The 72,089-nt window shown below is 43.7% G+C and overlaps 3 protein-coding genes and 1 pseudogene across 5 annotated transcripts in view; 2 read left to right on the forward strand and 2 right to left on the reverse strand.

The window, feature by feature from the left end:
• The first annotated feature begins 847 nt into the window (after positions 1–847).
• LOC113905997 (olfactory receptor 10Q1-like) lies at positions 848–25,035 on the forward strand. The gene is given in 3 exon segments (XM_027564028.1): positions 848–1,079; positions 1,082–1,199; positions 24,414–25,035. Coding segments are annotated over 3 exon segments (972 nt in total).
• Positions 25,036–37,335: 12,300 nt separating this feature from the next.
• Positions 37,336–38,316, forward strand: LOC113905998 (olfactory receptor 1S1-like). Its single transcript, XM_027564029.1, has one exon. It carries the CDS (start codon positions 37,369–37,371, stop codon positions 38,314–38,316), a length of 948 nt encoding a protein of 315 aa, XP_027419830.1. The 5' UTR covers positions 37,336–37,368.
• An 11,055-nt stretch (positions 38,317–49,371) lies between these two features.
• LOC113905246 (olfactory receptor 9Q2-like) overlaps positions 49,372–72,089 on the reverse strand; it is a 29,381-nt gene continuing 6,663 nt past the window's right edge. The window contains exons 2-6 of one of the 3 annotated variants that reach the window (XR_003514620.1): positions 69,496–69,591; positions 68,029–68,137; positions 66,447–67,044; positions 66,105–66,315; positions 63,008–63,096 (exon numbers count right to left, since the gene is read on the reverse strand). Coding sequence is in view for 1 of the 3 variants with exons in the window: in XM_027562254.1 (XP_027418055.1) it covers positions 49,492–50,436 (945 nt within the window). In the remaining 2 variants the exon portion in view is untranslated. Of the gene's footprint in view, positions 50,584–52,348; positions 52,512–63,007; positions 66,316–66,446; positions 67,045–68,028; positions 68,138–69,495; positions 69,592–72,089 lie in introns of those variants that run through there. The other 2 variants (XR_003514619.1, XM_027562254.1) reach the window with 2 other exon arrangements.
• LOC113905999 lies at positions 59,385–61,075 on the reverse strand (annotated as a pseudogene).

Raw genomic sequence — 72,089 nt, forward strand, 5'->3', positions numbered from 1 at the left:
AGGAGCCCTGTGATAAAACTCTCTGATTGGACACGGCTAGAACAGGAGTTGGGAGCACTTTGGCTTTGGAGGGTTATGCCCGACACTGTCAACATTAGGCTTGTGTCAGCCCTTTGCCCATGGGCATTGGGTTTTCTTCCTTCATTTTCCATCATATCACTAGTTTTTCAGGGTTATATTCTTGTATCTCCAAGCCAGTGCCTCAGGAGGTGTTGTGTGTAAACCTGTGAATGAATAAATACTTCCTGTTCTCAACGGCCCTGGCTCTCAAGAATTTCTTGACACTTTCTTGTGAATTTACTAAAACAATTGGATTTTCATTCCACATCTACTGAAAATAGCTTTGAATTCCATAAAATTCTCTGCCACATTTCCTCAAAAGATTCTTACACAATGTAGCCCAACTTTTGGCAGTTAGAAGTGAGAAAGTGAAGTCGCTCAGGCGTGTCCGACTCTCTGTGACCCTATGGACTGTAGCCTACGAGACTCCTCCATCCATGGGATTTTCCAGGCAAGAATGCTGGAGTGGGTTGCCATTTTCTTCTCCAGGGGAATCTTCCCAACCCAGGGACTGAGCCCAGATCTCCTGCATTGTAGGCAGACACTGTACTGTCTGAGCCACCAGGGAAGTGACATCGTTAGAAGTGAAGTTAGAAGTGAAGTTGTGGCTATTTATGTGAAGAAACTTGTTAAAAAGGGAGGAAATAGAGAATAAGTCTTAATTCTTCTAGTTTCTAACTCCAGTCTTAATTAGATTGCCTCATGCCTCAGAGTATGAACTGATGTGTTGTTAGTCTGACTCTTTCTTTGTATTAATAACTCTTGACAGAGAAAGTCTGTTAACTCAATGTCCTGGGGACACCGCTCATGGTGGATGGAATTTGTGTTCCTGGCCTATCCCTCCCAGTCAGAGCTGCACGTCTTGTCCTTCCTTGGGGTCAGCCTGGTTTATACATGGGTCATCACCAGGAATGTCCTTGTCATGGTGGCCATCCAGACCGAAGCCCACCTCCACACGACCATGTACTACTTCCTGGTCAGCTTCTCGGGAGTAGAAATCGGCTACACTGCTGTGGTGGTGCCCACCTCCTGGCCAACATCCTACGGTCAGAGAAGACCATCACCCTGCTGGGCTGTGCCACTCAGATGGGCTTCTTCATCGGACTGGGCAGTGCCGACTGCTTCCTCTTGGCTTCCATGTCTATGATTGCTCCCAGGTGGCACTAGAAAGAATCTGCCTGCCAATGGAGGAGACACAAGAGAGACGGGTTCCACCCCTCAGTTGGGAAGATCCCCTGAAGTAGTGAGTGGCAACCCACTCCAGTATTCTTGCCCAGAAAATTCCATAGACAGAGGAGCCTGGCAGTCCACAGGGCTGCAAAGAGTCAGACTTGATTGACCACAGTGACTACTCTGTGCCTCTTCCATGCCTTTTGAATGAAAAGTGTCTGCTGCTGCTGCTGCTGCATCACTTCAGTCGTGGCCAACTCTGTGTGACCCCATAGACGGCAGCCCACCAGGCTCCCGCATCCCTGGGATTCTCCAGGCAAGAACACTGGAGTGGGTTGCCATTTCCTTCTCCAATGCATGAAAGTGAAAAGTGAAAGTGAAGTCACTCAGTCGTGTCTGACTCTTAGCAACCCCATGGACTGCAGCCTACCAGGCTCCTCCATCCATGGGATTTTCCAGGCAAGAGTACTGGAGTGGGGTGCCATTGACTTCTCCACTAGATGGGGTCTAAAAGTTCTTCCAGATATAATTCCACAGACTCAAATCGGCAAAAGCACCCTGAGCTCCAGGGACATCCTAAGGAAATCATAATGTCTTTACCTTGAAAATGAGGACTGGGGAGGTGGTAGCTTTTCAGAGAGGAAATGCCACTTGGGTCCTTCCTGCCCTGGGAGTTGCACTGACAGATCACGGTCTAGGCCGGAGTCATAATTCACGACACGGCGATCTCAGCAAGGCGGAGGGCCATCTCCGGGCTGTACCAGAACTGGCTCAGCTGCCAGTTCTCTTCTATTATCCTCATGTTGTACTTGTCGTCCCCAGGATGTCAGAGTGGTGCTGCTTCTGCTCAGCATAAAATTCCTGCAGAGCTGCAAGGCATGGAGGGGGGCAAAGGGGGTGCCTTGTCTTCGGAAAAGTGTCTACTATCATCCAAATTGGGAATGGACGCTAGTTATAAGATTCAGGATTTTGAGTCTGGGTTATAATTTTTATAACTGATTGTCTTATGACACGTATTTTGTTATGATGTCTCAAGTACCCTTGAAAAGGATGTGTATCCTGTAGCTGCTGAGTGCAGTCAGTTGAATTAAGCTAGCTAATAGTATGGATCTAATCTCTATCATTATCTTTGTCTACTCGTGTTATCCATTCCTATCAGAGGTAGGTAAAATTTGCAACTATGATTGTCAATTGTCAATCTCTCCCTTTACTTCTGCAATTTTTGTTTTGTTCTAGGTCTTTTATTTCCCTTTTTTTCTGAAGCTCTGTTATTAGATGTATATACATTTAGCATGATTATATCCTGTTGATGGATTAACCGTCTTATCATTAAGCAATGTTCATTTTTATTGCTGGTAATATCCCTGGTCCAGAAATCTACATCTAATCTTAATTTGTCCACATTGTCTTTTTTATGATTAACGTTTTCATGGTACGTATTGCTCTTCCTTTTGACTTCTACCTGCACTTCCTCATCTACAAGGTATGGCTCTTATCAAGAGCATATAGTTTATACTTTTTCTTCTCAATCCTGATTGGACAATTTAGAGTACCATATTTCCATGTGTATTTTACTCATCTCTTCTCCTGTTTCTTAGTTTCTCCTTATCAGCCTCTTTTTGGATTTGTAAACATTTGTTTCTAACAGCTTTTCAGATATTTTTTTTCATATTTTGTAGTTGCATTCTTATCATGGCGTACCAAGAACTGTTATAATACTTTTGAAGTAAATGTGTAAGGAACTTTGAACAGTTTAATTCCACTTTCTGCCCCCATATTTGTGCTCTTATTGTAACATCTTGCTTATGAATTCCATCATACATTTTCATTTTTGTTTTAAATAGTCAACATTTTTAAAGGTATTCTAAAAGTAGTCTCCTACATTTTTATCTTAATTTTAAGAATATTTTCACTGAATATAGAATTCTAGAAATGACCGTTTTTCTTCCATCTCTTTAAAGATGTCATCCCATTGCCCTTTGGTTCCCATTTTTCTGATGAAAAATCATTGTGGTTTTGTGGAGGAGGGCAGGGGTTACCACCTAAAGGTACATTTTTTTATCTTTGTCTTTGATTCCCAGCCACATAAATACAATGAATCTAAGGTTTGGTTAGGACTGGCGGGGAGAGGGGGCGGGGAGTAAGGAATTCATCATGTTAAAATAAGATAAAATGGAGACTACACTTGAAAATCCCCTGAGCAGACAAAACCCGTTAGGCCATGTAAGCAAAATGTAATCTAGCTTATTTCATGAATATAAGTGAAACTCTACTTAGATATTTCCTTCTGTCCCTGATAATCATAAACAAAATTGAAGTCATCTTCCTAAAGTGGTATAGCACCTTTTACCCAAGTCCTCTTTCACCTGGAAATTCCCATTGTAATAAGCAATCATTGTATAAGTTAAACAACTTCTCCATTCTCACTTTCCATCTTGTATTAATAACAACATGCTTCTGAGCTTCAAATCACTTTCAGTTTGAAGTCTCCCTTTCTGCTTAGAGTTTCTTGCTCAATATAATATTCATATGAAGTAAAGTTCTCTAAATTTTTTTTGACAACTGTATTTAAAACACATCTAAAATGCAAAATAAATCCACCCTCTTCCAAACCCCCCAAAACCTCATCTCATTATAGCACAACTCAGGTCCAAAAATCTTATCTAAATATCATTAGTTCAAAAGTCTCAAATCTCATCATCCAAACTACCTAAATAAAGGTGTAGATGAGACTTGGGGTACAGACATGCTAGGGTAAGATCCCTCCCCTTCTGCAGACCGAGAACCAGAGAACAAGGCGTCTGTTCCCAACACACACCATGGGGCAGGCATAACAGAGCAGTTCCAGACATTTCCATTCAAAATGAGAGAAACTGGGAGGAAAAAGTGGATTTCTTGGTTCCAACCAATTCTGAAATCAAACAAGGCAGATTCCGTTAGTTTTCCCGGCCCGGGAATAACCCTCTGTGGCTCACAACTCCCAGCTCCGGGCCCACCGAGTCACTCCTGTGGCCCACGGCACACTCCCTGGCCTCATGCTTTCCCAGAGCCACCTTTCCCTTCTCTTGAAGGGTAGCACATGTTTCCCAGGTGGCTCAGCGGCAGAGAATAGGCCTTAAAATGGAGGAGACATGGGTTCCGTCCCTGGGTGGGGAAGACCCCCTGGAGGAGGAAATGACAGCCCACTCCAGTATTCTTGCCTGGAAAACCCCGTGGACAGAGGAGCCTGGTGGCTGCAGTCCATGTGGTCACAAGTCAGACATGACTGAGCGCCCACACAGCACATCTGCAGTTTTCTCAGACTATTACGTACTTGCCGAACTTGGGGAATATAATCTCCTTTTCTTTCTTTTCTTTCCTTTTAAGCTACATTTAATGATTCTATTTGACTGGCTGGTTAGTTTTTTTGGTTTAAGCAAAAAGTGCTAACTATTATTATATGTTCTGTGATTTCCAAAATTGCTGGTATGGATAGAAAGGTACGTTATGTGACGCCCCTGGGAACAATTTCTGGTCCCAGCGTTTCACTGCTGCTGCCAGAATCAGAAATCCACAAAACCCAGAAGATGCTGGCTATAAAATCTTGCCCCTAAACTATGATCCTTGCCAGCAAAGCTGATGACTTGCATATTGCTTTGCTCCTCTCATTTTCCTCTTTTTTAATTGTGGTAAGACCACAACATGAGGTATACCCTTTCAACAAATCTTTAAGTACACAACACAGTTTTGTTAACTACAGCCATAATGTAAACCAGCTCTTTAGAACTCATTCTTCCTGCATAGGAAATCTATACCGATTGAAAGGCAATTCCCATTTCTCCCTGTACCCAGCCCCCTAGAAACCATGATTCCACTGTCTGTTGCTATGAATCTGACTATTTCAGATACTTCAGATAAGTGAAATCAAGCAGTATTTGCTCTTCTGTAGCTTGCTTTTTTTACTTAGCATAGCATCCCCAAAGTTCATCCACGTTGTCACATATAATAAGATTTTATTTTTTTAAGATTGATTGATATTCCATTATATGTATATAGCACGTTTTCTGTATCCACTCATTCCCCAATGGACACTTAGGTCATTTCCATATCTAGGCTATTGTGAATAATCTTGTAACAAACATGGGATTATGGATATCTTATCAAGGAGGCCCCATAAAAAATAAATATGTAAAGATCATTTATATTGTATATACAGCTGACTTAATTAGATACTATAGTTGGCAAGTATATAATTTAAACTTTTTAAAGTTGATTTCTTTCTAATTTTTCTTTATGTTTTAAAAATGCTCTTGTTGCACTTTTTAAAACTTTATTGTGGTAAGAACAGTTAACACAAGATCTATCCTCTTAACAAATTTTAAGTAAACAATACATACTAATTACCTTCTAAATCATACATAAATATCCAAGTAAATTAACAAAGAGCAATAAGAAAGTGCACATTTTCAAAAACACGATGTTGGATGACTAAGTGAATCAAATCACCTATATTACTGTATGTTCATCTAAGTCATAAGAAAATTTTAAAAAATCCTAACTGTTCAATATTAGGGATTCATTTAATAAATTGTGGGACATCAATACTACTCATATTAAGTTGTCACAAAAAACATGACCGTGAACACGGTATTTGAAAACACAGCCTACTTTTTGATGGAAGTACTACATGCTGTCATTGCAAGAGTGTAAAATATGTTTGCAGAAATGAGGTCATCTGAACAAATAAACATATCTGGTGAGAAAAAATGGAAAATAAGTCTGAGTATAATCTCTGTATGCATGTAACTACCCTCCAGTGTTAAGAACCAGCACAGAGCTATTTAATTCATGATTGCCATGAATATAAAAGCAAGCTGTCTTTCTTCACATGGATTTGTAGATATTTTGGACTTTATGGACAAGTTTGATATGCTTATCTGGGCTTCAGAAAAGGCCATATCGCCTGCTGTGGCTTCTGCCCTAAGACTTTTTCCCTTCTCTTTTCCCGGCAGGCTTGTCTTCTCAGACCACCACCTGCCTAGAGCCTAAGAGCGCCCCTCCCAGAACTCAGGTAGCCTCTGCACCTCTCGCACATCACATCACTCTCAGGCTCAATCCCCAGCATCCTCGCCCTGCTTTGCTTTTTGTCTGTAGCACTCACCCCTTCTGACACATTATCGCATGTTCTTTTTTAAATTTTATTTATTTTTAATTAGAGGATAATTTGTTTTACAATATTGGGTTGGCTTCTGCCATACATCAGCATGAATCAGCTCTGGGTATACATGTGTCCCTTCCTGCTTGAGCCTCCCTCCCACCTCCCACCCCATCTCAGCGCTCTGGTTTGTCGCAGAGTACCCGCATATGATGGATGATGTCTGTATGTCCCTGCCACATACACCAAATTCCCACTGGCTAGCTGCTTCACACACGGTAATGTGTATGTTTCAGGGCCACTTCTCAGCTCGTCCCGCCCTCTCCTTCCCCACTGTGCCCACCGGTCTGTTCTCTATGTCCGCGTCCCCACTGCGGTCCTGCATATAGGATCATCAATACCATCTTTTTAGATTCTATCACATGTTCTTATCCTTACTTTCTGCTCATTGCCTTTCTTCCCCTCTCCAAGAACACAGCCTCTATGAAGGTAAAATTCTCATCTATTTTGCACACTGATATATCCCAAACGTTGGACATAGAATCTGGCTCATAGTAAGAATTCAATATATATGTGTTTCATATTAAATAAAGATACATTATTAATAATGGGCATACGACAGAGAGGGCTTCCCTGGAGGTTCAAATTCCCTGGTGGCTCAGACAGTAAAGAATCCACTTGCAATGCAGGAGACCCAGGTTTGATCCCTGAGTCAGGAAGATCCTCTGGAAAAGGGAATAGCTACCCACTCCAGGATTCTTGCATGGAGAATTTCATGGACAGAGGAGCGTGGCAGGCTACTGTCCATGGCTACAGTGTCAAAGACTTGGATACGACTGAGCAACTACTTTTCACATAAGACAGGGATGTGGAACTTGACTAAGAATTAAAGGCAACAGTGAGGATAAAGTATATGGTTTTAATTCCACGAGGTTGGAGGGAGGTGGAAAAGGAGAAACAAATATTTAAATGAGTAGGTTAAGAGGTGGGACTATACAGGGAACTCTACTCCACGCTCTGGAGTGAGCTAAATGGGAAGGAAATCCAAGAAAGAGGGGATATGTATATACATGTGGCTGATTCACTTTGCTGTACAGCAGAAACTGACACATTATAAAGCAACTATACTCCAATTTAAAAAGAGGTGGGAATATAGCTATAATTACCAAAAAATTAGACAGGTATATAAATATCTTGAAAGACTAGAACAGCCTCAGCACAGGGAAAACGTGATCAAGAAATAGAAATAAGTAGGGTAAGAAAAAGTTTCCTTGGAGAAGGAAATGGCAACCCACTCCAGTATTCTTGCCTGGAGAATCCCAGGGATGGGGGAGCCTGGTGGGCTACCGTCTATGGGGTCGCACAGAGTCGGACATGACTGAAGCGACTTAGCAGCAAGAAAAAATGAAACCAACGATCAAAAGGAATCATTATAGGAAAATGCTTCATAATCCTGCTTATCAAGAAAAAAAACACAGTTCATAGAATTTTAGAGCTGGAAAACTCCTTGGAGTCCGTTTAACCCAACACCTCATAGGACAGGTATGGAAGCCTGCCCACATAAGGGCTCCACTGTTTGCCTGAGGTCGATGGCTATATGGCAGATGCATAATTAGATTCCAAGTCTCCAGATGCCTAGGCTAGGGCTGAATTAGTGCATTATACATGTTCCGTGAGCTCAAGCTGAAAGGAATGTGTGTCTCTTCAGCAAGGCTCACCAGGATATTGTCTGGAATATAATATGAGTAAGTTCCCTGCTGGGTATAGAAAAGGAATGAGAACACCCGTCTGGAATTCCCAGATAACGGCTGTTGATGGTGACCACGGAAAGGAGCTGCCGGCTAGTCTTGTTTAGTTGATCAACTCAGGAAGTTTTTCTCAAATATTTTCTCTGGCTGGCTTTAGTTGAGGGGAACCACGGGGGAAATTCCTCCTCTGTGGGGACTCATTAACTTTAAAGAGCTGTCATAGAGGATAAGTAACCTGACTGAATCCGGCGAGACTGGACCCTGCATTAAGGAGGAGCTGTAGGTCTTCCCACTCAGGACTTGGGATGATTCCATAGGATAATCCTCCCAAAGGATGTTCCTCTTATCCTGCTCCGTCCTTGCCACAAATCTCTGAGAGCTGTCTCTTCTTATGAGTATCAGCATGCAAAGGATGCTGTTCTCCATTCTCACCTAGACATTACGGAGGTGTCACCCAACGTCCACCTGTTCTCCCCAAGAGACGCTGCACAGCATGAGGGTCATGGATCCTCATTCCAAGTCATGCTTTGAGAAGAGGAAAAATAGGGTCGATGACTTTCCTGGAAGAGCTCCTCTATCCTCCACGCCAAGAACTTTTAACATCTCAACAAGAAAAGTTAACCTGATGGATTGAAGCAAATTTCAAAGCGGTAAGGCAGCATCTCAAGAGACAATTTCTTTTATTTGATTTTGACTTTATTTCTAAAAATAGTAATAAAACAGAAGTATCTATAGTGCTTTGCCATTGGAGAAGAATATCCATATACATAAAATTGTGCAGAACAAACAAGTTCCCAGAGTAGGTACTACTATGCACTTTTACAGATGCAAAAAGGGTTGAATTACCTCACATCCTATACCTAAAAAGTGTGAAGCTAAGATAAAACTTGGGTCTTTTGTCTCTTCTTTTAATATACTGTCCATAGGACTTTTTTCAATGGTATGGCATGGACCTCAGTTTTTTTCAAGTAGAATTAAATCATAAATCCTTATTGGTGCTATGTGAAAAATATATATATATATATATTCTGTGGTGAAACAGATTTGGAAAATGTTTGAGGTAAAATGAAACTGTTTGCTTTACACAGGGCCTCCCATAACTTCACTGTGCTAATATTCACTGTAACTCTTGAGAAAAATGTTTCCCGAGTTGACCATGAACTTTTTCATTTCTGAGGCATCAAGAAGAAGTCTATTCTAAGGAACACAATTTAGGAATTACTTCCTCAGAGGATGTTTAAATTCTTTTACACATCATGTTCTGTTATATGGCTGAAGGTAGCAATTGGCACCCCACTCCAGAACTCTTGCCTGGAAAATCCCATGGATGGAGGAGCCTGGTAGGCTGCAGTCCATGGGGTCGCTAAGAGTTGGACACGACTGAGCGACTTCACCTTCACTTTTCACTTTCATGCACTGGAGAAGGAAATGGCAACCCACTCCAGTGTTCTTGCCTGGAGAATCCCAGGGACGGGGGACCCTGGTGGGCTGCCATCTATGCGGTCGCACAGAGTCGGACATGACTGAAGCAGCAGTGATTATGTCTTATAATTTTCTTACACATCTGCACATAGCTGAGCCCAGGACTTGAGTTCTTTACGTACTCCACACATGCTGGTCTGCTTGATTTGTATACTGATAAGTTACAGTGGCCTCAGAGCTGAGGTGACGAGAAGGCTTTGGGGGAAGCTCAGAGAAGTACCTGTCATTACAGTTGGGGAAAGAAGAGAGTGAAGGAAAGCTTTACAGGAGAAATGGCGCCTGAACTGAGCTCTGAAGGAGAAGGTGCAGCTAGGGAGTGGAAGAGGAGTGTCCGAGGTGGAAGGAGCAGATAATGCCAAACCCCCAGAGCAAGTGGAGCCGTGGGAAGGAACTGAAGACAGTTCAGTAGAGCTGGGGCAGAAAGCACAAGGTCTTTCCAGGTGACACAGTGGGATACAATCCGCCTGCCAAGCCGGAGACCCGGGTTCAGTCCCCAGGCCAGGATCTCCCCCAGAGAAGGAAACGGAAACCCACTCCAGTATTCCTGCCTGGGATCCCATGGATGGAGGAGCCTGGCAGGCCACAGTCCCTGGGGTCACAGTCAGACAAGACTGAGCGACTGAAGAACAACAACAAAGTCAGGCAGAGCACTTGATTCACTCACTGATAGTTCCCCTTACTGCTAATTCTGTTAACTCACTGTGAGCGCTAATTCTCACGACCACTCTATAGGGTAACTATATATATCCTGTGTAGCTAAAAGTCTGAGATTCGTGGAGATTTAGTAACTTTGTCCCAGATTCTGAAACTATGAAACGGCAGATCCAGAACCCACACTCTTGTTGAGAGATCAAATGTCTCTTAATTATCTTGGTCTTGGTAATCATTTATATATATATCAAATCATCATATATACAATTACATTTGTCAGTTTTTCCTCAATAAAACTGGTGGTGGGAGAGATTGAAAAAAGGTATAATTAACTTGAGAACGGCTTAGTGGTCATCATTAGGGGAAACTGTGTGCAACAGAAGTTTTAAAGAGTTTTCAGATTGCTCTACGAAAGACGTTGCTCCGTTTAGCTGTGTTCACAGGAGCAGACCGAGTGTGGGCACGTTTCCCAGCAGCTCTGCCAGGCCCGTCCCATTTGGGTATTTGCACTCTCTTAGCTTTTATATCATTTTGTTGTACATAAAACATGAAATATACTCAAGGCCTGTATGTACACTTTACACTCTGGTAACTAATCACATAGAAAATAGATTCAGGCCCCATGTATGCTCATCACTAGCGTTATGCCTCTGAACAAGGCTTAATCTCAGCAGACCTTGAGTTTTGCACAAAGGATATATGTGGGACCAGGTACCTCTTAAGTTCCCTTATAGTTACCAGACACAGAGATCCAACTTTACATACACTTTATAAATAAGCACACATTTGACCTATGGGCTTTGCTATGGTTTCCTGGCTCACTGATATTTCCACAAGTGTTTAGGTTTTATATGCACAGTGTTTACGGATTAGCAGGAAGCACATATTACACCGTGAAATACTGCTTCATCAGTCATTAAGGAATAACTGCTAACTAGACGAGCTTCACAACATTATCAAACTTATTCAATAAGCACATCAATAGCTTAATTGCTGTGCTTCCCACTAGCCATTAATCAAGTGAATCCATCCCATCCAAACCTTCCTCTTTGCATGCAGCAGACACATATAAACAGAATCACCTTTGGACTAGGAAAGCCCCAGTCTATGTGGGGCTAAACTAACTGCAGCCTAAGTGGGCTATAGAGGTGCCACTGGATATTGGCTCTGAAAGAAGTTTAAAGGACATGAGATTTAACTATAATTTAACTATAAACTATTTTACAACACAAAATAATTCAATCTAGTTCAAACCAAATTTATTGTAATGAGAAACTCTGATGAACAAGACAGACATTCTTGTGTTTGTGGAGCTTAAAGATAGCCCTGATTGAAATGTTTACCAAAATGGCATTGCCGGGAGTGGAGTGTTCCCCAAGGAAGGAATGTGGGCACCCAGAAAAAGAGTAAATTCTGCGAGTAGCAATGATAACAGGTCTGGGAGATACTCTGAGAATAGTTTTTGAAAGAGTAGTAGAAGACAGAATAATAAATGCAGCTTTACGGATTTGCATGGACTGTAATGTAATCAAGAGATGAAGTTTTGAACACCTCTTGAAATACAATAGGATGATAAAGACTTGGAACACAGAAATGTGTTGATATTTGCCCAGTACTCTTTTGGACATGAAAAAATAAAGAGCTGGCACAGGGATAATGTTATTAAGAACTTTTTTAGATACAATCAGCCTCTCATACATTGTGTGCATGCGTGCTAAATCGCTTCAGTCATGTCCAACTCTTTGTGATGCTATGGAGTCTAATCTGCCGGGCTCCTCTGTCCGTGGGATTCTCCAGGCAAGAATACTGGAGTGGATTGCAGTGCCCTCCTCCAGGGGATCGTCCTGACCCCAGGACTGAACCCATGTCTCTTACATCTCCTGCACTGGCAAGCAGGTTCTTTGCCATTAGCACCGGCTCTCATACATTAGCCAGATGAAAATGTTGACATGGCCAGATTTTTCATTTGGTCAGTGGCCAAAAGAGATGAATTTGAATGACAAAATCCATTACTCATAGTTGAAAACTTGAATTGAAAACATGAGGAAAATGTTCACAAAGATTGTGCCGCACATCTCAAATGGTACACTTAACAGCAATGATAATATTTATTCTTACATTTCTTAAATAATTGAAGAAAAATGTATGTTTCTACTAAACAACAACATCAGCTTCACCAACTCTTATTTTGCTCAAACTCTATGGTACAAAATGGGGTCACCTAGCTTATTACTCTATTTTATTTCACTGAACCTCAAATGCTTCGCTATTAAGAAAATAAGCAAATGTATCCTCCAAGTGTGAACGTATGTCGCAACTGATGAGATAAGAGAAAATGTGCATTCTTTTAAAATAACCCTCAGCAGCACTCCAAAAATGGTTTGAAAGAAACATCATTAGAGTAAGTGCAAAACCCTTGAAAGTGGCCATTGAAAGGGAAAATGCTTAATTCATAAGTACAAAGTTTGGGGGTTTTTTTTATGTTTTGTAGACTCACTTTGAATATATGTGGTAGTTTTTTCCTTGAAATTGCCCTGACATAACTTGTCCTAGCAGACATCAAGCTCCAACACTATATGTCTTGCTTTATCCACCAAGTGTTTTGCAAATCTTGACAGTTCCCATCCAAGCAAAAGCTGCTTATTTGATTTTCATGTCTTAATAGGGGCTTCCCCGGTGCTTCAGCTGGTAAAGAATCCACCTGTAATGTGGGAGACCTAGGTTCAATCCCCTGGGTTGGGAAGATCCGCTGGAGAAGGGATAGGCGACCCACTCCAGTATTCTTGGGCTTCCCTGGTGGCTCAGCTGGTAAAGAATCTGCCTCCAGTGCGGGAGACCTGGATTTGACCCCTGGGTTGGGAAGACCCCCTGCAGAAGGGAAGGGCTACCCACTCCAGTATTCTGGCCTGGAGAATATACAGTCCATGGGGTCACAAACAGTCGGACACGACTGAGCAACTCTCACTTTCAGGTGGTGCTAGGGAAAAGAACCCACCTGCCAATGCAAGAGGCACAAGAGACACGGGTTTGATCCCTGGTTTGGGAAGATCCCCTGGAGTAGGAAATGGCAACCCACATCACTATTCTTACCGTGGAAAATTCCCTGGACAGAGGAGCCTGTTGAGCCACAGTCCATGGGGTTGCAAAGAGTTGAGTACTACTGAGCAACTGAACACACACACACACACACACACACACACACACACGTCTTAATAAGATAGATTCGTTTTTAAATGTTTTCCTGAGTTAAGATCTATCTTATTTGCTTTTGGTGATAACTCTGGGAGTTGGTGATGGACAGGGAGGCCTGGCGTGCTGCGGTTCATGGGGTCGCAAAGAGTCGGACACGACTGAGCGACTGATCTGATCTGATCTGAATCACATTATTTTACTGAAATATCTCTTCCATTTTATTCTTCTTCCTTTTCTCTTACTCTTCTTTTTATTTTCAATGCTTAGTAGAGCAACTCAAGACCTGGGAGAATACAGCTCTAGAGGAACCTCACTGCCCACTGGGGAAAAGATAAGAACTGAAGGGTAACTAGCCAAGGGACACTCACCATCATGAGAAAAGAGAAGGGACGTCAGTGATGTTCGCTCGACACTTAGCACGCCCCAGGCACATTATACATTTGAAACACTCAATCTTCATAAATTTCCCACATTCACATCTCCAATCACACATTAGAGAATCAAGGCTCATCAAGTAATGTAACTAATGTAAAAATTAAATTAGTAAATCAGGGCAGTTTTCACACTCAGATCTAATTTTTTAATGTTTATTTGTTTGGCTGTGCTGGGTCTTAGTTGCAGCATGTGGGACCTAGTTCCTTGACCAGGGCTTGAACTCAAGTCCCTTGCATTGGGAGCTTGGAGTCCTAGCTACTGGACCCCCAGACAAGTCTCTGTACTCAGATCTGACTACAAAAATTCATGCGATCAACACTCTATCATTCTTCTCAACACTATGTTAAAATACCAAAAGATAAAGGAAATTTTTAAATTTTTACAAAATTGGGTACACTTATTGTCAAATGTGTAAATATAGAAAAGCATAAGCCATAAACTAAAATCCCACCAACCTGGTAATGCTCATTGTTAATATTTTAAGATATATTCTTTTTTATGAATAGAAATCATTATCTGTTAAATGGAATCATGATTTAACAGTTTTTTATGATCTGTTTTTTCATGGGTTTCCTGATCTCATAAAGCATTTTTCCACAACATCATTTTCAAATGATTGCATTTTCCCATCACATGGCTAGACCCCAATAAATTTAAGCATTTTCTCATTAATGATATTTGGTTGGTACAATTTTCACTGTTATATCAGAAACTGTAATGAATATTCCTGTCAACAATTTTGTGCACATACACGATTAATTTATAAGAATAAATTCCACAATACATTATTGCTGAATCAAAGTGAATGCATTTCAAGTCTTTTATGACATACTACCAGATTGCACTCCACACATCTTTATAGCACTGTTATACTTCCAGTAACTAGAGCTTCCCAAATAGCTCAGATGGTAAAGAATCTGCCTGCAGTGCAGGAGCCCCAGGTTCAGTCCCTGGGTTGGAAAGAGCCCCTGGAGAAGGGAAAGGCTACCCACTCCAGTATTCTGGCCTGGAGAATTCCATGAACTGTATAGTCCACGGGGTCGCAAAGAGTCAGACATAACTAAGGGACTTTCAGCAATATTTGGGATTATATCCCTCTTTGCAACTTTCACAACACTAGATATTATTTTTCCAAAACAGTTTCTAAGCAGAAAATTTTATTTAAGTTTATATTTATTTGAATAATAATGAAATTGAATGTTTATATGTCTTTGAAGTTTTCTTTTTTGAATTGCTTGTTCTTCTGATTATAAACTATTTTGCTGGGGGGTAAATTTTCATTTTCTATTCAGTTTGCTTATTGTATTTTTGACACACAGAACTTTTAAATGTTTATTCTGTCCAAGTGTCAATATTTTTATGTACTCTGCTTATTTGGTTGTAAGTCATTTGGTTGTACTCTGAGATCTGAAAAATATTTATCTACACTATCTTCTAGCTTTCTTCCACTTTTTAAAAATTTGAATCTTAATTTAATAAAATCACATCATTACAAAAATGAATCCAAATTGTCGAAGTAAGTTTGGGTGAAACCCAACTGAATTTTAAGCGTACAGTTCAGTGTGGTTGTAGGAATGCTCAAACATGTCAGAGAATAAGCCGCAGGTCTCTTGTGCTTCGTATATCATGGGCTTCATACAGCACCTTGCACAGGGGGAAGGAGGAGCACTGGTTAATCTGACACATCAGCTAAGCTCAGTTAGGAGATTCCCTATCACATTCATTTGGAACCAGCCACCGCGACAAACGTCCTACTCATCTCAGTCTTTCAGTTTGTTCTGTTGCGTCTTAAATCAAACAATCAAATATTCTGCATCCTTTTTCTGTCTTCTTTCACAGGCTACATCCTAAGACACAGTGCTAGATAAAAGTGATGCTAGCCTTTTAATGTCACTATACATAAACTTGGTTGAATTTTTTTCTCATGTAAGTGTGAGATACTCTTTAATAAAACATAAACCCCACTCCAGTGTCCTTGCCTGGAGAATCCCAGGGACGGAGAAGCCTGGTGGGCTGCCATCTATGGGGTCGCACAGAGTTGGACACAACTGAAGCGACTTAGCAGCAGCAGCAGCAACAAACCTCTCTTAAACTTATTTCCAGAGGCAAAATACTTTTCTCAGCTTACATTAAGCTATTTTTATCTTATATGCGTGCTCACACTTTCCTTTGTTTCCTTTGGCTCTCTGCACTATATTTTTACTTTTTAAAATCAGATTGTTTGGAGTGGATATGCTGTGTGTTTATTCTACTGATGATTATTACTCAGAATTTTATGTTTGAATAGGTAGTCCTCTAATTAGTCATATCTACATGAAATAGCTCTTGAATTCTTGCTTCCATTGATTGAAAAAATTAGTATACTTACATTTCTCCCATGCTTCACTACCAATTTCCCAATTGTGCACTTTGTGGTTTTAAATATGCAGAGCTATTCTAACTTTTTGCATTTTATACTATGCATTCTTTCAATAATTATCTTTAGAATTTTTTTTTTTTTTTTTTTTGCTTTTAACAGTATTTGCATTAACCACTTAGTGTTAAATACATATCTTATTCTTTGATTTTTCAAACCAAGTTTTTACATTGCAACTCCCTCAATCTTGAATTTGGTTAATCACCCAGTTCAGTCAGTTCAGTCGCTCATTCATGTCGGACTCTTTGCAACCCCATGGACTTGCTTGGACTACTTTCTTCAATTTAACTCTGAATTTGGAGTTCATGATCTGAGCCACAGTCAGCTTCCTGTCTTGTTTTTGCTGACTGTATAGAGTTTCTCCATCTTTAACTGCAAAGAATATAATCAATCTGATTTTGGTGTTGACCATCTGGTGATGTTCATGTGTAGAGTCTTCCCTTGTGTTGTTGGAAGAGGGGGGTTGCTATGACCAGTGCGTTCTCTTGGAAAAACTCTGTTAGCCTTTGACCTGCTTCATTTTGTACTCCAATGCCAAATCTGCCTGTTACTCCAGGGATCTCTTGACTTCCTACTTTTGCATTCCAGTCCCCTATAATGAAAAGGATATCTTTTGGGGGTGTTAGTTCTAGAAGGTCTTGTAGGTCTTCATAGAACCATTCAACTTCAGATTCTTCAGTGTTACTGGTTGGGGCATAGACTTGGATTACTGTAATATTGAATGGTTTGCCTTGGAAATGAACAGAGATCATTCTGTCGTTTTTGAGATTGCATCCAAGTACTACGTTTCAGGCTCTTTTGCTGACTGTGATGGGTACTTCATTTCTTTTAAGGGATTCTTGCCCAGAGAAGTAGATACAATGGTCATCTGAGTTAAATTCACCCATTCCAGTCCATTTTAGTTCACTGATTCCTAAAATGTTGACATTCACTCTTGCCATCTCCTGTTTCAGTTCAGTTCAGTCATTCAGTCGTGTCCGACTCTTTGCAACCCCATAAATCGCAGCACATCAGGCCTCCCTGTCCATCACCAACTCCTGGAGTTACCCAAACTCATGTCCACTGAGTCGGTGATGCCATCCAACCATCTCATCCTCTGTCATCCCCTTCTCCTCCTATCTTTCATCCCCTCCTCCTCCAATCTTTCCCAGCATCAGGGTCCTTTGCAATGAGTCAGCTCTTTGCATCAAGTGGCCAAAGTAATGGAGTTTCAGCTTCAGCATCAGTCCTTCCAATGAACACCCAGGACTGATCTCCTTTAGGATGGACTGGTTGGATCTCCTTGCAGTCCATGGGACTCTCAAGAGTCTTCTCCAACAACACAGTTCAAAAGCATCAATTCTTTGTTGCTCAGCCTTCACAGTCCAACTCTCACATCCATACATGACTACTGGAAAAACCATAGCCTTAACTAGATGGACCTTTGTTGACAAAGTAATGTCTCTACTTTTTGATGTACTGTCTAGGTTGGTCATAACTTTCCTTCCAAGGAGCAACCGTCTTTTAATTTCATGACTGCAGTCACCATCTGCAGTGATTTTGGAGCCCAAGAAAATAAAGGCTATCACTGTTTCCACTGTTTCCCCACCTATTTTTCCATGAAGTGATGGGACCAGATGCCATGATCTTAGTTTTCTGAATGTTGAGATTTAAGCTCTCCTTTTCACTCTCCTCTTTTTCACTCTCCTCTTTCACTTTCAAGAGGCTCTTTAGTTCTTCTTCACTTTCTTCCATAAGGGTGGTGTCATCTGCATATCTCAGGTTATTGATATTTCTTCTGGCAATCTTGATTCCAGCTTCTTCCAGCCCAGCGTTTCTTATGATGTACTCTGCATATAAGTTCAATAAGCAGGGTGACAATATACAGCCTTGACGTACTCCTTTTCCTATTTGGAACCAGTCTGTTGTTTCATGTCCAGTTCTAACTGTTGGTTCCTGACCTGCATACAAGTTTCTCAGGAGGCAGGTCAGGTGGTCTGGTATTCCCATCTCTTGAAGAATTTTCCACAGTTTATTGTGATCCACATAGTCAAAGGCTTTGGTGTAGTCAATAAAGCAGAAATAGATGTTTTTCTGGCACTCTCTTGCTTTTTCGATGATCCAATGGATGTTAGCAATTTAATCTCTGGTTCCTCTGCCCTGACCACTTCCAATTTGCCTTGATTCATGGACCTAACATTCCAGGTTCCTATGCAATATTGCTCTTTACAGCATCAAATTTTACTTCCATCACCACTCACATCCACAACTGGGTGTTGTTTTTGCTTTGGCTCCATCCCTTCATTCTTTCTGGAGGTATTTCTCCACTGATCTCCATAGCATATTGGGCACCTACCAACCTGGGGAGTTTATCTTTCAGTGTCTTATCTTTTTGTCTTTTCATACAGTTCATTGGGTTCTCAAGGCAAGAATACTGAAATGGTTTGCCATTCCCTTCTCCAGCAGACCACATTTTGTCAGAACTCTCCACCATGCCCCGCCTGTTTTGGGTGGCCCCACATGGCATGGCTCATAGTTTCATTAAGTTAGACAAGGCTGTGGTCCATGTGATCAGTTTGGTTAGTTTTCTGTGATTGTGGTTTCCATTCTGTCTTCCCTCTGATGGAGAAGGATAAGAAGCTGATGAAAGCTTCCTGATGGGAGAGACTGACTGAGGGAGAAACTGGTCTTGTTCTGATGGGTGGGGCCATGCTCAGTAAATCTTTAATCCAATTTTCTGTTGATGGGCAGGGTTGTGTTCCCTCCCTATTATTTGACCTGCAGCCAAACTATGGTGGAGGTAATGAAGATAATGATGACCTCCTTCAAAAGGACCCATGCATGCACTGCTACACTCAATGCCCCCAATCCTGCAGCAAGCCACCACTGACCCATGCCTCCACCAGTTATTCCTGGACACTCACAGGCAAGTCTGGGTCAGTCTCTTGTGGGGTTACTTCTCCTTTGTCCTGGGTCCTGGTGCACACAAGGTTCTGTTTGTGCCCTTCAAGAGTCCATTTTTGGCAGTCTGTAAGTTCTGGCAGCTCTATGGTAGGGTTAATGGTGACCTCCTCCAAGAGGGCTTATGCTATCCCCAGGTCTGCTGCACTCGGAGCCCCTGCCCCTGGGGCAGTCCACTGCTGACCCGGACCTCCGCAGGAGACACTCAAACACAGTTCGGGCTCAGTCTCTGTGGCGTCTCTGGGTCCTGGCGAGCACAAGGTTTGTCTCTGGCCAGTATGCGGTTTGGTTCTAAATGCGCTTTCACCCCTCCTACCGTCCTGCTGGAGCTTCTCCTTTGAATGTGGATTATCTTTTTTTGGCAGGATCCAACATTCTCCTGTCTATGGTTGTTCAGCAGTGAGTTCTAATTTTGGAGTTCTGGCAGGAGATAATGAGCACACATCCTTCTACTCCACCATCTTGGAGTAATATTAATCACCCAACAACCCAGATTTTTTGTTGAGAAATTATTTTAATTGTATTTAAATTGAATGGCATGCAAGTGTCAACTTAAAAAATATTCACAACATAAAAGTATGTTTTATTTGGTGGGAATTTTTAGGACTTCAAGACAGCACCTCAAGTGACCCTGAGAACTACTCCAAGGAGGCAAGGGGAGGAGCCAGGTTACATACAAGTTTTATAGCAAAGGGCAGGTAGTCTGAATGTCAAAAGTTAAAGGTTATTATTAATTAAAGAAAACCAGGTAACCCAAGCTAAGGAATTTAGCTCCTGTCTATGTAGGGGAAAATGCAAGAGTCTGGGTTTACTGAAATCATTCCTTTGACATGCACCTCATCTATCTGGGGCCAGTTTCCTGTGTTTTCACATCCTGAGCTTCCTTTCCTCGGGGCTTACCTTAGGGAGTGACCGTAGGTCTGCTGGCTGCTAGAAGGCAGACAGTCTCCTTCCTGCGTCCCTCAGGGCTCACCAGCTCACACCGGAGGGCTGGAAACGCTGATGACTGTGACATCCTTATTTACTGATATCACAGGAAATTTTCCACTTCTCACAAGCTTACCTGATTTTATTGCTCTTCACTTTACTGTGTTCCCTGGTGGCTCAGAGGTTAAAGCATCTGCCTGGAATGCATGAGACCAGGGTTCGATCCCTGGATCGGGAAGATCCCCTGGAGAAGGCAATGGCAACCCACTCCAGTACTCTTGCCTGGAAAATCCCATGGAGGGAGGGAGAAGCCTGGTAGGCTACAGTCCGTGGGGTCGCAAAGAGTCGGACACAACTGAGCGACTTCACTTACTGTGCTTCACAGATATTTCCTCGTCTGACGAGTTGAAGGTTTGCCCTGCATCAAGCCGTTCTGTTGATGCCATTTTCCAATAGATTTGCTCACTTGTTTCTGTGTCACATTTTGGTAATTTCTTGTAATATTTCAAACATTTTCATGATTGTTCTGTTTTTTATGGTGATCTGTTTCCTGTGATCTTTGTATTACTCTTGCAAAAAGATTATGACTGGCAGAAGCTCAAATGATCATTAGCACTTTCTAGCAATAAACCACTTTTGATTAAGGTATCTATATTTTTATAGTCAATGGGGTCACCAAGAGTCGGACACGACTGAGTGACTAAGACTTTCACTTTCACTTTCATATTTTTAAACATAATGCTGTTATTGCACATTTAATAGACTATAGTACTGTGTAAACATAACTTTTAAACGCACTGGGAAACAAACAAAAAAAAATTGTGACTTGCTTTATCATGATAATTGCTTTATTTCTATGGTCTTGAACTGAACTCACAGTATCTCCAAGGTATGCCCATGTTTCCTAAGCCCTGGTAAATTTGAGAAAGTCTTTCTGTTGTTTTTGAACATAAAGCTCTAAAGCCTGAGTATAGCATTCTTTCACAAAAAAAACTTTGCTTTTCTTTAAACTCTGTAGACATTGCTCTATTGTCTCTTGGGGTTTTGTATCAAAAATAAAAGTGCAGCCCAGTCTAATGTAAAAGCGCTTAGTTGACAGGTACTTTTCCCTATCCTCATAAAACTTATGCATCTGATGGTTTTAATGCCTATTTGAATTCTGCTATTGCATCTTTAGTTTTCTTATTTTCTTTTCTTACCTCAGGCAGCTCTGCTTCATTATTACCTGATTCCCTTTACATGTTCCTTTCATCTGAATTTGTCCAAGTCTTAAAAGTTTAGGTTCATGGTTGAAAAATTTTTAAAAATATTCAAATGAGAGGAAATACACAGAGTATATATCAGAAAGGGTTGTAATAAAAGATGTTTGCCTAGTTTCATATGGAGTCAAAACTGGATGAAAAGGGAAAAACTCATGAATAAATTATAGTGTAGCCATAAAAAAATGGGATACTATAACACAGTGGGAAGAACAAAGACCCGCTATACAAAACAGCAAGACGAACTTTGCAGACATAATGTTGAAGCCAGGTACGATAAAACACACACTTTACTATTACATATATAGATTGAAACACAGTTTAACTAATCTTCAGTGATAAGGCCAAAAGAGTGGTTATCTTTGTGAAGCATAAAGACTGAGAGAAGACATAAAGAATGTTTGCAGGTTACTAGAATTTTTCTATTTCTTAATCTTGATAGAGTTTATGCTGGTACATTAACTGTGTAAAAAACAGATCAAACAGTACATTTAGAATGTGTGACATTCTTTCTGTGTATGCTATATTTCAAGAAGAATGTTTACCAAAAATGTAAACAATACATCGATTTACCTAATTTTGAAAATATCTACAATTATTAATAGAGTCAGTCCTCCCTATCCACATGTTCTGTACCCATCAGTTTAATTCAGTTCAGTCACTCAGTCATGTCTGGCTCTTTGTGATCCCATGGACTGCAGCACACCAGGCTTCCCTGTTCATCACCAACTCACTCTCAGGGCCTACTCGATGTCCGTCAAGTCAGTGATGCCATCCAACCCTCTCATCCTCTGTCATTCCCTTCTCCTCCCACTTTCAATTTTTCCCAGCAACAGGGTCTTTTCAAATGAGTCAGTTCTTCTCATCAGGTGGACAAAGTATTGGAGTTTCAGCTTCAGCATCAGTCCTTTCAATAAATATTCAGGACTTATCTCCTTTAGGATGGACTGTTTGGATCTCCTTGCAGTCCAAGGGACTCTCAAGACTCTTCTCCAACACCACAGTTCAAAAGCATCAATTCTTCGGCGCTCAGCTTTCTTCACAGTCCAATTCTCACATCCATACATGACTACTGGAAAAACCATAGACTTGACCAGACAGATATTTGTTGGCAAAGTGATGTCTCTGCTTTTTAATATGCTGTCTAGGTTGGTCATAACTTTCCTTCCGAGGAGTAAGCGTCTTTTAATTTCATGGCTGCAGTCACCATCTGCAGTGATTTTGGAGCCCAAAATAATAAAGTCTGTCACAGTTTCCATTGTTTCCCCATCTATTTGCCATGAAGTGATGGGACCAGATGCCACGATCTTAGTTTTCTGAATGTTGAGTTTTAAGCCAACTTTTTTCACTCTCCACTTTCACTTTCATCAAGAGGCTCTTTAGTTCCTTTGCTTTCTGCCATAAAGATTGTGTCATCTGCATATCTGAGGTTACTGATATTTCTCCCATCAATCTTGCTTCCAGTTTGTGCTTCATCCAGCCCAGCGTTTCTCATGATGTACTCTGCATATAAGTTAAATAAGCAGGGTGACAGTATACAGCCTCAACATACTTCTTTCCTGATTTGGAATCCGTCTGTTGTTTCATGTCCAGTTCTAACTGTTGCTTCTTTACCTGCAAACAAATTTTTCAGGATGCAGGTCAGGTGGTCTGGTATTCCCATCTCTTTAAGAATTGTCCACAGTTTGTTGCTATCCACACAGTTGAAGGCTTTGGCATACTCAATGAAGCAGAAGTAGATGTTTTTGTGGAACTCTGTTGCTTTTACAGTGATCCAATGGATGTTGGATCTGCACCCATGGGTTTGATCAGTCAGCAATAGAGAACTTTTTTAATTTCCAGAAAATTCCCCAAAGCAAAACTTGAATTTGCAGGGCACCAGCAACTATTTCGGAGAAGGCGATGGAACCCCACTCCAGTACTCTTGCCTGGCAAATCCCATGGATGGAGGAGCCTGGTAGGCTGCAGTCCATGGGGTCACTAAGGGTCGGACACAACTGAGCGACTTCACTTTCACTTTTCACTTGGATGCATTGGAGAAGGAAACGGCAACCCACTCCAGTGTTCTTGCCTGGAGAATCCCAGGGACGGGGGAGCCTGGTGGGCTGCCGTCTATGGGGTCACACAGAGTCAGACATGACTGAAGTGACTTAGCAGTAGCAGCAACTATTTACAAAGCATTTGCATTGTATTAGGTATTATAAGTAATCTAGAGAGGATAAAAAGTATATGGGAGGATGTGTGTAGGTTATAGGCAAATACTATCCTGTTTTATGAAAGGAACTTAAGCCTTCCTGGACTTTGGTATCAATCTCCCACAGATAACAAAGTACAACTGTACGCAACTCTTTAACTAAATACAAGCAAAGAATTAGCCCTTGTCAATTGGATTTTAAATAGCAGAGTTTAAAAACAAAAAAGACATCTCTGTCAGCAGAAACTTCTGTAGATTAGAATCTATCCCATTCCTGAAGATTTCCCAGGGGGAATGTACCATGCCCTCTATTGTGAATTCATTTCCAAACACTGAGATTGGAAACTGGATACTAAATAGGCAATTCCAAATCAAAAGCAAAAATTTAAGTCCTTGATTCTACTCACACAATTGAGTAATTCAGGAAAGGCAGTCTCAGCATCTTCTGGTCTTCTTCCGCAGGAGACATGTGTGCGAGGAGCCCTGTCCTCAACCAGTCTGGCCCCACGGAGTTTGTGTTTCGGGTCTTCACCACCGTCCCAGAACTCCAGGTCCTCCTCTTCGCCCTCTTCCTCGTCCTCTACTTGACGATCCTTTGCGGCAACACGGCCATCATCTGGGTGGTGTGCACACACTGCTCACTCCACACCCCCATGTACTTCTTCCTGTGCAATCTGTCCTTCTTGGAAATCTGCTACACCACCGTGGTGGTACCCTTGATGCTTTCCAACATTTTGGGGGCCCAGAAGCCCATCCCACTGGCTGGCTGTGGGGCCCAAATGTTCTTCTTCGTCACCTTGGGCAGCACTGACTGCTTCCTTTTGGCGGTCATGGCCTATGACCGCTATGTGGCCATCCGCCACCCGCTGCATTACACGCTCATCGTGACCCAGAAGCTCTGCGTCCGGATGGTGGGCTGTGCCGGAGGCCTGGCCTCCCTCCTCTCCCTGCAGCTCACCGTCCTAATCTTCACCCTGCCCTTCTGTGGGCACCGCCCTGAAATCAACCACTTCCTGTGCGACGTGCCCCCGGTCCTGCGGCTGGCCTGCGCGGACATCCGCGTGCACCAGGCCGTGCTCTATGCCGTGGGCAGCCTCGTGCTGACCGTGCCCTTCCTCCTCATTTCCGTCTCGTACGTGCTCATCGGCTCGGCCATCGTGCGCATCCGCTCTGCGGAGGGCCGCCACCGGGCCTTCTCCACCTGCTCCTCCCACCTCGCCGTGGTCCTGCTGCAGTACGGCTGCTGCAGCCTGGTCTACCTGCGCCCCCGATCCAGCACCTCGGAGGACGAGGACCGCCAAATCGCCCTGATCTACACCTTCGTCACCCCCTTACTCAACCCCCTGATTTACAGTCTGCGCAACAAGGATGTCAAAGGCGCTCTGAAGAATGCCTTGGTCAGTAAAGCAGCCTCAGACAACACTTGAAGGCTTAGGGGGCTGGGGTGGGTGTCTGTCACTTGCCATCATGACAAAGATAGCACTTTCATGCTTTCCCACCCTTTGCCGTTGATTTGACTTTTTGCCCTGTTTGGCCCAGGTCCACAACGGGTACTCATCATAACAGTCCAAGAGGAAAGACTTCCTCTTCCTGCCTGATAATGAGATGTGCTGGGACATGGGCCCCTTGCTTGCACTGCTTCAGTGCTTGCTCCTGGCTCTTCAGAAGTGGCAGTGGAGGGGGGGTGGGGGGGGAGTGGGTCTGATAATGAGATTGCACATGCAGCATCACCCTCCAATTAAAAATTAATTTAAAAAAGTAAATTGGTATAACCTTTTGTAACTGAAAATTCAGCCCCTGCCCCCAGTGCTGAGTAAGAGTAATGAAAACAACCTGGATATGTTCCAGTGTCTCCTAGTTTATGGTCTATGGAAACTTGAATAGAATTTGTATCCTACTGTGTGTGAACATCATATGAATCTTTATTAGGTTGAATTGGTTCACAGTGCTTTTCATATCTACTATATCCTTCTACTGAAATGGCAACCCACTCCAGTACACTTCCCTGGAGAATTCCTTGGACAGAGAGGCCTGGCAGGCTACAGTCCATGGGGTCGCAAAGAGTCGGACACAACTGAGCAACTACACATCAACAATACCCTTCTACTTTTCTGTGTACCCATTCTATTAATTTTTGATTGTTTGATATTGAAACTCCAACTAAAAATCTTAATTTATCTTCTTAAAAAGATAATTGTAATATATAGTGGAACTAAATGTAACTTTGTTCTGTATTTTCCAAGTCTCCTGTAAATATGCTATCAATACTTTCATAATTTAAAAAATAACAAAGAAAGAAAGAGTAATGAGATCAAGGTTGTGAGGACAAAGAAAGAGAAATTTATTAATTTGCTGGCAAACGAGGCGGGTAGCAGACTAGCATGTTGAAAACTGCCCTTCTGCTCTCTGAAAGAGGGTAGGTCAATTTAAGGAGAATTATGAGGGTCTGGGTGGCGGGACTATGTGACCAAGGCTTCGCTGAGCAGGTGCCACTGTTCTTGACTTTCCCACGATTCGTGGCCATTGTGGTTGTCTGCCTTTGGTCAAGATGTTCCGACAGTTTTTCTGCCGACCACAGGTCCTAAGCACCTGTGACTCAAGATAAGAACAACTAGCAAAACAGGAAAGAACTTATCAGCATAGTTAGCAGAAAAAACAACATGTGTACATTATTTGATTTAATGCAAGAGTTAAAAGAGAAGGTTAGTTATTGAATTTTTAACTCTGTAGTCAGCTACACCTTCTGAATGCTGTGACTAAGTACACCAAAGGCCTAGAAAACTTTCTCTTCTTTGATTCAATAATTCTTATTCTAAAAGTGTAACCTCAAATAACTGAGTCAAACAAAAATGAAAATACAAGGCTGTTTCTTAATTTATTTTAAAAAGCTATTAACATATAATTTCAAATATTGGATACAAAAATAGAGTGTACTTTGAATTACATTTAATATTTCATAATAAAGGCACTTATAAGTGATAAAAAGCAAGGTACAAATCTTTATTTACAATAGGAACCCAATTTTGTAAAAATACATATGCATAATAATGAATAGAAATATACCAAAAAGTGAACAGTTGTTATATGTGATTTGTAGAATTATGGATAATGTTTTTCTTCTATACCCATTTAGGCATTTTTCATGATTTTAAATATAAGAATCTGTTACTCTTATAATTGGGAAAATAGTCACTTATAAGAGGAATCTGAAGCTCATATAAATTTATTTGACAAGTAAACTTTCCATCATCACAGTGATGATGTTTTTGTGTTTTTCCTAAATTTTTAATGTTTTCCCTAGATTAACACTTTTTGCTTTGGTTACTTCCTCTCTTCAAAACTAGATTTAGTACTTTAAAATGTTTTATATAATTTCACATGATAGGGAGAACTAAACATGTGTTACTTATTCCAGGAACAGCTATAGATTTAACAATATTAAAAATGCCTTTGCTTTCAACTAAACATTGAAGAAGAGAAAGAAAGTTCTCTGGTGGGCAGGTTGCTTAAGAACAAACCCAGGTCAAGTCACATCAGAACATAATGAATCAATTAAATGTACATAGTGAACTTGGCATTGTTGAGAATGCGAACAAAAGTTTGCAACTGCATTTTCTTGCCTCCTTTCATTTGTACTCATTGTCACAAATCATAGAGAAAACTAACTTGGAATTCCAAAGGAAGGGGCTTCCCTGGTGGCTCAGTGGTAAAGAATCCACATGTTAATGCAGGGGACACAAGAGACACAGGTTCGGTCTCTGAATCAGGAAGATCCTCTGGAGGAAGAAATGGCAACCCGCTCCAGTATCCTTGCCTGGAAAATCCCATGGACAGAGGAGCCTGGTGGGCTACTGTCCATGGGGTTGTAAAAGAGTCAGACATGACTGAGCACCACGCAAAAGGAAGAGTGTTGAAATGTTACCCTGTTGGGAAGAAGGCTCTGAAGTGCTGATCAGTCCTTTCCATTGAATTACGGAGTTCCCCCAGTTACCTTCCTGAATATATTTTAGCTGAATGTAATGAGCTCCTCCTTCTTATTAATAAATTATTCGCTTAAAATAAGAGTCTTTGTGTGAGGAAATTAGAACACTGAGTGGAATATCAGTGCATCATGAGTCATATCATGGGACTGACCTGTCAATCAATGATGTTTCTTTGAGAAAATGATGGTTACCCCTCCCCCACATACCCCGCCCCCACCCCCCAGCCCCTGGTAACAAGGTAGACTCATGGTAGCATAAGTGGAAGTCAGAACTTGCAAAATTATTTTAGGTTTCCTCCACTTTTCCTCTCCTGCATCTTCACTGCTACTTTCAAATTTTCTACTTCTTTCAAAGCCCTGCTCATCCTTTTCATGTGCAGCCATTTGGGTTTGTGAGTCTGTTCTTGGTATCAAATGACTTACAGAGAAGTATGCCCAGGAGGTACACTGCCCTTCTGCTGGCATTCTCTAACTATGCCTGACTCATTAGAACTTTATTAAAACGCAGTTTATCACGCAATATAATCAAGTAACCATGTGATTCCACTGTGAATCGATAAGCACATTGTGGCCAGAACACATGACAGAAATATCACTAGTGTGTTGATACAATGAATTCCTCCAACCCTTTTCGTACAGTTTTACTGGTGGATGAGAAAAAGGGTGAGTTACAGCAGCAGGAGTGGTGCTTCTATGTGGAAATCCCTTCCTGGTGTTTCTCCCCACACGCCCCCTCCCCCAGAAGAAAGTATTTATTTTTAAATCCAAAGTCTGAAAAAAGGTAATTGCGAAATCAGGAAAATTGAGAAAGTTATTATAATTCTGCTGCAGGAATTAAAGCATAATAATCACTCAACATCACTAATTATCAGGGAAATGCAAATGAAAACCTTCAATGAGATAGCACCTTACAGCTGTCAGAATGGCTATCATCAAAAAGTCTACAAAAATTCTACAGAGAAGAGACTAGTGGTTAGCAGCAGGGAGAGGGAAGAGAGGAAAGGCAAGACAGGGAAAGAGGAGTAAGAGCTACAAAATATGTACCTTTTATGTATAAAATAAATCAGATACGAGGATATATTGTACAGCATAGGGAAAATAGCCAAAATACCAAAAGTTTAAATGGAATACAATCTACAACAATAATTGAATCACTATGTTGTATGCCTAAAACAAATATAATGCTGCAGATAAATTACAGATTAATTTTAAAAAGAAATAAAATATAATTTAATTTTAAAAAAGTAAACAAAGCATAACCATCAATATAGAGAGGTTACTGGTTCAGAGGGATCCACTCACGTCAGGAAGAAAGTGGGGACCAACCAGGAAATTGAGTTCTGAGAGCAGAACTAGAAGCACTGGGAGAAACCGTCGTGATCTGATCGGTCAGTCTTGATGGTAGCTGTTCCCATGTGTCTGTTTGCTGTTAACAGTGAGTTATTCTTGCAAGTAAAGGAAGTAGTGTTTATATGCATAAGATACTTTACACAAATCCTATGAGACATGTTCCAGGAAATAATATAGAAAAAATAAGTCCTTAAACTGGCACTTTTAACATGATTCTGTCTAATACTTTTAATCGTATTGGGAGACCTGAATGCTCATTTATCCAAGTACTGTGCAGTCACGTCCCTGGAGCATTTTCCAGTGTTTGGCTGTTCTCTGTAGTCTACAACGGTGGTGCTTTGGTGGCTAAGTTGTGTCTCTTACTACCCCATGTACTGTAGCCTGCCAGGCTTCTCTGTCCATGGGACTTTCCAGGAAGAAAACTGGAGTGGGTTGCAATTTCCTTCTCCAAGGAATCTTCTTGACCTGGGGATCCAACCCAGGTCTCCTGCACAGCAGGCAGTCTCGTGCATTACAGGTGGATTCTTTACTGACTGAGCCACCAGGTCATCCCCTATAGTCTACAGTACTTAGTATATACTAAAACTCCTAAAATTTGTAATTATTTAGCAAATTTTAGATACCTGAACTAATGAGTAAAGAGTACTAAGAATGCTGAAAATATTTTAAGCATGACTTATGACCTTATACTTTTCGTACAAATTCCCAGAAATTTCAATTTCCCATTCCCACATGTTGAAGACCAAGAAAACCACATAGAGAGTGTTTGCCCAAGCACGTGGGTGTTGTCCAATTACAACTAAAGCATGGAGAGGGGGAGATGGCTGGGTGGGGAAATCACTGAACGCGAGAGATTACCGTACAACAGTACATCTCGGGCAGTTTGTTTCAGGGATACTGGGTGGGTTCAAAATAAGCCGCAGTACACCGTCAAAAATCAACACAAGAGGTATTTTCATAACGATTATCTCTCTCTCAGCAGTGACTTTGAAAACCACATAAAATCACAGATTCTGCAAAAGAAAGTTCAAACTGCCTCACAATTGCACTCATTTCACATGCTAGCAAGGTTATGCTCAATATCCTTCAAGTTAGGCTTCAGCAGTATGTGAACTGAGACATCCCAGATGTTCAAGCCGGGTTTAGAAAAGGCAGGGGAACCAGAGATCAAATTGCCAGCATCCGTTGGATCATACAGAAACCAAGGGAATTCCAGAAAAAACATCTACTTCTGCTTCATTGACTGTGCTAAAGCCTTTGACTGTGGATCACAACAAACTGTGGAAAATACTTAAGGAGATGGGACTACCAGACCAACTTACCTGTCTTCTGAGAAACCTGTATGTGGATCAAGAAGCAACGGTTAGAATCTTACATGGAACAATGAATTGGTTCAAAACTGGGAAAGAAGACAAGGCTGTATATTGTCACCCTGCTTATGTAACTTATATGCAGAGTTCTGTGTGCTTAGTCACTCAGTCATGTCCAACTCTTTGTGACCCCATGGACTGTAGCCCTCCAGGCTCCTCTGTCCATGAGGATTCTCCAGGAAAGAATACTGGAGTGGGTTGTCATTTCCTTCTCCAGGGCATCTTCCCAACCCAGGGATCAAACCCAGGTCTCCTGCATTGCAGGCAGATTCTTTACCATCTGAGCCACCAAGGAAGCCCTGTATGCAGAGTACATCATGCAAAATTCTGGGCTGGATGAAGCACAAGCTGGAACCGAGATTTCCAGGAGAAATATCAACAAACTCAGATATACAAATAAACCTCTCTAATGGCAGAACCACCTGACCTGCCTCTTGAGAAACCTGTATGCAGGTCAGGAAGCAACAGTTAGAACTGGACATGGAACAACAGACTGGTTCCAAATAGGAAAAGGAGTACGTCAAGGCTGTATATTGTCACCCTGTTTATTTAACTTCTATGCAGAGTATATCATGAGAAACACTGGGCTGGAAGAAGCACAAGCTAGAATCAAGATTGCCAGGAGAAATATCAACAACATCAGATATGCAGATGACACCAGCTTTATGGCAGAAAGTGAAGAGGAACTAAAAAGCCTCTTGATGAAAGTGAAAGTGGAGAGTAAAAAAGTTGGCTTAAAGCTCAACATTCAGAAAACGAAGATCATGGCATCTGGTCCCATCACTTCATGGGAAATAGATGGAAAAACAGTGGAAACAGTGTCAGACTTTATTTTGGGGGGCTCCAAAATCACTGCAGATGATGATTGCAGCCATGAAATTAAAAGACGCTTACTCTTTGGAAGGAAAGTTATGACCAACCTAAATAGCAAGGAGATCAGTCTTGGGTGTTCATTGGAAGGAATGATGCTAAAGCTGAAACTCCAGTACTTTGGCCACCTCATGCGAAGAGTTGACTCATTGGAAAAGACTCTGATGCTGGGAGGGATTGGGGGCAGGAGGAGAAGGGGACGGCAGAGGATGAGATGGCTGGATGGCATCACTGACTCGATGGACGTGAGTCTGAGTGAACTCCGGGAGTTGGTGATGGACAGGGAGGCCTGGTGTGCTGCGATTCATGGGATCGCAAAGAGTCAGACACGACTGAGTGACTGAACTGAACTGAACTGAATGGCAGAAAGTGAAGAGGAACTAAAGAGCCTCTTGATGAGGGTGAAAGAAGAGTGTGGAAAAGCTGGCTTGAAACTCAACATTCAAAAAACTAAAATCATAGCATCCAGTCCCATCACTTCATGGCAAATAAAAGGGGAAAAAGTGGAAGCAATGACAGATTTTATTTTCTTGGGCTCCAAAGTCCAGATTCCAGATGGTGACTGCAGCCATGAAATTAAAACATACTTGCTCCTTGGAAGGAAAACTATGACAAACCTAGACAGTATATTAAAAAGCAGAGACAGCACTTTGCCAAAAATGTCCGTATAGTCAAAGCTATGGTTTCTCCAGTAGTCATGTACAGATGTGAGAGTTGGACCATAAAGGACGCTGAGCAATGAAGAACTGATGCTTTTGAACTGTGGTGTTGGAGAAGACTCTCGAGAGTACTTGGACTGCAAGGAGATCCAACCAGTCAATCATAAAGGAAATTAACCTTGAATATCCATTGGAATGACTGATTCTGAAGCTCCAATAATTTGGTCACCTAATGTGAAGGGCCAGCTCATTGGAAAAGACCCTGATTCTGGGAAAGATTGAAGGCAAAAGGAGAAGAGGGCGGCAGAGGATGAGATGGTTGGATAACATCACTCAATGGACATGAATCTGAGCGAACTCCAGGGGACAGTGAAGGACAAGGAAGCCTGGCGTGCTGCAGTCCATGGGGTCGCAGAGTCAGACACGACTTAGTGAGCAGACAACAACAGTGGAAACCAGTAAGTGTTTTATATGCGATGGTGATCATCGCTTGGGCTTCTCTCTGTCCACTGGATCCGATTTGTGAATTGCCTTGGTTTCCTTTTTTTGATTTCAATCCAGTCCTCTTGAGAAGGAAAAGGACGGCAGTCGCGGCATTGGGAAAAGGAGGCTATTCAGCAGAGATGGACCACAGTCTTCAGAGGATAGACCACACGCTTGGGTGATGCTTATGAAGCAACTTGAGAAACCCCATTTTATGCCAGCACACACGTCCTTCATTTAGGATTTAGTGATGGCGGAGGGAAAGGAAGAATATTAATCAGAGTCTCAGCATCAGCTACAGACTGGAGGACTGTGCCGACACTCTCTCCCTAGTTTTCCCGGAGGTCACTCTGTCCACCACCCTGAAGCGGGGGCGGTCTCAACCAGGGTGATACTGCCCCCAAGTGGTCAAAAGTTAGTACTTCAGGGGTGAAAAAGGAAAACAAGCCTTTTAACTGTTTGTGCCTCTCCAAAGCTCAAAGCTGACGCATTGGGAAAGACCTGATGCTGGGGAAGATTGAAGGCAGGAGGAGAAGGGGACGACAGAGGATGAGACGGTTGGATGGCATCACCCACCTGATGGACATGAGTTTGAGTGAACTCCGGGAGTTGCTGATGGAGAGGGAGGCCTGGCATGCTGCAGTCCACAGGGTCGCAGAGTCAGACACAACTGGGTGAGTGAACAACAAAAAGCTCAGCCCAGTCTGACAAAAATCTTATTTCACAGTATTTATTACATGGGAGCAGAGAGAATTGAGAATAAAAGATCTATCAATTCAGTTCAGTTCAGTGGTCAGTCGTGTCTGACTCTTTGCAACCCCATGAACCGCAGCACACCACACCTCCCTGTCCATCACCAACTCCCAGAGTTCACCCAAACTCATGTCTATTGAGTCGGTGATGCCATCCAACCATCTCATCCAACCATGTCATTCCCTTCAAGCCTCCTTAAAGGGATCGCTGGGAAGTGATGAACAAAGGATGAGGACCTCTAGACAGACTGGACTTGCACTTCCCTTCTCAGTATTTTCATTGTTTTGCAAAAAAAAAAAATGAAACTAGAGATAAGGAGGGGCACGAATAGATATGAGTAGCACAAGAGGTGGATCGTGTTGGACACAAGCTTTATATTACTCTCTTCTTTCTAAAGACATAGTTCTCCTTCCAAATGCTGCTGCCTCTTTCCAAGCTCTCCCCCACACTGAAGCTGGGCCACGCGTGACCACGCAAATTCCCCTCAGCCTCTGGACTCAGATCAACAGTCGTACTGAGGAATGTGGTTCCCAACCTTCTGTGTGGCCACCGAGGGGCCAGATGATGCAGCATGCAAGTTCAAGAGAGTCAGGTCCCCACGGGGTGAGCCTTGGTGGATGGGAAGCAAGAGAAGAAAAGAAATGGGGTACACAGGTGTCCCTTTCTTCTCTCCCTGGACTGATCCCAGCTATGATTTCTCCTTGCAGAGGAGTCTAACATAATAAAACTTATCTGATGAGTAGTTTTCCCCAGCTCTTGCATCTCGTGAACACTCACCCTTGCAGTAATTCACTCCACTGCATTATACTGCATCTAGCCCAGCCTCTGTTCCTTGTCTTGTCCTCTTCCTTACATCGTGGGATTTCATCTTCCCAATAAAATTTCAAGACTTGGATTCTTCCTTCAGGCTCTAGAAATGGGAAGACCCATGCTGAGATAGTAGTTATCATAGTCCCTTCGGGCTACTATAACAAAATACAACCAGGTGGCTTATAAACAACAGAAATGTATTGCTTACAGTCCTGGAGGCTAGAAGTCCAAGACCAAGGCTGTAGCAATTCAGTGTCTGAGAGCCTGCCTCCTGGTTCACGGACTGCCATTTTCTCATTGCATCGTCACGAAGTGGAAGGGGCAAGGGAGCTTTTTCAGACCTCATTTATAAGGATGCTAATCCCATTCCTGAGGGCTCTGTCCCCATGACCTAATCAGCTTCCAAGAGCCTACCTCCTAACGCCATCACCTGGGGTCATGTTTCAACATGTGAATTTTAAGAGGACACAAACTTTCAGATCATAACAGTAGTAGGAGAAGGAACTCAAAAGTATCCCTCATGGACAAGTTGTAGAAAAAAGGATTCTGGTTCCACACACATTTCTTTTCCGGTCATGACCAGACAGAGGATGATAGGTAGATAAAACAGCTTGCCTTTGCTTTCTTCTCATCACCCACTTATTTTGGACGTTACTCATGAACTCAATCAGCCTATAGGTTAAGTCATTTCCTGTTAAGGGGGAGTGAGTGTTCTTGTTTAGGGTGAGAAATCACTGAATTATATTATGAAGCAGATGCAATCATGAGATGTAGGAGTCCATGAATTTTGCTTATGTCTCTGGTTTCATACCATCCCTTTCTCCTGTCTACCTCAGGGTCCGTATTTGCAGCCTCCCCAGTGTATCTGTGAACCACCCAGTATCATCTCAATCTGTTTCTTCCACTCGTAAAAACCCAGAGTTTATTTAGTTTGCAACTGTGAGCCCCGAGTGCTGAATCCCTCGGTCCCCAGATTCCCTTCCAACCCTGACCGTCACTCAGGTGGGACTGAGACTGTAGTCTACCCACTTCCATGGGAGACGGCGTCTCTTTGGAGTCATAATCCCTAGTGCAGGAATTACCCTCAGTTCTCAGGGTGTTTACTGTTTCCCCTCGATTAGGCACTAGAGAGGAAACAGAGAAGGCGATCTCAAAATGCTTGCCAGTTCACTGGGGACATAAGACACGCAGCAAACAATTCAGTTGCTACAAAGAGCATTAAGCACCTAAGTTACAAATAGGAAATCACAGGTGGGAAGAGGCCGGGAAGACAAACAAGAAAACAGAGCAGCCCGTCTGTTCCCCGCGCACCTCGTGGTGCCTGGGGTGTGAAAACACCCATCTGTCCTGAGGAAAGCCTTCAGGGACACTGTCTCCAGGGGCCTAGGAGGAATTGACTGTCCCATGTGAGCCTGCCCATGCCTTTATCAGCTCTGTGCTTGGGGAAAGAGCCTGCTTCTGGGAAGTACACGGGACCTGCTCTCTGTCTCCCCCTGCAGCCTTGTCATCAACAAGCTACGCTGCGGGGTCTTCAGTCCAGTGACTTCCTGAGGTCCTAGCGTCTTTCAGAGGTGAGCCCGTTTAGACTGTAGCACCGCGGCTCTCAGCTAGTTAGGCAGGGGCCCCAGGGACTCGGGCAAGTTTTGCAGGACTTCTGGTGGCAGGACAGGGAGGGCAGGAAGGTGAGACTGTCACTCAGAATACACACTTGCTCATGCTAGTCGATCCCAAACCAGTCCAGGGCTCAACCCTCGCAGGACCCTCGAAGGCTGCTCCGTGTCTGGCCCTGGGGTTAGAGGGACATGCTGCTGGTCCTTTATCTCACTTTAGTTTGGCCCTGGCGCCTCTCTCCTACATCCAAGCCTCAGTCTCTCTCCCTCCACCCCCATCCGTCTTTCATCTGTAAGTCAAGCTTCTCAGGGTCGGAGAGACCTCGGGGACCCTGCTCCAGTCTCTGATCCCTTTCGGTCTTCCAGGACCCTGGGGTGGAGGTTTCTTTCTTTCTTTCCTGGCCTCTTCATGGAAAGAAAAGCTACGTGGGGACTTGGCTCTCTCTCATTGTTTAAGGACAAGAATTTTGGGAATAAGTAGAGGAGAGCAAAAAATGAGGAGAAATCAGGAAAGACCAGACCAGCACCGCTTGGCTCTCCAGACAATAGTGTTCCCAATAAGCCACAAAGAAAACCAGACTGGGTCTAATCTCCCTTCCCTGACCCCCGGGTAATATCTTGGGAGGTCTCTATGCCTTTCTGGTTGCTTCTAGTTTTTAAAAATAAGTTTTACCTTGGTACTAAAGGCCTACTTCACCAGGGATTCAAAAGCCCGGCCCAGTTATGAACAGAAACTTTAGTTTCACGTCCTTCGCAGCCTGCATCCTCCCTTCTGAGCTGAGTTTGCTCTGCAGTGTGGGGGTGTGTCGCAGGGAGCCACAAGGAGAAGGCTGGCGGTGGAAAGGGGGATGTCTTCTGTCTGCTGCCATGGAATACTAAGGGGCTGTGAGTTGTGGGTGGCAGGTCTGCTCCATCGTGAGAACACTTGGGATTCTTCAGAGGCCTTTTAGGGACTGGTCCATGAAGCATTTCCTTGACAAGGGTGATGAGTTTCCTCCCTGATCTCTCTATGACTGCTGTTTCATCAGAGAGCCCCTCCCTGATCCCTTATTCTATAACCTCCTCTACCACAAAAGGCTTCTTCCTGGTTGGAGTCCCAACAAGGAGGCTTGAGCTCAATGACCTCCTGAAGCCACCACTTGGCCTGTGGGCAACTCGTGCTCTGTCCCGTGTGAGGATGCAGGACGGTCCTGCCGTATCAGTCGTGAGCTGATGCGCTGAGCTCCCAGCTTTAGACAGAGAGGCAAACCCGAGTCTTTAGGTTTTTCTCCATCCACCTAACATCTAAGCACGAATGAAGTAAAATTCTGGTCTCCCTTTCTTGTACACATTCTCCAAGAACAGTTCTTTTGGGGGAGTGTCCCCCTAACTTGAATGAGAAGGAGCACCCACATGACAATATATTCCCATAAGGGTTCCTAACACTTAGCTGTTTCTACTTTCCCAAACTCTGCACTTTAATGACTCTTCAAAAGGATGCAGGTGAGTGGTGGGAAAGGTCTTAGGACCAGTTAGTTCAATTTTTAAGTAATTCCTTCAGGGCTGATCTAGCATCTTCAGAAAACCACGTACATCACTTATTGCCCTCAATTCAGGGCATCTAACAACATTTGGAGCCAACTGTAAAAATCACATTCAGAACCATGTTAGAGCTTAAAACATACTCATGGAGAAGTATCTATCATGTCCCTGTCTTTTCTTTCTAAGGCATTTCCTGAGTCTCTGCACTGCTGAAATAGTTCCCTTATTAAGTAACCTTTTTCCACCCTTCATTCCCCTTCAGGCTTCCCCGTGACCCCAGTTGAATAGTACCACATTGGGTTTCCTTGTGGGGGTGAAGACTTTGCGGTCCTTTCTCCAGATCAGCAGAAATATGCATCTAGGAAACCAAACGAGCGTCTCCGAATTCCTCCTCCTGGGACTCTCCACCCAACCTGAGCAGCAGGAGCTCCTCTTTGCGCTTTTCCTGGCTATGTACCTGGCCACCGTGGTGGGGAACGGGCTCATCATTCTGGCCATCGGCTTGGACTCTTACCTTCACACCCCCATGTACCTCTTCCTCGCCAACCTAGCCTTTGCTGATATTTCCTCCATTTCCACCTCAGTCCCCAAAATGCTGATGAATATTCAGACCAAGAGTCCATCCATCTCCTATGAGAGCTGCGTCACACAGATGTATTTTTCTATTGTCTTTGTTGTCATTGACAACTTCCTCTTGGGGGTCATGGCCTGTGACCGCTTTGTGGCTATCTGCCACCCTCTGAACTACACGGCCATCATGGGACCCAGGCTCTGCCTTTGGCTGACCGCCATCCCCTGGGTCCTCAGTAATGCTGTCGCCCTGACACACACCCTTCTGCTCCTTCGACTGGTCTTCTGTGATGGCAATGCTCTCCCGCACTTCTTCTGTGACCTGGCCCCGCTGCTCAGGCTGTCCTGCTCAGACACGACAGCCAACGAGCTCGTGCTCTTTGTCGTGGGCTCGTGGGTCATCACCCTGCCCTTCGCCCTCACCCTCATCTCCTATGTCTGCGTCGTCAGGGCTGTCCTGAGACTCTCACCCACAGAGGGGCGGTGGAAAGCCTTCTCCACCTGTGGCTCTCACCTGACAGTCGTGTTCCTCTTCTACGGGACCATCGCAGGGGTCTACTTCTTCCCTTCATCCTCTGACCCTGACAACAGAGACAAGATTGGGGCGGTGCTGTTCACTGTGGTGACCCCCATGATGAACCCCTTCATCTACAGCCTGAGGAACAAGGACATGAAAGGGGCCCTGAGGAGACTCCTCCATGGGAGAAGGGCTCTCCCTGTGATGCCCTGAGCATATGAATTCCTTTGTCCCCATTGCAGAATGGCTGATTCTGCTCAGTATCTGTGGCATAGATGTGATGGTTTAACTTTTGATGAGTTTTCAGAAATCTGTCTCCTATTCCAAACTCTGAGGGCTTGGGACTTTTCCACACAGCACTGATTTTTCTAAACAAGACCCCTAACCCCCGTGGTAACTCACAAGAGCTCTACATATCTTGATTATAGTCTGCATTACTACTAACTTTGGTACAAACTATTTATAAATTTTAAAACCAATTTGTGATTTTTTAATAACAAGCACATGGAGTACCTACAATCTGGTTGTTGCATCTTTGAGGACAGTTGTCATTAATCCCTTTATTCAGTGTAGCTTTCTCAGTGCCAGCTTTCCTCATAGCTTGTTTCACCAAATTTGCTATTCATACAGATGTTTAATAGTTGTAAAAATGAAGAGTCCCATGTTCAAATAATTTGGGGCATCTTTGAGCTAAATGGAGCAAAATTTCTGAACTAGATGTTTTCTCAGAGCCTTTAGTATAGTATAAATCTCCAGGGGGCTAGGTACGCAGCATTTCTCCAAACTAAACTCAGTCATACAGAACACGGTTCATCACAGAGCAATACATGGGGCCAGCACTGTGCAAAACACGTTTTGGGGAGTGCATGCCAATGCAAAACCAGAGAGCGTGTGCACAGAAGACTTGAGTTCTAGTCTTGACTCTGTCCACAAGCAGCTGTGAGACTTTAGGCAGGTCAGCTCGCCTTCTCAAACTCAGTTTCTCATCTCCAAACTGAGGCCACTGATAGCAGTTGCTTCCAACTGAGGGTGCCTGGAGGGATCTTCCAAAATTCACGTTGTCAGACGCGGCAATGCCTTCTCTGCTTGATCACCTGCAGCGGTCTTGGGTTCAGGTTGCCAATCAAACTCACAGGATGCACAAAGAGTTAAGCTTTACGCAAACATCAAGAAGGACACAGGACAGCCAAACCACACTCAGTGACAGCCAGGCAGAGATCTCGTGGTGCCCAGACCTGCCTTCTAAAGATCTCAGTCACTCCACACTTGGAATGACGATCATGAGAGAGAAGGCAGTGGGTATGCACCATCGTGAGAAAGAGCTAGAAGTCAAGGAAACTTTATTTAGTTGTTTATCACATAAATACCCTCGGGGTGTGCAACTAGGCCCCATTTTCTAGCACACGGCTGCATCTCATCAAATAAGGTTACTCACCGATCACAGATTCCCCCCTGACCAATTTAAATAGATGTAAGTGCCCTTGTCACCTCAAAGCCATTTCAGCAGGGCTTTCGTGTGTCTTGGATCCAATACACACCTTTACAATTCTTGAGTTAGTTGCAAGAGGGATTTGATGGCGTGTCAAAGCTCAGACTTCTCCAAGGCTGAGAAGAGGCTGCAAACCATCTTCGATGGCTTTCCCTCCGAACCCAGAGGGATCTATTAACCCAGACTCCAGTGAAGGAACCTCAGTTCCCTTGTATTCCAAAAATGCCTAAGTTGCACTCCAGGTCCAGGATTTTGTGAATTTAGATGCCTACTGCCTAACGGATATGTCCTTCATTCATCCATCTTAAAAACACCCTGTAGCCAAGGAGGAGAGTCAGCAAAACATTAACAGCGGCCGTGGCAGGTTATGTTTTCCAAGAATGGACGCAACAACATTTCCGTCCCACATGCTCTTGAAGGACTTGCCACTTCCTCATCAAGAGGTGGAGTCTGAGGCCCCTCCCCTGAACCTGGAGGACTGTGGGGGTGGCTTTGACCAACAGAGGATCCCAGAGTGGTGCTGCATGATCCCCGAGGCTCTTAGAAAACCCTGTACACTTTCCTGTAGCACTGTCTCAAGAATGCACTCCGGGGCCTGAATTAGCATGGAAGAAGTCCCTCTACTCTGAGGTCGCCCTGCTGGAGAGACCACAGAGAGTCAGAGAGAGATGCACACGGTGTCCCCGGTGTTCCAGCCAACAAGCCTCTGAGTCTCCTGCCAGGCACCCGCCATGTGACGGAGTGAGACTCCAGCTGATCCCAGCCTCAGCTCTGGCGGCAGGTACCTGAGGGAAAACTGCCTGGCTGCGTCGTCAACTCTGAGAACTCTGAGGGATAACAAGAAAATGACTACTATTATTTTAAGTCCCTTACTTTTGAGGGTTGTTATACAGCAGCATGTAACCAAAATGATGGTTTCGTTTCATGGGATAGAGTGATTAATATCACACCCTACATCGTTTTGGGGTTTCCCCGGTGGCATTGGTGGTAAAGAACTCGCCTGCCCTTTCAGGAGACGTCAGAGACGTGGGTTCAATCTCAGGATCAGGAAGATCCCCTGGAGTAGGAAATGGAGACCTACTCCACTATTCTTGCCTGGAAAATCCCGTGGACAGAGAACCTGGCAAGACAGTGTGGGGCCACAAAGAGTTGGACGTGACTGGGTACACACACACCACAGCCCCGCCACACACACACACACACACACACACTATTTCATTTTAACATTTTACTGTAGCCATCATTTTAGGAACAAAAAGTGCTTTTTTTATATTAAGGAAGATAAGCTGTCTTGCCTATTAAGTCATCATGGATACCATGGTACCAGAATCTTCTCAGCTGCATAAACATCAACTAGGCAGAGCTATAACTTTGTCTCTTTATTCTGGTTTCACTGAGCCCATGTTTGATGGAATAAGTACCATGATGGTCAGACCTCCATCATTTGGTTTGAATTGGGCCTCATCCCCATGGGCCTGCCCTGGACCTCTATTACTTCTGTCTTATAGGCCCAGAGGAGGCTATATCCCTTCTAAGATATCACTCATCTGCAGTGAGTAATGGGGAAGATGAGTTGGCTAGAAATAAACTTGAATGCAGGTTGGAAGCTTGCCTGAGAGATTAAATGAAGATTGAGTTTGGGACACAAAAGACAGTTGATTAAGGAAATAAGGAATCACAAACTTTTATGAAAACCTTGACAGGTTTTCAGAAGAAAGGCATAAATCTGTACCTAAATTCTTGTATTTCCCTGAATCATTCCTCTATTTGTCATTTTCAACAAACATCTATTATAAACCTTCTCTTCACCAGGCTCTGAGTCTGGCCCTGGGACTAAAAGAATGAATAATTCACAGCCTATACCCTTAATACACTCACAAACTAAAGAGAGAAACTGACAAAAAATTTAAATGATTTTTAAGATTTGATAAACAAAGACAATATTTAAGCAATAATTCATGTCATTAGATTTGGAAAGTATACAGATTTTGTTCAAAGCACAGATAAACTGACTTTTATGCCACAATTTTTCTTTTGTGTTAGTCTTACTTGAGAAAAGCTGACTTGTGGTTCTATGAATAAATTAATAAAAACCTCTGCCTTCTAAATGTAGGTAACATAAATGCCTCAGAAATGTGTAGGAAAAAATCCATATATTGAGTAAGAATAATTTGTAAAACCTACTGTATAAAGTGTCAGTAAATGTTCATACATTTATTCACTTAACAAATAATTTTAGTATTTAGTGAGAGTCAAAATAAGACAGCACCATTGCTTTCCCAGTTCTCAGTTTATAATGCATGAGACAGAAATGAACATATAAATAAATGTTGGCTATGCTATGAGGGAGCAAGCAAGCCTCTGATAAGAAGTGAAGTGGGGTCAGGTGACAGACAGTGTCACAAGTTGGAATAGCTGTTTTAGGGAGGGAAGTTCAGGGGTGGAGGAAGGCTTGTCTTAGGTGTTTGAGCTGAGACCTGAATAAACTTAAGGAGTAAGCTGTGAGTCAATCTGGGGAATAATATTCCAAGAAAAAGGAAGAGCAGATCCTTTAATAAATAAATAAAGATCCTGATATAAGGACATGTCTGACATCCTGAAGGAATAGTAAGTGCACTGGACTAGAGGGAAAGGGAGGGTACACAGATATAGTCCTGGGGGTAGTTAGGTACCTAACCTGGTTGAATCATGGAGATCATAGCAAAGAATCTGCATTTTATTTAAATACCTCAAGCACTTAAAGCCATGAGATGGGATGAAATTACCCAAGGAGTGGCCTCAGAGGGAGAGGAAGACCTATGGCTAAGTCCTGGATGACTCTGATATTCAGAAATAAGGAGCCAGCAAAGGAGGCTGAGGACGGCAGCCCCGGAGGCAGGAGACAGAACAGAGTCGGGAAGATGGAGGAAGGAAGTGAGAGCTCTTCCAAAGAAAGGGGGGATCAACTGTTTCAAATACCACAGGGGCCACCATCACTCCTGAAACCACACATCCTCATCTGCCCTCTTCAGTCCATGCTGCTCTCGTCCTTAGCCATCTCCCCACCACATCTACATCCTCAGGGTTGAATTCAGATTGGGAATGCCCCCTTCAGAACATATTTCTCAGAAGATGGAAACATCTCAGATTTCTCATTTGCCTCTGTCTTCCTTCCATGGCTTATGTCTCTCTCTGTAGTCTCTTTTTAATAGAGGAATTTAGACGACTCAGAACTCCAAATCCCTTTTAAAACTGGCCTATGGCTTTAGACAATACCCTTGGTGACCTTTTTAATGAGCCAAGAATATTCAGGAACATCTTCTACTTTCTTTGATAATCAAAGGATTTCTCACTGTGATCAAGTACCGTTTCTCTTAGAAACACAAGAATTGTTTAACATTTCAAAAGCAATCAACGTAGCTCACCATATTAATAAACAAAAAATAAAACTGTGTGATGATGTTAATGGATGTGGAAATTGATTGTGGGCAAAATCCATTATTCATCCTTGATTTTGGGGGTGGGGGGGAATCTCTCAACAAACTAGGAATCAAAGGGGACTCCCTTAACCTGGTAAAAGTCATTTGTGAAAATCTGCATAATAAAAGGTCAGAGACTAAAAGTGAAAGTGAAGTCGCTCAGTCGTGTCCGTTTCTTTGCGACCCCGTGGACTGTAGCCTGCCAGGCTCCTCCGTCCATGGGATTTTCCAGGCAAGAGTACTGGAGTGGGGTGCCATTGCCTTCTCCAGTATGGATGTGAGAGTTGGGCTATAAAGAAAGCTGAGCACTGAAGAATTGATGCTTTTGAACTGTGGTGTTGCAGAAGACTCTTGAGAGTCCCTTGGACAACAAGGAGATCCAACCAGTCCACCCTAAATGAAATCAGTCCTGAGTGTTCATTGGAAGGACTGATGTTGAAGCTGAAACTCCAATACTTTGGCCACCTGATGGGAAGAGCTGCCTCATTGGAAAAGATACTGATGCTGGGAAAGATTGAAGGCGGGAGGAGAAGGGGACGATAGAGGATGAGATGGTTGGATGGCATCACTGACTCAATGCACATAAGTTTGGGTAAACTCTGGGAGTTGGTGATGGACAGGGAGGCCTGGCATGCTGCAGTCCATGGGGTCGCAGAGTCAGACACGACTCTGAGCGACTGAACTGAACTGAATTGAGGTGATGGATGTAAACTAATTGTAGTAATCATTTCAATATATATATATAATCAAATCATTATTGTGTACACTTTAAACATATACCATATGTCAGTTAGATCTCAATAAAACTAGAGAAATTAAAGAAATAAACATAACAAAAATATATAAAATAAAATAATATGCCACAGGCTCAGAAAACAGTGCAAAGGAGAACTTATGGTACCAAATTTGGAATAAAAAAACAGAGAAACATCGTATCAAAGGCTCCAGCCAACACAGCCAGGCAAGAAAAAGAAAGTCACTTAAATTAGAAAGGGAAAAACTATTATTTATATGATTTCCTAAGTAGAAATTTCATTGGAATCTGCAAAAAAAAATTACTAGATTTAATAAGTAAGTTTAGCAGTGTTGCCAGAGCAATATAAAAAAATCAATAGTATTTCCACAAGCATGGAACAGTTGAAACTGAAATTTAAAAATCAATACCATTACAACTGCATCAAAAATAATAGAATACTTAAGGATAAATCTGACAAATGAATTGAAAACCCTATACACTGTAAAGTACAAAACACAGAAATTAAGGAAGGCTAAAATAAAAGGAGACGCATCAGTCTCATGGGTCAGAAGAATCAGTACTAGTATTATGTCAATTGTCTGCAAATTGATCAATCAGATTTAATGAAATCTCAAATTGCAATAGACATCTTTGCATAAATAGAAAAATTGGATTTCAAAAATTATATGGAAATTCAGAAGGCCTAAAATACTTAAAATGATTATGAAAATGGATGAAGTTGAAGGACGAGCACTGCCTCATTTCTGACCCTAGTATTCAGGACAGTGTGGTGTTGGAGTAAAAGCATACACATACATCACTGGGACAGAAGAGTCCAAAAACAGGCCCACAGTCACGGACAACTGATTCTTGACAAAGGCGCAGAGGGAATTCAGTGGAGAAAAGACAGTCTTTTCAACAAATGATGCTGGAACATCTGAGCGTCCATATGTAGAAGTGTCCATTTCAAAGTAAACCTTGTTTCATATACAAAACTCAACTCAAAATGGGTCCTACACAGAAGCGTAAAACCTAAACTGTAAATTCTAGAAGACAAAGGAGGAAATCTTGTGACCATGGAGACAGGCAAATATTTCTTAAATATGATACCAAAAGCACAATCTATAAATGACAAAATTGATAAGTGGGACTTCATCAAAATGAAAAGCATTTACTGTCTGAAGGACACTGTTAAGAATAACACAAGCAAAATGTAGAAAATGGGAGAAGACATTTGCAAATCATATATCTGATAAAGGACTTGTATCTAGAAGTATAAAGAGCTCTCACATATTAATTATAAGAAAACAGAAAGCCCACTTAAAATAGCGAAAGATTTGAACAGACTCTTCACCAAAGACTCACTAAAGGCAAGGGACCACATTTAAAAATTCAACATCAATGTGATTGAGATGCAGAGAAATGCAAACTAAAATCACAGTGAAGAACCATATAAACCCACTAGAAGGCTAACATTAAAAAGGATGGCCACAGCAAGTGCTGATGAGGATGTGGAAGATGTGGAAATGGGAAGTGATGAAGCCACTGGAGAAAACAGTTTGGCAGTTTCTTGAAATGCTGGTCATGTGCCTCCCATGTGATCCGACGATGCTTGCCCTAGATCGTTACCCGAGAGAAACGAAAGTGTGCATCCATAAAAGGACTTTTCAGGAATGTTCACAGCAGCTTTTTTTTAAAAAAGCTAAAAACCAGGAACAAGCAAAATGCTGATGAATAGGTGAAGGAACAAACTAACCATGGCGTATTCATGCAGTGGAAGAGTGATCATAAGGGATGAACTACTGACACTCACAACACTAATGCACCTGAAAATAAGCGTGCCAGTGGGAAAAGTCAGACATTCCACTTATATAAAACTTACGTAAATTCTAAGACATTCTAGCTAATGGAGACTGAAAAAAAGCAGATGAGTGGTTGCCTGGGTTTATGAAGGGGTGGGTGGTGGGAAGGGGCACATTCAAGAGAGTAGAATGGACAAAAGAAACTTTGAGGAGTGACTATGTGTCCATTATCTTCATTCTGGTGACACTTCCCCAGGTGTATTCACACGTCAAAACTTACCAAATTGTACACTTACTATGCAATTTATTGCTTGTCAATTCTGCCTCAGTGAAGCTGTCTTTAAAAAGATTTTGTAAATCAGAAGGGATTTCAGGTACATCCTTTGAGTCATATCTGATGAAATGATAGATGAATAGGTAGATAGATATAGAAAATAGATATAGAGAGACAGATATTAAAGATAGATGATAAATAGATAATGAATAGAAGATGATGATGGAGATAGATAGATGATAAATACAAGAAAATAATAGATTACATTTTTTAATGCTATTAAGTGGTAGGAAACAGCAATGATCTGTGTTTGGAAAGGAATCTTGAATTCTTAGACGATCACTAAGGATTGGAAAAGAAGACATGGAGACAAGTTTGGCGACTGTTTGGAGCCCTCGTGAAAGTGAAAGTGTTAGTCGTTCAGGCGTGTCTGACTCTTTGTGACCCCACCTGCTGTACCCCCCAGGCTCCTCTGTCCATGCAATTCTCCAGGCAAGAACACTGAAGTGTGTCATCATTCCCCTCTCTGGGGGATCTTCCCTACCCAGGGGTCGAACCCAGGTCTCCTGAATTGCAGGCAGATTCTTCAGTGACTGAGCCATCAGGAAGATAGTTCAGAGACCCCACGCTAATGAACTACTTACTGGAGGAAGCTTTGACTCCAAAGGTGCTCTAGAAGGCCTTCCGAAGTCAACAGTTCATCTGAGCCAATCCTGCTCTTTCTGAGGGAGATGCAAATTCCCCAATTCACATCACCGCCCTACAAGAGGGCAAACATGAGTTCCATGAACTTCATATCTATGTCAGTCCATTAGACACATCCACACCAGCCCAGACCTACCAAACACTGAGACCAAGAAAGCAACTGAAATTCAGACACCTCTGAAGCAAATTGCAACTGAGTACTGGGGCCTGGAAGAAAAAGAGGGAAAAATACAGAAGGCTGGGTATCATTTAAGAGGACATACTTTGGACACCTGAGATCACCTTCCCTGGTCTGTCAGTTTCTTGATACTTGGGCAAGTTACACAACCTCTTTGGGTCTTAATTTCTTTCTTTTGGACATGAAGTCAGTAATAATTACTTTCCATTAAATTTGTTGGGAGGGCTAAAATAAATGATTCATGTAAAGCTTTTAGCCTAGAGTCTACTGTTAGCTTAAGTGTGCATTTAAGTGTATGCCAGTTTGAGGGCTAGTTTAAAAATTACTAGTGAACTCTTTACCTCAGAAGGTGTCTGGATCCAAAGCTAATCCTGGCCCAGGAAATATAGTTTCAGACGGTTCTGAAATGAAGATGTCCACTGATCAGCTGTGGGTCCCTCCACCCATCAGTACATGTGGACTGTGGGGTCTGGGACAATCACCATGAAAACGCTATTTATGAATTAATGTTTATGCTTATGAATGCCAGCCAGCACCTTCCCATCCTCTACATGCACCAAGTTGTGAGGACAAATGAGCTGCACATAAAACCTGCTACTGCTGCTGCTAAGTCGCTTCAGTCGTGTCCGACTCTGTGCAACCCCATAGACAGCATCCCACCAGGCTCCCCCATCCCTGGAATTCTCCAGGCAAGAACACTGGAGTGGAGTGCCATTTCCTTCTCCAATGCATGAAAGTGGAAAGTGAAAGTGAAGTCCCTCAGTTGTGTCCGACTCTTTGGGCCCCCATGGACTGCAGCCCACCAGGCTCCTCCATCCACGGGATTGTCCAGGCAAGAGTACTGGAGTGGGGTGCCATCACATAAAACCTTGCCTACAGTAAATGCTCAGTAAGCCTTATTTCACAGCTGAGAAAGCAGGCTGATAGGCCTTAACGGACCTGAAGCCATAAGGACTAAGAAGTGACAGACTAGACACTTTGGTACCAAATTCTGAGCTCTTTCTACAATACAAAATGCCTCTTAGCACCTATGACAGAAGTTTATGGGTCAGGAACATCACATGGCAGCTAATATTTGAAAAATGACCAAGATGCCCTCCATGGAGTTGCTTCACCCCAAGTGAAGTGATTTGCACAAAAACACCAGCAAAGGCTGCTGTGTGAATCCAAATCTCCTGGCCACAGCTGTAATTTTCTCCCAGTATCTTTTCTTAAACATATCCACTCAACTCTTTTCTAAAATTTTTGTTATATGTCCTTAAAATGAAAGGTCCTAGAGTTCAGAAGTCACCATCTGTTTAATCTGTGCACTTCATTTTCTCATACACAACTGCATGCATACACACACACACACACACACACACACACACACACACCACACTGACACACACTTCCACATTACACAGTACCAACACATCAGGGCTATAAAATAAACGTTGCTGACTGCCTTGTACCTCTACTGACTGGCCTTTTATCTATTCTTCACCAGGTAAAAGGAAAAAGAAAATTGCAATAACAATAAATCCCAGACTGAGTAATTACATAGGATGGGAAGTAGATCGTAGTAGGAGACTGTGAAGAGCTCAGGTTTTGGGTGGGGTGCGAGGGAACCTCACTCTAGCCTTTGCTTGCTGACTTTGGCACAATTACTCAACTCTAAGTTCCCAGGTGCCTCCCACACCAGTAAGCAGGAATAATAACAAAATATGCTTCACAGTGTTGTGGAAAGAATTAAATCAAATAATTCCTGGAGCAAACATCACAATTCCTGGAAGGTGATAAAGCCTAGTAAATCTTGATTGTTGCTATCTATCCATCATTATCATCACTAATATTCATATTATTATCATTCAAAACCCACAGAAACAATAAGAGGGGAAACAGTGAAAACATAAATGATGGGGTTTGGAAATCCCTTTGGATCAAAACATAGCTGTGTCGGTAGATAGGGTTTAATTCGTTTCATTCATCAGCTGTGCCGGGCAATGCATTACAGTCAACGGATGCTAGGGAATAAGATCGGCATGGTTCTTACCCATTCGTGCATTGAATCCTCAAAATTATGGTCCTTTACGTTAGGTAAACCCACTTGGCAGATAAAAACACTCAGAACAGAAGAAGTTGGAACTTAAAGGTTGACACTGGAACCTGGGATTAATTCATACGTTCAACAAATATTTATTGAGAGCCTTTTGCGTGGTAGGTGCTTTGCTAAGCCCCGGGGGCATACAGAAATGAATCTCACAGATAGAAGTGCTTCCTCTAACGTGGCTTCCTTTCTAGTCGTGAGGACCAGACAATATCAAATATGCATAACACAGAGCATCAGATCCTGACAAGTATTCTGTGCGTGTGTACTTGGCCACTTCAGTCGTGTCCTATTCTTCTCGACTCTTTTGGAGCTATGGACTGTAGCCCACCAGGCCCCTCTGTCCATGGAGCTCTCCAGGCACACATACTGGAGTGGGACAACACCCTGCCCTCCTCCAGGGGATCTTCCTGACCGCGGGACTGAGCCAGCATCTCCTGCACCTCTTACAACATCACAGGCAGACATTTTTTACCACTGACCCACCCGGAAAGCCCTGACGAGTATTACATGACACAGTAAATCAGAAAATGGAGATGGAATGTTAGGTGCAATTTTAATACGGTTATCTGGGAAAATCTTCCCAAGTAGGTGACACTTGAGGAAAGACAGAAAAGGTGGAGCAACTAAGGAGTGACATATCTGATGAAGGTCCATCTAGGACCTTCCAGAAACCTTCGGTCGGCTCAGGGATTTCAGGACCGCCTCCTTGACCTCCTTGTTCCGCAGGCTGTAAATGAGAGGGTTCAGCATCGGGCTCACCACCGTGTAGAGCACCGACACCACCCTGTCCGCCTCCGAGGACTGGCCCGAGTTGTCCCGCAGGTACATGAAGATGAGGGTCCCAAAGAAGAGAGCCACAGCAGCGAGGTGGGAGGCGCAGGTGGAGAAGGTCTTGGCGCGGCCCCCGGAAGAGCGCATCTGCACAATGGCCAGGACGATGAACGCGTAGGAAACCAAGATGATCAGGATACAAGCGGGCATAACCAAAACGGCAAACACAATGATCACCACCTCCTGGGTGTAGCTGTCCCCACAGGAGAGCTTTAACAGAGGGGGTAGGTTACAGAAAATAAAGTCGATCTGGTTGTTCCCGCAAAAGGAGAGCGTGAAGGCGGTGACTGTTCGAATCAAGGCGCTGGAGAAGCCTGCCGCGTACGCCCCCGCGACCAAAACCCAGCGGGCCTTCTCGGTCACGATGGCGACGTAGAGCAGGGGGCGGCACACGGCCACGCAGCGGTCGTAGGCCATGATCGCCAGGAGGTAGCAGTCCATGGACGCGAAGAAGGTGAAGAGGAAGAACTGGGCGGCGCAGCGCGCCCTGGAGAGGACGACGCCGCGTTCCAGCAGGACCCCCAGCACCTGGGGGACGACGGTGGACGAGTAGCACATGTCCACGAGGGCGAGGTGGCCGAGGAAGAAGTACATGGGGGTGTGCAGCCGGCGATCCTGGCGGATCAGGAGGATCATTCCACAGTTCCCCAGCAGAGTGAGCAGGTAGAAACCCAGAAAGACCGCGAAGAGCGGAAGCCCCCAGTGGGGGTGGTCAGCGAACACCGTCAAGAGGAATTCCGTCACTACTGTGGCATTCCTGCCAGGCATCCAACTCAGCGGTTTGCCTGTGAAGGCGGAGACCCCAGCGCCCCATAAGGGGATCCCTGAAGAAGAGACGTTCAAGCCATTTTCAAGGAAGAGATTTAAGCTGAGTGTCTGATAGGTAAAGCTCTGGACATCAGCAAACTTGGCAGCCTAATGTGGAAATGAACAAATACAGAGCTCGCAACCATATAGGATAAAAAGTCATGAATGCTTCCACTGTAATATGTACCACAACTCTCTGTCCTTTCATCGGTCCATGGACATCTAGGTTGTTGGCATGCCCTAGCTCTTGTAAAGTGCTGCCATGAATACTGGCAGCATATTTCTGTTTTGTTTTCTCAGGGAATATGCCCAGGAGTGGGGTTGCTGGGTCACATGGTAGATCTGTTCCTAGATTTTTAAGGAGGAGAAATCAACACAACATTGTAAAAAACAATTTTTTAACTTAAATTTTAAAAAGTAATGGCTGCTTCCCTTATACTAAGAATGAAGACCAAGTGATTCTCTAACTTACGTCCGCTCTTTTTTTTAATTAATTTTGATTGGAGTATAGTCGCTTTACAATGTTGTTAGTTTCTGCTGTACAGCAAAATGAATTAGCTGTATGTATACAAATATCCCCTCTACAAGTCAGCTTTTATTTATTTTTAATTGGAGGATAATTGCTTTACAATGTTGTGTTGGTTTCTGCCATACAGCAAGGTGAATCAGCCTTAAGTAAGCATTTGTTCCCTCCCTCTAGAACCTCCCTTCCACCCCTCACCCCATCCACCCCTCTAGGTTGTCACAGAGCACCTGATTAAGCTCTCTGTGTTACACAGCGACTTCCCACTAGCTATCTACTTTATTATATATGATAATGTACATGTTTCAGTGCTACTCTCTCAATTCATCCCTTCCTCTCCTTCCCCACCCCTACAAGTCAGCTTTTGTATGTGCAACTCTGTCCCCAATTATCTGTTTGATCTTCCACAAGGCACTTAACCTCTCTGAACCTCAATTTCCTCTTCTGCCAAAAGGGGATCATTATATCCACCCTGCTTATGAGATAATACTAATGCAAAGATTAAAATAGATGCAGAAGTGCTGTACATATATATGGTGGCTATTTAAAATTTTAAATGAACATTTTAAGGAAGGGCAATTTATATTCTATGAACAAAAAAAAGCATAAATAACAACAAAAAATCCATTAGCAATCAGCAGTGAGCTGTGCTTATAGGAATATTTCTATTTTCAGCCTCACAACATGCATCTTTAACAAATAGCTGTTATCCTAGTTAGAGTTCACTGGCTTATCCAGGGTTTTCTGTTTGTTTTCTTTGATTTTTGCAAGTACTTGCATTAACCTTTGACTCCAAAGAGCAGACATAAGCTCCTTTTAGCACCTCGCAAAGCTCCATAAGCACCGTTGGTTGTTCTCACAGTCCCTAATAAAAGCAGCAGTGATAACAAGTGAGTGAAAGTCGCTCAGGCGTCTCTGACTCCTTGCAACCCCATGGACTATGCAGTCCACGGAATTCTCCAGGCCGGAATACTGGAGTGGGTAGCCTTTCGCTTCTACAGGGGATCTTCCCAACCCAGGGGTCAAACCCAGGTCTCCCACGTTGCAGGCGGATTCTTTACCAGCTGAGCCACCAGGGAAGCCCTTGATAATAATAAACAGCATCCAAATTTGAAAGAAGAACTATTTCTGCAGCCTGGTGTTGCCCAAGCACTGCCAGAGGAATCTGGATTAATGGATTTGAGGGCTCTTAATACAGTTCTAGAATAGGGCTGTAAAGGAGGATTTCAGTCATGTTTGCTTACCTGATGTACCAGCAGCCAAGTCAAAACTAAGCTGACCCATTAGACATAATAACAAGGACTGGAAATTAGATTTTGAAGCACGAGCAGAAGCATGAACCATCCTTACCTGATTTCCACTTCACTAGCGTCTTCTTTCTTTGTTTAGTGTTTCCTCTGTCAATGACCGGCTGATCTAGAGGAGACCTGGGTTCTAGCTCACTCACATTAGATGTATGACCCAGGGCAAGTCACTTTTCTTCTCTAGACTTCAATTATTTTGTCTTTGTCCTCTTTAAATAGACAAAAATGCACCATGAGTCCATAGTCCCAGCAACTTGGTTCATGGGGGGTTGCTTCCAGAACCACTATGTCTTATTCTAACTTCATGGAATTCCTCTCACCCTTGACAAGACAATGCATCCCTGATGTTAGAGTCACCAGGATTTTTTTCAGACTTGGCCCAGGATATCGGGGCCTGGGGATTGGCCTCTCTCCCTGAGCTTCTGATCCCACACTAGACCTTTCTGGCGGTGCTTTTTGTACTTGCCACCCTAGCATCATGCCATAATTGGTCCCCAGGGTAAGTCTCCAGGGAAAGACAATTTATCTTCCCACCAAAATGACTAATAATTTGAAGTTTTCTCTTTAATTTCAAACTCCCAAAGCCCCATCCTACATCTTGCCACCAGGGTCTGATGGAGCTGATGCCTTGTCTCATTTCTACCTTGCACCAAAAAAAATATATTTCTTTGAAGGTTTTCTGTATCTCAGTTGAGAACTTCAACTGGGGCATTCTGCACAGTGACACCCTAGCCAAATACGTGCTTGTGCTCAGTCGCTCAGTCATGTCCGGCTCTTTGCGACCCCATGGATGGTAGCCCTCCAGGTTCCTGTCATCCATGGGATTCTCCAGGCCAGAAGACTGGAGTGGGTTGCCTTTCCCTTCTCCAGAGGGTCTTCCCGACCCAGGGATTGAACCCAGGTCTCCTGCATTGCAGGCGGATTCTTACCCACCTGAGGACCTGATCCCCAAAGGAGGCTGTTTTGTAAGCACATGCTTCCCCCCCACCCCCATGGCCAAGACGTGCTGTAATTGGTGACTCTGATAGTTCACCATTTGACAGAAAGAATCTTCAGAGTGGAAGGGTCAAGATGATAATTGCAAAGGCAGATGTGAGCGGGTCCTGAGCAGACTTCCCCCAGGCAAACTGAGCACACTCTTAATGGTGCCCTGCCTCTGCTTCAGGGCACTGCTTCTCAAACTCAGCGGGCATAAGAATTACGCAGGGAATTGATTTAACACATGAATACTATTGTTCCACATCCATAAATTCTGAGGCAGTGTCTACGCCAGAGGGCACAGGCATCTACATTGCTAACAGACACTGCAGGGGGTTCTGATAAATTAATCTTCAAAAATTAGATCTACAGATGGTGCCTTGGGAAGCATTCTCAGGAGCTCTAGTCCTGCTAGATCCGCTGTGTTCTGTGTGTGTACGTGGGCATGATCAGTCATGTCGGACTCTTTTCAACCCTAAAGACTATAACCTACCAGGCTCCTCTGTCCATTTTCCAGGCAAGAATACTGGAGTGGGTTGACATTTCCTCCTCCAAGGATCTTCCCACCCCAGGGATCAAACCCATGTCTCCTGAATCTCCTGCATTGATGGGCAGATTTTTTACCACTTGAGCCAACTGGGAAGCCCGTGCTGTGTACCATAAAGTAAAATAGCAAAGGCATATTCTTGAAGAGCATGGTTTTTCTGAAGCCCCATCAGTACTTCCCTTCCTTATAGGAGATCTAAGATCATCAGGGTGGGTTTTATGTTTTTTTTGTTTGTTTGTTTTTTGTTTTTTTTTTTTTTTTGTCATATAAATTTAAAAACATAGCTACAGAGAGGGCTATGCAGCTACTTGGTGGCAAAACGATGATGTGAGCCAAGTCAGTGCTCTACTGACTAAGCCTGTTTGGAAGATGGCATAAGACAAGAGGATCTAGGGTAATGATTCTCAACTTCTCTGCCTAACACAATCACCTGGGAACTCTTTAAAACCTGAGGCCCCAATTGTATCCCTACACAATTAATCCAGAATATTTGAGTGTATGAGCCAGATATCCATATGTTTTAAATCCCCAGTTAATTACATTGGGCAGCAAAGTTTGAGAACCACTGCCAAAGGGTTCTCCTACTTTATAAAGGCTTATGTTTATCCAGGTGTCTTAGTAGACATGCCAGGAAAGAAAATAGGCTTACCATTCTCATAAGTTTGGAAATCACTGCATACCTCATTCTCCTAGCGGAAAATCTTATGGCATATCAGCATGTTAATGGATCTATAAGGTCCAATTACTAAGAAACCTTGTCAACATTCTTTAACCCACCATTTCCCAAAAGTATTTGACCACAGACCTTTTTCACTGAAAGCAGATTAACACCCTGCAGAACTAGAGTTCCTAGGGAAAGGATATCCTTAGGCAGGGCAGCTCTAGAAAAGCTCAGCAGTTTACCAAATGCCATCAGCAGAGCAGTAATCATTCCAAAAAAGGCATCTCTTGATGACTCAGCTCAGGATCTGGCTGCTTTAAGTCTCAGTCAGACTGGCTGCCCCTCAAGCAATCAATCCTGCTGGGAAAGGAATTTGGAGGGGAACAGAAGGAGAGCCGCATCCTTCTAGATGGATGTCTCAAGAGCGATGGAAAAGGAGACCATTGCCCTTTAAGAAAGACTTTTCCTTCAGTTATTAGGTGTCCAGTGGCTGAGCCTCCGCGGTTTTGGTGAAAGCAGGGCATATCGTCAGCTTGTTACCATGTCCAAGCCCACTGTGCTCACTGCACAAGAGGCCAGTGAATCGCAGGGATAAGGTGTTGAGGCAAGAAATCCAACCTTATTCAGAAAACTGGCTGATTGTGAAGATGGCAGGCTAATGTCTCAAAATAACCATCTTTTGGGGGTCCAGATGCCAGGTTCTTTTATGGATCAGAGATAGGGAGAGGTGAGAAAACAAAGTGAAAAAGGTCATTTAATCTTGCATGTATCTCCTAAAATGGCAAGCCTCAGGAAGGGGAATGTGTTAATTTCTTCCTTCCTACCATCTCCAGGTGGACAGGGTTCTGAACAAAGGCACTTTAGCTTAATGGTCAGGCAGAGGGACGGGATTCTCTGAGCCAGGCCATTATATGTGATTATGATAACAAAAGTGGCCAAAGAAACAGATCTAGCCCAGAAGAGTGAATTTTGACTCCTCCGTGTTTCAAGCTCTTCCCCTGGGATCCATCTCTACTATTTTCCCCATCCATACTTGGGTGGGTCTCAGGCTAGAGCGAGGCTGAGGATAGCCTACATGTATGTGCGCTTAGTCGTGTCTGCCTCTTTGTGACCCCGTGGTCTGTAGCCCACCAGGCTCCTGTGTCCATGAGATTTTCCAGGCATGAATACTGGAGTGGGTTGCCATGTCCTCCTCTAGGGGATCTTCCTGACCCAGGGATTAAACCCCTGTCTCACCTCTCCTGCATTGGTAGGCAGAATCTTTTACCACTAAGCCAACCAGGAAGACTGAAGATAGCCTAGCGCCCATAAGTTTGCTGTGGAAAAACTAATCTTGCTGTAACAGCTTATCATGGTATCTCTGCCCTCACTTTACATATTCTAGAACTCCAGAATTTTTATTCTTCCCTATAAGATGCCAATGTAAAGCATAGAAAGTTTGTCTCAGGCTATTGCATCTTCCTTAGCCTTGGCACCCATTTCCATATCTCTCAGTTACCTGGTTCTCAGGCACTCACTTCCCATCCTAATTCATGCTCAGAGACATCTCTGAGATGGTCCTCTTCTGAAGAAAGTGGCTGACAATGCATAATGTGGGTTCTCTAAAGTGTAAAAATCATTTACACTTTAACAGAATTAAAGCCTGGATATATAGAATGCCATATGACAAAGGGACTCAAAATGCTCTCATTCCAACCTCTCCCCAATTTTGCAGAAGGAGAAATCGAAGTATAGACTGGGAACTCTCTTATGGAAGAACACACAGCTGATTAGCAGCAGTCACCATCCAGCTTTCCTTCTATCATATCCTACAATCTCCAGAAAAGTTTGTCAACTTAAAAAAATATTCACAACCTAAAAGATGAGTTATGTTTTATTCAGTGGGAATTTTAAGACTTCAGGCCCAGGAGACAGCAACTCATATAAGCTTGAAAGAACTGCTCCTAGGAGGCAAGGTGGGGAACCAGGTTACATAGAAGTTTTGCAACAAAGGGTAGGTAGCCAGAACATCAAAAGATTATCATAAATTAAATAAAACCAGATAGCCCAAGCTAAGGACTTTAGCGCTTCTCTATGTATGGAAAGATGCAAGAGTCTGGGCTCAAAGAAATTATTCCTTTGATGTGCACCTCAGCTATCTGGGGCCAGTATCCTGTATTTCCACATGCTGAGCTTCCTCGGGGCTCACCATAGGGAGTGACAGCAGTCTGACAGCTGCTAGTGGAAGGTATTCTTTTCCTTCCTTAGGGCTTCCTTTCCTCAGGGCTCACGGGCTCACACTGGAAGGCTGCAATCACTGGGAGACTGTGACATCATTTGTTTACTGAGGTGGCAAGAAATAGTCCATTTCTCACAGCTAAGCAGGCTAATTTCAAGCAAAGGAATCAGAAGCTAAGACAGGGGATTTAAGAGTGAATCCAACCACATCTTGGCACCTTGAAAATCATGCCATATTGCTCAGCTCTCCTGCAACCAATGTAGGTAGTACCTGCTATCTTGTACTGTCTCCAGAAGAGCGGTGGCTTTTCTTCTCCAATCTCTTCTACTAAACAGTGTGGTCCCCAGGACTTCTCTTTCAGGTCTGGGGCAAAGGATGGTGGGATCGTCTCCTCAAGTCACTAGAGAGACCATAATACCAAGTCCCTTCTTTGATGGTTCTCGAAGGACCTGGCTTGTAATATGAAGTCTCCTTGGAGGAAATCATTTGTCAGGAGACAACTGAGAAGGGTGATGGGAGGAGTCCTATTGCCAAGTCCAGACTCTCTCAGTTCACCTCATGATATGCCAGTAAGTCTACAGATGAGGTGTTGAGGCAAGAAATACGACTTTATTCAGAAAGCCGGCAGACTAAGAAGATGTCAGACTAATATCTCAGAACAGCCAACTTATCAGGGTCTGGAAGCCAAGAACAGGATAAAAAGGAGTTTGAATTCCAAGAATGGGGATCAAAGGAAAAATGTAGACTAATAAGTAAGTGAGGCCTGTTCCTTCCTAGTGCATTGGAATTGACTAAGGTACCTATAGTCAGACAAGTGAAGAGCAAGACCCAACAGACTCTGCAAAGTTTTGTATACAGGTGGAGCTTTTGCAGAGCTCAGGGGCCAGTGCAGACAAGGATTTCCTTGTGTGTCATGGGACACAGCAATGCTCTGCCTCCCCGAGGTCAAAAGCTTTGAGAACATAGAGCGTCAACATCTATGATACAGATTCAGAAGATACCATTACGGGCAGTGGAAATGGAAGAAATCACCAAGTGGATTCTCAGGCAAGTGATGTGAGGAATGGGAGCTGTAACAGGGGGAGAAGAAGAAAGAACAAGTCATGGTTCCAGTGGTGACAGTAATTGACCAACATGTTATTGGGAGCACAGACTGAGGTGAGCATCTGGGAGACGACGACAGGAGTCTGAAGAGTACTAAGAGCAGGGTCAGCTCTATGAACTGGACTATCAGGTCACTACCTGAATTTAATTATTAAGAATAAACATAATCTGGGACTTCCTTGGTGGTCCAGTGGTTGAGATTCCATGCTTCCTCTACAGGGTGTGTGGGTTTGATCCCTGATTGGGGAACTAAGATCCAGCATGCTGCACAATGCAGCCAAAAACAAAAAAAGCCAAGATACAAAAACAAAACAAAGAACATAATCTGCATTTCTTGAATAATTAGCGAAATTGTGCATCTTTTCGCATACTCATTTGTATATCTTCTTTGAAAAAATGCCTATTCAGTTCTGCCCTTTTTCATTGGGTTGTTTGTTTTTCTGATATGGAGTTATTTGAGCTGTTTGTATATTTTGGATATTAATCCCTTATCCATCATGTTATTGCAGTTATTTTCCCCATTCCTTAGGTTATCTTTTCATTTCTGTCAATGGTATACTTTGCTGTGCCAACGTTGTTAAGTTTAGTTGGTCCCCTTTGTTTATTTTTGCTTTTATTTCTTTTGCTTTAGGAGACTGAGCCAAGAAAATACTGCTATGCTTTATGTCAGTGTTCTGCCTATGTTCTCTTCTTGGAGTTTTATGGTTCCATTCTTATATTTAGTCTTTAAACCATTTTGAGTTTATTTCAACAATGGGCTATCACCTCACATCTGTTAGAATGGCTATCCTAAAAAAGTCTACAAATAACAAACACTGGGTAGGACGTACACTACTGATTGGAATGTAACTTGGTGTAGCCATTACGGAGAACACTATTATATAGTCTCCTTAAAACTAAAAATGGAACTACCATATGATCCAGGAATTCCATTCCTGGGTATATATCCAGAAAAACTGAAAATTCTAATCCAGAAAGACACAGGCACCCCAGTGTTCACAGCAGCACCGTTTATAATAGCCAAGACAGGGAAGCAACACAAGTGCCCGTCAACAGACGACTGAATTGAGAACACGTTCTATGGGAAGGCCCTGGACAGTGGTTAGGACTCTGTGCTTCCACTGCAGGGCGCCTGGGTTCAATCCCTGCTTGGGGAACTAGGAGCCCACAAGCTGCACAGCACATCCAAAAAAAAAGGATGTGCTCTCTATGGATATGTATGAATTTTACTCAGCCATGAAAAAAGAAATAATGCATTTGCAGCAACATAAATGGAACTATTATGCTTAGTAAGTCAGACAGAGAAAGACGAATACTATGTGATACCACTTATATGTGGAATCTACACAGTAATACAAATGAATGTATAGGTAAAACAGAACCAACTATGGCTACCAAAGGGGAGGGCGGAGCGGGAGGGACAAATCAGGAGTATGGGGTGAGCAGATTCAAACTACTAGGTGTAAAACAGAAGCAGTGAGGCTGTACTGTAGAGTACAGGGAATTACAGCCATATCTTGTAATAAACTGTATTGGAGTAAAATCTACAAAAATACTGAATCACTATGCTGTACAACTGATGCTAACACAATATTTTAAACCAACTATAGTTCAATTTTAAAACATTTTTAAATAAACATAATCTAAATATTGAATCTTAATTGATGACATCATTCTTGCCTATATAGGATAGAAGAGCATTAATACTGATGTCTCTCACTCACTTTGAAATGCATCAAAAGAATAAGGTGGATTAATGGATGGACTGATGGATGGATAAATGAACAGATTACACAGGATTTAATTTCAGATATTTTTTTGTCACGGTCGTGGGAGTTAGAGCTCTTACTCCAATCTCTTCCTAAGCTGCCGCTTCCTTTCCTTCTTTTCTTTCCCTGGAACTACAAGTTCTTTTTTATGCCTTACACCATGACACACTCATCTAAACATCGAGCATGCTATAAATAACGAGTTCCCAGAATGTTGGCACTGCAAAGAAAACGATGCTCAGGAATTTCCAATTTGGATGGTTAGGACACCCTGGCTCTGTTGAGAATTTTCCTTAGAGCCTCCAGCACTTCCTTGTTCCTCAGGCTGTAGGTAAGAGGGTTCAACATGGGGATCACCGCTGTGATCCGGCCAGAGTGATCTCCCAGATACATGAAGATGAGGGTCCCGAAGAAGAGCGACAGCACAGTGAGGTGGGAGGTGCACGTGGAGAAGGTCTTGGCGCGGCCTCCTGCAGAGGGAATCCTCACGGCCATGATGGGAAGCAGGCAGGAACCAGGATCGCCGCCGTGCAGGCAGGGATGACGAACACGGCAAACACAGTCATTACCCTTCCTGGGTAGAGCTGTCCCCACGGGTCATCTCTAAGAGAGGTGGGCGCTCACAGAAAACGAAGGCGATCTCGTTGGGTCCACAAAAGCAGAGCGCGAAGGCCGACGCGGTCCTCACCCAGGCGCTGAGGGCGCCCGCCGCGTGGGCTCCCCTCACGAAACCCACGCGGGCCTTCCGCGTCACGGCGGCGACGGCGAGCGGGGGCGGCGCACGGCCACGCGGCGCTCGCAGGCCGTGAGGGCCGGGCGGCAGCGGTCCGCGGAGCCCAGGAAGCTGAAGAGGAAGAGCTGGGCGGCGCGGCGCGCTGGGGAGCGGCCATCGTCTGCGGCGCAGTGACCGACGAGCAGCAGACGTCCGGGAGCGAGAGGTGACTCGGAAGACTGGACCGGGGAGCCATGCGGGTCGGGATGATCAGGCCCAGAGTCCCCGACAGGGTGACCAGACAGACAAACAGGCACAGGAGGAAGAGGGGCAGGGCCCGTGCAGGCAGTCGGTGAGGGCGGCGAGGAGGAGTTCCGTCACAACAGTGAGGTCTTCTCTGCCATGAAGCCAGGGGTACCTGAGAAGGTGAGGATGAGTAGCAAGTTATGCAGCCGTACATGGGATTTCAGTCTCTTTCTGGTTTACCATGTCGAGCATGTCTTGTGGACAAAATCCAGGTGCTACGCGGGGGCTTCAGAGAGAACTGGTCTGAACTCTTACATCCGAGGCAGTTCTGTGACATGGAGTCATCTTGGTATGTCAAGAAAACCAGTACTGGGTGAACATTTTCAGAAAATCAGTGCTTTATTCCCTACTAGCTGTGTAAACCCCTGCACATCAGATAACCACTCAACCAGGATTTCCCTATCTCTCCAACAGGGGTTAATACCTGGGCTCCTGCCTCCCACCGAAATATGCCTCCTGTGTTTTCCTCTATGACCATAGCTCCTCCCTGATTTCACACCCTCTTCATTTCTTGCCTGGATCAAAACAAGAGCCTTGTAACTAACAGCCTCCCCTGTCCTCAGGCCGGCTTCTTGCCAATTCTTCCTCAGTGTAGCCAGAGTGATACTTCTAAGACTTTAATAGAATCCCTCTTCATTCCTCTGTTAAAAAATCCAGACATAGCACTTCTCTGGTGGTTCAGTGGTTAAGAATCCACTTGCCAACGCAGGAGACATGAGTTCGATCCCTGGTCTGGGAAGATTCCACCTGCCACAGAGCAGCAGAGCCCATGCACCACAGCTACTGAGCCTGAACTCTAACAAGAGGAGCCACCGCAGTGAGAGGCCCTATCACCACACCTAGAGAGTCTGCCCAGCTCACCCGTGCGCAGCAACAAAGACTCAATGCAGCCAATAATGAATTTAAAAACTCCAGGCATGGCACCCCATCACGGACAGGATGTTCTTAGACTCCTGGGTGTGTCAGGGGAAGCCCTCCATGAGGTCTCCCCTACTTAATCCCTTGTGCCTCTTTCTCGCTTCTCACTCTTTGAACCCACAGCCACAGCCCACCCTCACCCTTTTCTCCAGCCACCTGAATTATTTGCGTCTCCTCTAATCCCCCACCTTCACTCACTGCTACTGCTACTGCTAAGTCACTTCAGTCGTGTCCAACTCTGTGCGACCCCAGAGATGGCAGCCCACCAGGCTCCCCCGTCCCTGGGATTCTCCAGGCAAGAACACCAGAGTGGGTTGCCATTTCCTTCTCCAGGGCATGAAAGTGAAAAGTAAAAGTGAAATCGCTCAGTCGTGTCCGCCTCACCTCTGTGCTTTCCGCAGGCCATTACTACTGCTGAAACATCTTAACTTTCCCTTCCTCAGTGTCCTGCCCAAGCCTCACTCCACCTTCAGACCCCAGCTCAGAGCCTACTTCCCACAGGAAGTCTCCTTGAGACTGTCTTCCCTGGTCAGCATATGTGCCCTGGAGCTCAGCACACAGTAAACCTCAACATGCTTTTGTGCAACAGACAAAGTTATCAAGAGATATAAAGCACACTGCAGAGAGAAAGGCATTGTGCAGACCTTCAAGTGATTGTATTTATTTTTATGAAAACATTTAAAAATAAAAGCTAAACTCTTAAGAACCCAATAAAATTGATGAATATTCGTAGAGATCACAAGCCATCCTTGGACTTAGCCTACCAATCTCAACAAGCTAAGTGTGGTTACTTAACAGAAAGCTGTTGTCTTAACTAGATTCTCTTAGCTGACCAAAAATATATTTTTTTCACTATTTTTTAACTGGAATATGATTGCTTTACAATGTATTAGTTTCTGCTGTACAATAACATGAATCAGCTATATGTATACATAAATCCTCTCCCTTGTGAGCCTCCTACCCCCTCCATCTCCTCTGGGTCATCTGAGAGGAGAAAGTGGCATGAATGGGGAGAGTGGCATTGGCATGTATACACTTCAGTTCAGTTCAGTCGCTCAGTCGTGTCCGACTCTTTGCGACCCCATGAATTGCAGCACTCCAGGCCTCCCTGTCCATCACCAACTCCCGGAGTTCACTCAGACTCACGTCCATCAAGTCAGTGATGCCATCCAGCCGTCTCATCCTCTGTCGTCCCCTTCTCCTCCTGCTCCCAATCCCTCCCAGCATCAGAGTCTTTTCCAGTGAGTCAACTCTTCGCATGAGGTGGCCAAAGTACTGGAGTTTCAGCTTTAGCATCATTCCTTCCAAAGAAATCCCAGGGCTGATCTCCTTCAGAATGGACTGGTTGGATCTCCTTGCAGTCCAAGGGACTCTCAAGAGTCTTCTCCAACACCACAGTTCAAAAGCATCAATTCTTCGGCGCTCAGCTTTCTTCACAGTCCAACTCTCACATCCATATATGACCACTGGAAAAACCATAGCCTTGACTAGACGGACCTTTGTTGGCAAAGTAATGTCTCTGCTTGAATATAGTGAATGTGTACACTACCATGTGTAAAACAGATCGCTGGCGGGGAGCTGCTGTAGAGCACAAAAATAGATTTTAAAAGGACAGATATTTTCTTTAATAACAGAGTGCATATATATAGACGCTATTCTAAGTGATTTATATATTAAGTCACTTAATCCCCACATTCACTTTATGAGGCAGGAACTTTTATTATCCCCACTCCACAGATGAGGCAACTGAGACAGAGTTTAAGTAACTCCATCTTGCCTCCAAGATTGCACAGCTAAAATGGAACTGCCATTAGGAACAAAACTGCACACAGAAGCCCTATTTATCTTAAGGCAGGATTTTACATGCATCACGAGTCGATTCCAACAGTCCAGGAGGACCGGGGAAATGTCTGCCTTTACGCAGACAAGCATGAAAACCAGCTCTGCAGTCTCTCCGTATCTGAGGCTGATGGAGACTCTTGTGCTAATGGACAGAAATTCCTTTGGCAGAGGTGCAGTGCAGGGGAGTAGAGAAGGTATTTGATCATCTTTAAAGCATTAAACTTTGGCAGCTAGGCCAGCGTTGCACTGACGTATTGGAGAGAATGATGAATCCAAGGAATTGGATCTGGTGGTCTGAACTGAGCATGAGCCAAGGGGACCAGAACAGTTTCCTCACCTGAATTCCACTTCATCTTTACCCTGCAGTCCTCGTCTCTCTTTTTCACTAATTTTTTCCTTTGTCTCTAAAAAGTCATTTCTCTTCCACTGCTTGAGAATCTTAAGGGTCTGGGGAGAGACCACTGTGCTGGGGAGCAGGGGGTCTGGGTAGATCTTATCCTCCCAAACCTGCTTAGTGATGACCCTGAGCAAATTACCTTATCTCTCCAGGCCTCAGTGTCCTTCCCCCTCCTCCTACACTCTACACACACACACACACATATTAGTGAATGAACTTGGGGACAGTAATGTCATAGCTGCCTGAAGATTGGCTAACCCTAACCCTGCATGTATCACCCTCAAGTTCCTTGCCAGTTCTGGTCTGTCAAGCACTTACTTCTCTCTCTCCCCTTAATCTTTCTGTTTCCGTGATTTCCTAAACCTGGTTCATTATATATGCCTCATTCCAGTTTTTGTTCAGTTCCAGGCTAGGAGAGCAGAGACTGGAGAAAAGCCTCTTTGTTTGGACTCCCAACTCCAGTGCAATTAAATCTCTTTTGATTAAGACACCGATAGTCTCTGGAAGTCTGAAGTCCCCAGTCAACAGCTGGTGTGGTCTCTAAGGAAAGGCAGTTCAGTTATTTCTCACATGGATTCATAGCAAGGCTCCTGGTCCCAGTCCCAGCTCCCAAAGCCCTTCAACACACTGACTCAGTTGAGTCTGAAAAGCCTGAATCCCAGTTCTACACGGTCCCTGGAGAAGTGAGGTGTCTCTGGCTTTACCTTCTCTAGTCAAAACAATGTCAGAAACTGTGCCCTCATCGGTGTGGCCACATCCTAGAAGGAATAGGGTGTTTTGTAAACACGAGGCTTTGATCACATTATTCAGAAGGACACCATGGGGACTCAACACAGCGACCTCACCAAGATACATCACGTCTTCTAACTTGGCCCTGTCTGGAAGTCAGGGCTTTCACTGTCTTCCCCCCACCCTTGCTCCCTTTGTTTCCTTTAAAAACAAATGAAATCACAGGGAAAACAAAAGCCTGGCATATTGCCCAGAGGAGAAATTGGCACATCCTTTTTGTTGGCATGGACTTTGCCAACTCTCTGCGTCTTTAACACTGCAGTATTTCTTTAGCTCCAAATTCAGAGGTTTCTTGATTTAGTCACTGAATTTCAAGATGTCTTAGTTCAGAAAAGGAACTAAGGAAGACGGGAATAATTACAGAATAATTGTCCTCTTGGACAATTATGAGAACCAAGAGAAAATGATACCACCTCTATCGTGATTCATCACTGTGCTAAGCATTCTAAATGAAGAGCAGGAGATACTTAATGAAACAAATCCTTCTAAAACAGAAAACACAACGGCTGTCTACAAGGACTAGGCAACCTAGTAGGTTACATAACTATGCATCCTACGGGAAACAAGCACTAAGCTCCTAGAGAGGTGTAACGAAGGTGCCGAGGGGAGTCGGTAAGGCAAGGGTGCCTGCAGTTGGGGTAGATCAGGGATGGCTTCCCGTGGAGGTGGACGTCGGCAGGCGGTTAGGATGCAAGTGTTGGCAGGAGAATGACGGGCAAGACTCTTCAGGAAGGGGGACAACTTCACAGGGTCCAGAAAGCCCAGGGACCTCACCCGGGACCAGTGAGGCACCGTGGCAGTGGCACAGGATGGTATTAGGCGAGTCCGGGACTAGGGTGAGGAGTGAGGCACTCAGCTCGGATGCCAAAGTTAAGGGGCACCCAAAGCTTTAGTAAACAGGATAAACAGTCATAAGATAGAGCTAAACAATAAATCCCATTGCAAAAATCTATAATGAATAAAATATCAAGATTTTAAATAAAGAGAGCCGGTATTACTAACTCTCCTCTTTCTCAGTCTCAAATAGAGTTCAACATAGCGCTGGTGCTAGGATGTCTGCTTGAAAAGGGAGGGCGAGGCCACCGGATTCAGGGCACAGGCTTAACAAGGGCCATTCACTCCGCTAAGGATGTTCCATTATCTTTCCTCTCTGCCCTCCCCTTAGGAAAAGAAAACGTAGGAAAGTCAATCAGATCTAATGCTTGCAGAGTAGCTTTAACCGTTTCAACGCGTTCCCTTCATCATCACAAGATCCCTGTGGGACTGAGAGAGAGAACAAACTGCCCATTGGCACTGATGAGGAAACGTGGCAAAGAGAAGCCCACGGTCTTAAAGCTACCCAGGGAGTGGACCAGAAAGTGAGTCTGCCCTGGGCTCACCAGCTGCTAACGGATTCTGCCTAAGCCACAGTCCCTTCTGCCCAAAACAATGTTTTTACGACCACACACAAGACACATCCATGCCAGAGCTCACTGGGTGAAGAGGTGAGTCCTCTGGGTCATGCTGTATTAATAAATTACCTTAAAATCACAGTGACTTAACACAATGAATTTATATTTACCCTTGAAAAGACCAGTGTGGGTTGAGTCATTCTCATCGGCCTTGCAGCTAAGCTATTTAGAACAGGTAGACGTCAGTACCGCTAGTGCAGAGAAGTCAGGGAAAGATGACCGAGGGTGTCACAGAGGACCGGGTCTGGTCTGCCTCCCTCCCACGCACATCCCAGTGACCAGAATCCGGTCACGTGGCTTCGGTGTTACTGCTTACACAATCTAGAAAATGTAGAGAAGCACACGGTATTTGTGCCAACAATTGATTGGCCTAAAATCTCTGCCACGCCCCTTACCCTTCGTGTAAGGTCCAGAGCTCCCCCCAGAATTCCCAAGGACGAGCAAGGGCTCACAGTTGTATCCGTGAGGCTCTGTTCTCTTGCTTCCGCTCAAGTGTTACACTCTCACCCACTTTCCATTACTTCTCACCCTCCTCCGTATCACATCACGCCAGGGTACAGCATGGCCTGTTTTCTTCATCCTTCACTCTCTTAAACAAAATCAACATGGTGTGTTTGTTTGAGTGACGGGTTTTTAATAAAATTTATTGCAAGAAACTAGGTTCATAGTACTACACAGAAAAAGGAGAAAATTAGAATTGCATAATTGTTGTCATTGTGCTACAAATTCCCCAGTCGTGCCCATCACAAGAAATTTGTCACCGGCTGCTCCCCACCCCCACCTGAAACCTGCCTGCTACCATCTGACCCATACTTTCTCTCCCGAGATCATCTTTTATTTATCTGTCTTCTCCCAGTTCCCCCATCTTCCAAATCCCCATCCAATCCAATCCACTGAGAGAAGACTCAAAATGCTTTGTATATTGTTATGCATGATAATCTAAACCATTAATACCCAAATACCTTCCACTTAGACCATACATTAGGTTCTTAAACTCCATAATCCAGATGCCCTTTCAGATGTTTTCCTCAACAAAGGGAAATGTCTCTCCTAAATAGAAAAAAATTAGGTCAAACTCCAGTTAGCATTTAATTTTTTTTTTTTTTACTTTTAACACACCAAAATAGGACTTAATGCTCAAAGATGCCTTGGAAACTGGGTTAAATGACATAAACTGTCTTTACTAAATACTTTCTCGGACGCTTTGGTGTGATAATATGCTTTATAAGTCTCCAAAATGAAGCGTGTTTTGTGCAGCAATTCTCTAAAGTATTTGACAATAGAATGTGTACTGAGCTGCGCACAGATTCAGTGACATCAGTGACATGCAGGGATAAGCACTTGGTCTCATCCTCATGGGCTTCCCAGGTGCTGCAGTGGTAAAGAATCCATCTGCCAACGCAAGAGGCATGGCTTCCATCCCCGGGGTGGGAAGATCCCCTGGAGGAGGAAATGACATTTCACTCCAGTATTCTTGTCTGGAGAATCCCATGGACAGAGGAGCCTGGTAGGCTACAGTCCATGGGGTGGCAAAGAGTCAGACATGACTGAACCACTAACACTTTTTTTTTAAAGAATGTAGAACCCACAAATAATAACTGATGCCACAGAAACAGCCAACATCCCTGAGGGGCCACGAAGTACCAGGCATCAGGCCAAGCACTTTACGTGGAACTTCTCACTTAAAAATAAAATTACAAATGGCTCAGACAAAATGCAACGTTCCTAATCACATAAGGAAATACCCTCACAGATGATAAAGCCATCTTTGGTTAGTAGTTCTCATAAATCCATTGTGCAATTGTCATCTCATCATCCCCCTATTCCATTTTACTCTTCTCTAGCTCAATATTAATGTTACTGCTGATGTCAAGCTTCCCTGTTGTTGCCATTACTCAATTTAATTTCAAGTCTTTATTGGTATTTCTCCCCCATTAAAATAGGGAATTTCTTTGTTGGTATTCTGCCTCTGTCTTGCATTGCTTTCCCTGGAGGCAGGCTTCGTGGGGAACTCCTTACCGGAAGACACCCTACCTCTGGGGGGCTGATTCCATGTCTCATGTGGGGCAACCGCTGGCAAGTGATAACCGGAGCCCAGATGGTTAGTACAACAGAGGCGGGTTTTGATGAGCATTTTGCAGAGCTGTGGAGATAATTAGTACAACTTGGCTTTATGAAGAGCTTTCCTCGGGGCCTCCTTCACTTCCTTGTTCCTCAGGCTGTAGAATCAGAAAATGCAGCCTGGGGCTCGTGGTTGCGTAGAACATGGTCACAGCCCTTTCCCCTTCCAGATATCATTGTATACACAGATTAAAGCTCAAGTCACAAAAACCAACCCTATTTAGTTACACGGGAGGTAAAGGCAGAGCAGGTCTTGGCCCGGCGACCTGATGTGCAGACGTGTTGGCGGGCTTGCTGATGAACAGGTCAGTAAACAGCGTCACAGTTAGTCTGGTCAGAATCATACAGAGAGCGATTCATATAGGTAACAGATTATACAGAGAGAAATTATATACGCAGCAGCAGCTGCTAGGGGAAGCCATCTCTCAGGACTCTGCCAATAACAATGGGAAGTCACCGAAAATAAAATCACTTTATAAGGGCCATGGAGGGAGAGAAAGAAGGTGAAGTGCTTAGACAGAATTGTACCTGTCAAGCCCTCTCAAATGTGCTGTCACCAACTTCTGCCAGACCTCTTGGGAGTCCTGATGGGGGCATAAAGCAGGGGCCAACATTGGCCACAAAATAATCACAAACACGTCTGACAATATAACTAGTATTTCCAAAGATGAGGCCCTAATTTCAGTCGAGAAATACTTTGGGATTTTAAGCACTGAATTTTCACCACCACCGGCCATTCCCACTGTAAAAACGAACAGAAACCTCAGTTAGAGCTGGGAGACCAGCAGGGGGCGCTCTTATGCCCTGTGCTGAGAGCAGAGGCCAGCAGGAAGAAGGAAGCCTCCTCTCTCCTGGAATTTAATACTGCCATTCAAACTCATCAACCTCCTTTCTCTGACTCATATCAGCTAGTTCATAGGCTTGTCGGGAAGGCCAGGCTCAACACTGGATGAAACCTGCTAATAGGGAAAGTCCTGAAAAGTTTCTAGAATTACAGCCGGGAGACCAGTACTAACTTTTTATACCCAGGGATCAAACCTGGGTCTCCTGCACTGCAGGCAGATTCTTTATCATCTGAGCCACCAGAGAAGCTCTATTATATGAACAGGTGTAGGCAATTGCTAGGGGACTTCACCAAGCAGTTTCTGGGATTTTCCAAATGCTGTTAATTGGAACAAAATTCAGGCTTGCACGCACAAAAGCTCTGATGAATTTATTCATGGTTATTACAGTTGACTTAAAAATTCTGATCTCCCTTCAGATGTTAATTCCACCCAAGCAGCTTTTAACTCGGTGTTTATAAATGGGCTGAACCAAGATCTTTCTCTTCCAGTAAAAAGGACCAGGATGGACCAAGAAACTGGTCCACTCCGGACTTACTTAGTCTGGCAGAGGAGCCCGCTTGCACTCCAGATGAGTCATCTCAAGAGAACACTGTTAACATTCTTAATCTTCGACTCCAGTGTATGAAGGCTCCTAAATGAAACCAAAACTAGTTTCTGCTATTGCCAAATCAGGACGGGGTGGGGGGATGTCACAAATTTAAGTGTTTAGGCACCTTCAGCCCCCTAAGCAGCCAGCCTTTCCAATGTTCTCCCAGTTCTCAATGACAAAATTCCAAAATTCTTCACGTTTGCCTTGGATAACACTTCTCCAGGTTGGGGACGAACCTCTTCCAATCCTAAATGACGCCAGGACCACACTCTTGGTGCTCCAGCCTGCTATTGTAAAGCAGTCCCTGCCTCAGACAGTGGGGATCTCTAATGAACCTCTAGTTTTTCCCTTTTTTGTTTAAGCCCTTGGAGAGATACCTACCATTCTCCCCTTAGTTCCACTACCTCTATCCACTTATTAGCCCAAGACGTTTTAGAGAAGTATCATGCCAGGATTTCTTTCTCCCGAAGTGAGGAAATAAATCTAGAATTTGACAGTTATCATCAAAGTAACCAACCAGATGAATTAAATGATACTTTGACATCTCATTTTTTCTGTTTCTGACAATATTAGCACTTCCTTTGCTCTAAACACTGAGCATTTATTCCTGTTAAGTCAGTGACCACTTTTCTTATGGGCAAAATTTCCAACTGCTGTTGGCAAAATTCACAGGACATCTCCCATCAGAATTCAAATAGACCCCTCAATATCTCCAGACTTAATCAGTTAAAGAGGATGAGATAGTTAGCATCACCAACTCAATGGACATGAATTTGAGCAAAGTCCAGGAGATAGCGGAGGACAGAGGAGCCTGGTGTGCTGCAGCCCAAGGGGTCACAAAGAGTTGGACGTGTCTCAGCAGCTGAACAACAGCGACAAGAGGCCTTTCAAGGCGTAAATCCCGTAACAGAAGATTCCATGTGCCAAGGCCTCTCTCAGCCCTTGTACTAGTTTGTAACATTCCCATTTTAGGTGAGAAAGCCTGAGGACTGAGTCTGGAGTCTTGTCCAGGACCTTCAAGCAACAAACAACACTATTATCCCTGGACACCCTGCTTTTCTTATCTACATACATTATTAACATTCATTCCCACTGAAAATAATTTTTTACTATAATTGATTTCTGCAATGCCTTCTTTAGTATTCCAGTTCATGAAGCTAGAAAATATCTTTTTCCATTCAGTTAAGGAGAGAAACAGTTCACCTGGACAGTCATGCCTCAGGGTTGTACTGAGAGTCCTTCTTATTTGTTCTAATCCTGAAGGCTGATCTGGATAATATAAAGTTCCCTAGAGGTTCTACTTTGTTGCAGTATGTGGATGAATTGCTTTTCTGCTCTCCTTGTCAGGCCTCTGTGGAGCCCTATACCAAAGTCACAGGTGTGGAGCTCTATACCAAGGTCACAGGAAAAAAATATCTGGAACTGGACTGAGCCCCATAGCCACTGTTGCCATGAGCCTCTGGATCTAAATCTGACCATTCCCTGACCCCATATTAGGTAAATGCTGCTGCTAAGTTGCTTCAGTCGTGTCCGACTCTGTGCGACCCCATAGACGGCAGCCCACCAGGCTCCCCCATCCCTGGGATTCTCCAGGCAAGAACACTGGAGTGGGTTGCCATTTCCTTCTCCAATGCATGAAAGTGAAAGTGAAAGTGAAGTCTCTCAGTCGTGTCCGACTCCCAGCGACCCCATGGACTGCAGCCTACCAGGCTCCTCTGTCCGTGGGATTTTCCAGGCAAGAGTACGGAGTGGGGTGCCGTTGCCTTCTCCAATATTAGGTAACCACCCACCCTATTATCCGCCCTATAGCACCTAACCATCACCTATGCCACCCTTCCAGTAGGAATTTTCTCCATCTGCAGGCTGTAAAAATCAGCTGCTGGCCTGGGCCTCCCCATCCGCTTAGCCAGTAAAGAACCCACCTGCAGTGCCAGAGACACAGGAGACATGGATTTGACTCCTGGGTCAGGAAGATTCCTTGCAGAAGGAAACGGGAACCCACTCCAGTACTCCCGCCTAGAAAATCCCACAGACAGAGGAACCTGATGGACTACTGTCCACAGGGTCACAAAAGGGTCGGATACCACTGAGCTCACTAATGCAGCCTGTGAAAGGGTTGGCTCTCCCTTGAGCCTGCCCGCAGTTCTAACAGCTTTCCCCACTCTGATAAACTTCATGCTTTTCTCATTCTGCCTCATGTTTGGAAATTCTTTCCCAAGCTGCACACAGACCATGATAGCCTCCTCACAGGAAGACAGCATGCCCCTTATTTTAAAGGGACAGAAGGTCACCAAAGAAAAATTGCGTTTTCCAGATATTTTATCTTTTAAAATTTTAATTGCAACCACATTTTATTTATCCAGTCACAGGTGTTGGACACTTGGGTTATTCCCAGTCTGTTCCTGTTGTGTCCAACAGCTGTGACTGGATAAATAGATGTGGTGGCAATTGAAATTTTAAAAGACAAAATATCTGGAAAAGGTAATTTTGTGGTGACAGAATGCAGATTCATGGTTGTCTGAGGTTAACAATGGGAGTAG

This window comes from Bos indicus x Bos taurus, chromosome 15, assembly GCF_003369695.1.
Source record: "Bos indicus x Bos taurus breed Angus x Brahman F1 hybrid chromosome 15, Bos_hybrid_MaternalHap_v2.0, whole genome shotgun sequence".
Lineage (NCBI taxonomy): Eukaryota > Metazoa > Chordata > Mammalia > Artiodactyla > Bovidae > Bos > Bos indicus x Bos taurus.

What these genes read in the sequence shown, in the direction of transcription:
- LOC113905998 (XM_027564029.1), top strand. Translation starts at nt 37,369, where the DNA reads ATGCATCTAGGAAACCAAACGAGCGTCTCCGAATTCCTCCTCCTGGGA.